We start from the raw sequence: 70,675 nt of genomic DNA, 5'->3' as shown, positions 1-70,675 counted from the left end.
CAACATTGAATCTGCGGTTTCCATTGTTGGATTTGAGGTCTCCATGGATCAAATCAGGCTCTTGATACCATGTTAGATTCAAGAGACATGAGAGAGAAAGAGAGAGAGAGAGAAAACAGAAGGAACATAAAACCTCATTGTATTGTAATTAGTAACTGAATCGTATTGTTTACATTTATGCACTATGTCTTGTTTATACAGCTAGAGTTGGTTGGAGTTAGTTACAATTGATGGGCCTTGATCTGTTGGGCTTTCAAAATCGTTGTCCTTCACAAATTCAAAAAAGACCTGCATTAGTCCCTCAAAAAGACTAAAATGAGTCCACTTTAAATTTCATAGGGACCAAGTGACTATTTTTTATAATGGACTAAAGTGAAGACCGAATTTTTTTGTTAGGGACCAAAAAAGATATTTATTCTTATATTAGTTAGAACGTAGCAACTTACATAGAGATAATTAAAACAACGTACCAAGGCAAATCGAGTAGAGAGAAAACTTATTCTCCCACCCGTGTCACGTACTCATTCCCATAATTTCTTCATCCTTTGTTATGAAAATAACTAGACTATGAGCGATTTAAGCGTTAATTTAAAATTTCTTTACAAAAAAAAAAATAATATTTCGGAGACGCTGTCCCCCACCCCGTCAATGATTACACGCACCCATGGCAAAGGACCATTTTGCCAAAAAATTTAAAGCAGCCATAGCCAGCAACGTGCACTGAAACTGAAAGATTATTCTCAGCTTTGAGAGTAAATCTTAAATAAAACAAACAATTTGAGGTGATGATCCAATGTAAAACTGCATTGAAACGACATTGGGGTTGCTGTCGAACACTTTGGCAATCTGCAACTCAATCAACTTTCGATGTTTCCGAGGATGCCAAATTGGACAACTCATGTATTATAGAAGACAGGAACATTCTTAGTCCTAGTCTCAAGTCCCAGAATAGCCTTCATGTTCTCGATCTTATCGACAACGGTTCGCTCGAACCGGACCGAACCCTGTACAATACGTTGCTAAAGAGATGCACCCAGTTGGGTAAGCTTAAAGAAGGAAGATTAGTGCATTCCCACATCCTTAATTCCAAGCTCACTGATGACCTCGTTATTCAAAATTCCGTTCTTTTCATGTATGCAAAGTGTGGCAGTTTGGAAGATGCACGCATGGTGTTCGATGAAATGCCAATTAAAGACATGGTTACGTGGACTTCATTGATTACTGGTTATGCTCAGAATGAACGTGCCAAGGATGCACTTGTTTTATTCCCTCAGATGCTACGTGATGGGTCCAAACCAAATGAGTTCACTTTATCAAGCTTGGTAAAGTCTTGTGGGTTTATACCAAGCTATAATGATGGGAAGCAAATTCATGCGTGTTCTTGGAAGTATGGATGTAACTCCAATGTTTTTGTTGGAAGTTCGCTTGTGGATATGTATGCTAGGTGTGGCTACTTGGGTGAAGCGCGATTGGTTTTTGATGAATTGGTGAGTAAGAATGAGGTTTCTTGGAATGCTTTGATAACTGGTTATGCTAGAAAGGGTGAAGGAGAGGAAGCTTTGGCTTTGTTTGTGAATATGCAAAGGGAAGATTATAGACCAACAGACTTTACTTATTCAGCTCTTTTATGTTCTTCTTCCTGCATGGGATCTTTGGAGCAAGGTAAATGGCTTCATGCTCATATGATAAAATCAGGGAGGAAGTTGGTTGGTTATGTGGGCAACACTCTTCTTCACATGTATGCAAAGTCAGGCAGCATTCATGATGCAGAAAAGGTTTTCGATCGATTGGTGAAGCTTGATGTAGTTTCTTGCAATTCAATGCTGATAGGGTATGCCCAACATGGGCTTGGAAAAAAAGCTGTGCAACAGTTTGAAGAAATGCTAAGGGTTGGGATTGAACCCAATGATATAACATTCATTAATGTTCTTACTGCTTGTAGCCATGCTGGACTTTTGGAAGAGGGTAAACACTATTTTGGATTGATGAGAAAGTACAACATTGAACCAAAAGTCTCACATTATGCGACAATGGTTGATCTTCTTGGTCGAGCTGGTCTTCTTGATCAAGCTAAGAGGTTCATAGAAGAAATGCCAGTTGAACCCACTGTAGCTATCTGGGGAGCTTTGCTTGGTGCTTCTAGGATGCATAAAAATATGAAAATGGGTGCTTACGCTGCTCAACGGGTTTTTGAGCTTGACCCTTTTTATTCAGGGACACATATACTGCTTGCCAATATTTATGCCTCTGCTGGTAGGTGGAGGGATGCTGCAAAAGTCAGAAAGATAATGAAAGATAATGGGTTGAAGAAGGAACCAGCTTGTAGTTGGGTTGAGATTGAGAATTATGTCCATGTGTTTGTGGCAAACGACATTGCTCATCCACAGAAAGATAAGGTCCACAAAATGTGGGAGAAGCTAAATCAGAAAATTAAGGAGATTGGCTATGTTCCTGACACTAGTCATGTGCTTCTGTTTGTAGACCAACAAGAGAAGGAAGTGAATTTACAGTATCATAGTGAGAAGCTGGCTCTTGCATTTGCCCTTATGAATACTTCTCCTGGATCCACTATACGCATTATGAAGAATATTAGGGTTTGTGGTGATTGCCACTCAGCTATAAAATATGTCTCATTGTTGGTGAAGAGGGAAATCATAGTGAGGGACACCAATCGGTTCCATCACTTTCGCGATGGCTTTTGCTCCTGTGGGGATTACTGGTAGTGCCAATTAGTATCAACTAATCATTGGGAGGTATTATGGGATACTAGTTGTTCCTAATATTATCACTGAATCATTCTATGATACTGGTAGTGAGGTATTATGCTTCGGGTTTGGTTGATTTTCCGACACTATCTTCTAATTATGTGATCTGACAATCTTTATTTGTATGAAGATAATGGCCTTCTAACTCGCTAAGATTAAAAGTTGGACTTCCTATTATACTTAAGAGAAACATTGATCAATTGTGATGCAATTGGAGATTTATTGTGCAGAGCTTGGTAATCATGTAATATAAGAAAGAAGTTATCTCTAAAACCAATATTATGGGTGGCAATTCGTGTCACCGAGTCCTGAACATGAACACACTCGATACAAATAAAGTTTCGTGTTAAAACCTTCGACACTAACATGACCTGTTTATTTTATGGATCGACATGACATAAATAACCCTTCAATTTCGAAATATCCTCCTTATTATGCCAGTTTAGACAAATCGACACATATAACTTGTCCACCGAATATTAATTTCATAAATATCGTGTTGTCCCGATATGACACATAATCCGGAAGATTAATGCAAATCAATATCGTGTTTGTGGGTTGACACGCAACACAGTATAAAATTTGTGTTAATTTTTACTAACACGGTCATAATAGGAATTTGAAAGTGAACCAATCTGAAATTCTCATGATGTGTTCGCATCCACCTTTGAAAGTGAACCAATCTGAAATTCTCATGATGTGTTCACATCCACCTTATTCATGACGGCACAATTTGTACATGTACATTGCGGTGCCACCAAGTGGTTCTTGGCCATTGGGGTGACCATGTAGTTTGGGATAGTGAGCAACCGTGTGTTAAGATCCGGCTTATGACCGGCTACGAATCCGCAAAAATGAAGGAAGAGAATGAAGAGAGAGAGAACTTAAAATTAATTCTCAGCATTTGTTCTCAAATTGAATTATCAGTGATTATGTTGGCAGTAAAGGTGATAAACTTAAATGATAGTAAATATAACCTTTCACATAAATAATTATGTACTCAATTTTTCTGGGACCATGGATTAAGCTAGATAATCAAGGTGGATGAAGTGGTTAGCACATAATTATTGTAATTGTCTTGCACCTACTGGTTTGATCAGTAAATTGATGAACTGATCACTTGATTGATCTGGGTATCTTGTTGGAAGCATGTAATTGAACAGGTAAAAGTTGGTTCAACCCAGCTAGTTTGAGCACGACTTCATTACCTGGCTGATTTTTAATAATCTGGCATGCTTTTAATGACCATGGAAGTTTCAATTAGTGCCCAGTCATTTTAGTATGTAGTTGCATCAGACTTGTATAATACTAACATTACTCACAAATATCATAAAGAAAATCAAACCAATAACCTCGGGAAATTTGCTATAGGCACATTGTGATTTAATTTAACATAAAAACATCAACAATCATCCTTGTTTTTATCTAATCCGAGAAGCTTAACAAATTTCACCATAGCTTTGAACTCAGTCACGCTCACTTATGGCAGTCAAGTGCTCATCAATCTCCTCGGTGGATAAAACTCTAAATTCTGGTTTTTCCTTCTGCACCACTCCGACCTAGAAAAAACAAAATATAATTATTCACTTCACATCACATCAGTGAGAAAAAGTATTCGTTGGATAACCATAATCATCTCTAGAATGAAAGATTACGTGCATCAAGAGAGCTCCATAATGTCAATTATGTCGCATGCAAAGATCCATATCTCAAAATCAATAAATAATCTACTGCTGGAACAATTCAAGCATAGATAAAATTTATGATATGAAAAAACATTGGACTCACTTCGATAAATGAATGATACATTTAAAAATTTAAAACTAAGAATTTTTCATTTAAATATCTTGACTTATATATTTTGGCCCCCTCAATAGTTCATTCCTAGACCCGTCCCTGCACAAATTCATGCCTGCCATTTCATAAGCATAAGGAACTTTCTCCCCAATTAAAGATGAAACAAATGAATTGGCTCTCCAGGGACTAATTCAACAAGAGTGACTAAGTGAGATCCTCCAAGAGAAAAAAAAAAAGGTTCTTTTAACAGGGGTTAAAAAACATGGTGTCATCAATACCAAAAAAAAAACATGTTGTCATATAGAGGTATTTGAGTTTTAACAACACTCAGACACACTTTCTACCTCAATCTCAGTGGGCTTAAAATCCTCCTGAAGAACTGATTGCAAGGCGGAAATGGCAGTCTGCAAAAAAAGAACATTGTGATCTTAGAATTCAAATCATAAAAGATAAAACATGATCAGATTACAACTTAATTTTTTTTCCAATAATAAATTTCTAGCATCTTAAAATACAATATAATCTTTCAAATCTAGTGAATAAAAACTGGTTGAATTTTATAGATAACACGGTTAAGAAATTGTCACCTATCAGAATAAAAGGTGAAGAGTAAAAACTCCCAAACATTATTGAAGCTAAGGGTCATATGTAATGTCCATGAAACCCAATAATATGTGTTAATGACATGCCTAAATTTTAATAGTAACAGGCTTATATTTATGATGAGAATCCAAAAGTTGTTTTTCAATTATCTGAACAACAGATACAAGAGAACTTTCATTGCCTCCACCATTAGCAGTTAGCACTCAGAAATACAAAAAATATCAAACGTTTATTCCTCCAATGAGCAAAGGACACAAAACTGACATCATTCACATCAAATTCCTCTAGCATATTTTCAGACATTTCCCCTCTCTGTAAAACAGAGTCAATCTTTGGCATTCAAGAACATTCAATATCTTGACCAATAACATCTCTGCAGACTACTAATTATACGACACAAATATTCTAGTAAAAATTCAAAAACTTGACATAACAACTACCAATAACCAATGACTTCCATAACTAAGAAAGATTAACATTATTACAGGGAAGCAAATATTATCGAGTATAAAAATTTGAGTAGCCATTGCCAACAAAAGAAAATTAAACAAACCCATTGTTTACCCTAAAAAAGGTGGGAGAAAATGCAGCTATACTGACATATCTTCCTTGAAGGGACACATAAGCTCTCAGTTATACACAGTAATTTTTACACTAACAAAATCCAGCTAATAGATTGGTCATTTCCCAAACGCAAATGGAACTTCAAAACTATACTTGTACAGAGCAAGAATTGCTAAGCAGATTTTGGCTTGCAAAACAGGCATGAGGGAAAAAAAAAGAAAGCAATAATGCTACCTGCACAGTCTCCTCATAGGTAAATGAAGGATTATTCTTCATCTTCTTTTCCAAGAAATTAATTGCCTCTTGCTCTTTTAATCCAGCACTTGTGGCCTGACTACATCAAATAGGTTCTGAGACAAATAACACAATGAAAAAAATAAAAAAATCCAATCTAATCCATCATTGAATACATAAAGCTACAAGTAAACAGTGAAAATTTAATTCCTAAAGTATTTAAAAGGTTAAAAAAGTCACCGAGTGAAGAGAGAAGTAATCAACAGACTACTTGGTGCTTCTAGATGCTGAAGATGGATAAATTGAAACAAAAAGGGGAAGAACACAGTAAGGCTCATATGCCTTAGCTGATGCTTACATGCTCTCTCTCTCTCTCTCTCTCTCTCTCATATATATATCATCTTAGTGACTGATGATAGAACACAACGGCATTGTTTGATCCATGTAGCTTACCCCATTTCTTGGGAAAAAGGCTTGGTTGTTGTTGTAAAGCAAGATAGAAATTGTTTTGCCTCTTCATTTATCTACTTCCTTTTCATAGTATTACCTAATAAGTAATAACCACTGCACCACCACCCACCCCCTTCATTTTCCCCAGTCCCCCCCCCCCCCCCCCCAAAAAAAAAAAAAAAAAAAACCCACCATCGGGTCAAGCAAACTCAAAGCAAGAACTTTGTTTTTGCACAATTTATAGGTGAATAATGATGCATTTATGTAGTTGCTTAGTCACTCGGTAATAATTAACCTTGATATGCTCATGACAGATACACATATGATAATATTTGATTTGGTAACTTTAGTAATACATAAACAACTTTCACAAAGTATAAGCTGACAAAGTTAGTGTACTGATCCCCATCCCTACTCCTGGTCATCTCATATTCTATTGAACTTTTTTGTGCATAAGATGTCTATTCAATTATTTAAGAATCAGAACTATTGGCATGTTTCCCTTCCTCTATAGTAAATGCCACAACGAAGCCTTGTCCCCCGACGTGGGGTCAGCAACAAGTTTCTTGACTTCTTATAGTAAATAACAGTAAGGAAAAAAAGAAGAAGTATTCCAACATAAATAAAGTGGGAGATGATCATGTATGTACCTTGTGGCCAAAGTAATGACCAGCCGGGTCACATTTATAAAGTTGAGGTCCATATTCATCATCAATACCCAAAATCATTGCCACTTCCAGGAGTAAAAGATTCAAAATCACAGAAAGAGGAAATAACATAATAATGAGAAATTGAATTATTAAAAAATTGTGACCATACATAACTGATTATGTGATCTTTTATACCAGAGTGAAATTGTGAAGAAATGAAAAGGCCCAGAAAAATATACCTACTCCAAGTGGTCTCATGTAAGCATGTTGAGTATAGACTTGTGATTTGTCTGCGACCCTGTCCAAGCAAAAGATTGAAAAAATCAGATAAGAAAGATGGTTCTGAGAAACTGTAAAAACATTACATTAATATGATGTAGCCTTTGGCAAAAGTTAAAACTTGAAAGTACAGTCAGACTCAGCAGATGAATTATTGGTTTCTTCACTTTCTTGTGACCTAAGAGCATATGTCACATGAAAAAGTTTATACAGTAGCAGAGATCAATGACTACATGGTTTGTGCTTAGTTGTAGACAATATGTTTTAACTTCATGCCAGGTAGAATTTTTTTTTGTCCTTAAAATCTTAAGCAAAATACAAATATCACAAGCATTGACAAAACTACTATTGAAATTAACTACGTTCTGTCGTGGATCAAACAAAACAAGCCAGAATCTATCTTAAGTTACTAACCTTACTAAATCCTAATCAGAAATGTATGCATGTTAAAAAAAAAGCATTGACAAAATTAAGTTTGTTTGAACTAGCAAGCATATTAGATTAAACAGACCTGTTTGATACTCAGTTCAGAGATAGTAGTAACATGAAGGATTTACATCAAGTGTCAAAAGTGCATAGGTAACAAGCTTACAAAGAACTGACACTACAACCAACATTGCCAATATATTGGAACTTGACAAACCACATCATATGAGTAAGAAGTAGTTGGGGGCTTCAGGAAATTGTCAATATTCATTCACTGGCATAATGGTCACTTGGTCAGTACTAATTAAGAGTTTGTTAACAGCGCCTATTTAAAGGAGGAATTAACAAAAGTTTCAGCATTATTTTGGTGCAAATGATGCCGAATTTCCAATTACTGGATAATAAGAACATTTTGAATATGGTGGATGCAATAAAGAAAGTTGTCCCTCAATTTCATAAGCGCATGCTACAACATTTCAGACAACTATAACTCAAAGGGAAGAAAACAATGTCAATGCACTGTTCCAGTTCCAGTACATAAAATAAACGGGGTGCAGATAACATTTTCAGTGCAAAATAATGGCAGTTTGAATTGCAGACATGAAACAGAGTAACGAGCAACTAATGATAATTATAGTGTCGGAATATCTTGTTTAGGAAAATGCACAACTTACCACTTAGCCAATACATCCACTGGCATCTCATATCCATATCTAAAGCGAAACTCAGCCGCTTCATTCCTTGCTTGTTGAACCAACGTCCTAGCATCAGCTGGAAACACATATCAAACGGGATGAAGCAGAAGCTAGCTTTTGGATGTGAAAAACTTGTTTTCCTTAAAAATATATCTTTCAATAAAACATGTATTTTCTGTGACGGAAATAAGGTATCATGTACCCAAGTTGGGCAAAACAACAATTATGACTGTACCTACTGTGGCCACAGGTCAAGTTTAGACCCTGGTGCGACTTTTGTCAGTAACATCCAGGTCTAACTGAACCCTGTTTTCTCATTAAAGATCATGACGAGGACCCTTATTTTACGTCACTTTGCATAGATTTAATTGCCAATCTCCCAACCAAAAAATAAAAGGGCACATTGTCTTCGTATCCTATCCACAGACATAAGAGGTTTGGCTATTTAAAAAAAATCCATAGTCATCAACAACAAACAAGAATAACAATAAGCTTTCTCGTCTAACCCATCATTATCTCCTTCTTCTTTGTTTCCCTCTCGTGCTATTAGAGTAGATGCAGCAGTGTATACTACTGTTAGTAATTACAGTACACTACTGTACAGTTAGTTCAGTTAGTTAGAGTTGTGTTTGAGAGTTTGTTAGTTTGTTATTCAATATTCAGTTGAGTGTTATACATACCACTATGTTCTGTAGCCTATAAATATCTTCACAGATACACAGCGAAGACAGATTCATTAATACACAGATTTACAGAGAGACAAGCTCTCTTCAATTTTCTCTCATCTCTTTCCCTCACTTTCCTTCTCTTTCTTTTGCTTTCTATTACACGCAAACAAGTTTATTTGGTTGGTATTGAATTAATCAAAAGCGATTATAACAGTAACTTATATACACTAGCAGAGAAGCAACTAATCATCCAGCTAATCACCAATTAACCAATGCACTACACGAATCAACATTAACCTGTGATGCCAGTTGCCAACAAACCAAGGTAGTTTGTGATGGGAAAGAGATGTGTGACACTTGTCTGGTCCAATAGTTTGTCCTGCACACACACCAAACCTTAGGTCAATTCAAATTGAAGCAGCAAAAAAAAAAAAAAAACGAGCATAACGATCCTTATCCGAGTTGCAGTTAGTTGTGACTCACCGGAACCTTTTTCTGAGTAACGACACAAACTGAATCGCTTCCTCGGACACCGATGGAGGTTATTCCGGCGGACTTAACGGCCTTGAAAGCGTACTCCACCTGAAACAACCTCCCTTCCGGCGAGAATATTGTTATGTGACGATCATATCCCCCACCGCTTCCTCGACTCATGTTGAACCCGGTTTTCGATCTTCTCTCTCACCCTTTCTTCCCTCTCTATTAACAAAATGAATTGAAGAAATAGGAAGCTAAAATGGGTTAACCCGATCCTGAACACGAACATAGGCCCATATAATATTGCCAAGTCCAGGCCCAAATTAAAATGCAGAATATTTAAGAGTTTTTTACAGGACGGTTATATTTATAAAAAAATTTGTTTATAAACTTTTTTTTTTTTTTTGAAATACTATTTGTTTGTTTGTTTGTTTATAAACTTAACTATATATTCCAAAAAATACATATTTAGGTGTTTGTATTTTTCAGAATACATAATTGAATTTGTAAATATAACATTGTGATAGATAATATTTACAAATTTTTTATTTATAAACTATACTATGTACTACCGGTAGTACATGTTTAAATGATATATACTATCTGTAATACATAATATAATTTATAAATATAAATCTGCTCTATAACATTTTTCATTATTTTATGGGTAAAGTGTGTGTCATTTTAAAGGATGTAAAATTGTGTCATTTTAAGAGAGAGAAAGAGATAGATAAAGGAGAAGAGAGTTGACAAAAAATAAAGGTGTGGATCTCACTTATTTGTAAGAGTGAAATGATATAAGTTGTGTCATTTAAAAAAATAAATATTTTTTTCTTATTTTATAGGTTGAAATTATGTTAATAGAGCTCATTCTCTGATGTTTGTCAAATCAATCGTTATTTCGGGCTTTAATTGAGTCACGGCCCAAATGGAATCCTTCGGCCTTCGTTTTATTAACTAAATTTATTTTTATATCCAAATAGAGAGATATTATATTTAATAAATAACTGATAAACATTCTACATATCTGTATTTAATAAATATTGTGTGAGGAGAAGAAATATTATTTTTTATTTGTCCCAATTCGTATTCCCAAATAATCGATTTATTTTCTGGAATAAAAAAATAAATTGATTTCAGCGAACATTATTTCTTAACCTTTCTATTATCTATTTAAAAATAAAAAAATTATGAAACGTTGTCATACTCATCCTAACTGTTAAGTGTTTTCTTTATGTGGGTGAAGTGGTGTTTCATATTAGTTTGTATACACTTTTAAATCAATTAATCTTTTCAATTTGGTCAAAAGTCGAAACTATATAATTCAAATTGAAATTTAAAGTTTATATAAAAACATGAGATTACTCTTTAGGAAATAATTTTATCTCCTACACATACTTAAAAGTATATAGACTCATATGAGATTATGTTAAGACAAAAGAAAAAAAACAACATAATCTCCATATATTTTCATATATATATAATAAAATCATCTTCTATGTGATCAAAAATATGAATCCCTACAAACATATATAACTTGTCCTTTTATAATATGTTTAATGTTTAATAATCACACATCTTCACTGTTACGGCAACCTGTTTGGAGTTCTTCCGGTCTTCCTAACGATACACTCGAGACATATAGTAAAGACAAGGAAAGAAAAGTTAAAGGAAACGAATTATGCCATTACAAGACAATACAGGAATTTCATCTGTCAGAATGATGTGCAATCATGAAGGCGACAATCTCACTGTTTCAGCACATGACAAGATTGTATAGATAATTATATTTATAAATTTTTTATTTACAAATTATATTATGTAGTATCGAAAATAATTAAATTATATTATGTATTTTTCGAAGTATATAATGTAATTTAAAAAAATTTATAAAAAAAAATTGTAAACGAATTTGTTCTGTCCTTGGAACAGAGATGTCCAGCTCAATAGGCTGGTATGTTTCTATTGGATCTAGTGCCCTCTCCAAGGTATCTATGAAGGAGATACCTTGAGTCAAGCAGATCACTGTGCACAGAATACTATAACTGTGTTAGCCAATGGGGAGTGTGTGCGCGCACAGTGACAGCATAACAGTAAGAGATAGCGTAACATACTTTTAGGGTTTACCTTGTATTTATATAGGTTACCTGTGGGTAGCGTGGATGGGCCTTCGGTGCCTCTGATAAGGGCTCAGGCCTGCTTGTTATGCTATCATATTAGGATTAGTATCCTTGACGGATATCTATCCATGATTATTACTGATTCAGATCTTGGATTGCCCCTTGTTGGGCCTATCACTTAATGGGTCCCTTATATGAGTCCATAACAGTTGCCCCTCAGCCAGGCTACCTGGGTATCCGGGTTGCCGAGGTGAATTTATTTGTGCGTCTCTTCAGGTTTTTTGTTAGGCTGAGTGTGTTTGCGTTTTTGCAAACTTTCAAACTTTTTGCATGCTCCTCATATTCTGGAGTTTCTTCCTTTTGGAGTGTGTCTTGCCCCTTATGTAGACGGGCTGAGCATCAACCCGGTGAGATATTACTCGTATCCCTTTTTTCTGGATTAAGGGTGGGCTTGAGCAGTTGGGGTCCAACTGACGAGTTTCCCCTTACACGTCAGCCCTTATACTTATTCCGAGTTTGTGGTTTATCTCGAGCTCAATTTTTCCTCATCCCTTATATGGGCAGGTTGATAATCAACCCTTTCTATACTCCTACGTCGAGTTAGGGATGTACTTAAGTTGTTGGGATCCAACTGACGGGTTGCCCTCAAGCATCATACCTTAACTGGAGTATTAATTTTTTCTTTTGTTTACTTGGACGACGGGTTTTGCATGAACCCGACAAGATAGTTTACATAGCAACCGGGTAAAGGATATGCTTGAGTAGTTGTTCTCCAACTGGCGAGTTGGCCCCAAGCATCAGGCGTTTAACCCGGTTGATAGTTTCATATGTATGTACCCTGTCTTATCTGTTGGTTTATGAGTGGTACTCATTTCGTTCTGCCACGTGCTACAGCTGCATGCCTTAGCGTGCCGCAGCCATTCTATGCCATTTTCGCATTTCGTGCGCATTTATTGCAGCATCGTTTTAGTTGTCTAATCATTGCTTTTTGAAGTGAAATGGCACTAATGACCTTGACCCTTGCATTTCTGCGTGCTGTGGTTACCGCCCATGATGATTGCGGTTACCTCCCATGATTGTTGCAGTTATTATTTTCAAGTGCAAAGACCTTAGTAGCCCTGAACTTTGCCATTCGCAACCCCAATGGTCACTTGTCATGCCTATATAAGCCTCTGTCTCGTATTACATGCTTTTGTTTTCCTTCTGAGCATTGTGCTGAAACTGCGTTTCTTAGAGTGTCAGTGTCTCAAACGCAATTCTCCACTTCCTTGCTAGTTCATCTCTTTCATCTTTTTATTTACAGGTATTTCATTCATCCTTTGCTTTTGTTGTTTCTGTTTTGAGATGCCTGCATTTGATCAATTTTCCTTTGGCATGCTTTTTCATTTTTGAATTCTTTGCCCGTTGCATGCCATTCCGTTGATTTTTGTTTTTCCATTACACCCACACTCTGTACTTTCAGGGGGTTGCGTATTGCTTCTCTTCTGGTATTTTGGTGTTCGCCCCCTTGCTTTTGTCATCCTTCATTGTTATTTCAAATCTAAGTGTCGTTTAGTTTTTTAACCAAATGAGGGGGGAAAACCCTCATTCTTCAGCTTTGTGTTGTAAAGGGGAGAAAGAAGAGGATTCTTACTTTTTAGAAAGATTCCTCCTGGTGCCCGCTTCTGGCTTTGGGGGATTCCAAGGATCGAAGAAGAGGAACGGGAAGCCATGCTTCGCGGTTGCCGTGGTGGTAGATCTTGAAGAAGGTCCGGGATGTCCAATAGGGAGTTAGGGCACAACCGTGGTAGAGGTTCGTCCAATCGGGTTAGGGGTCGTCTTACCTCAAACAGACGTGCTTTGCACCCATTTCCCCAACCCGGGATTGAGCCCTCTAGCCAGCTTAATATGCCTCCACGTTCCATTTCCACCATCCGGAATTTTCGTCGTTCTTCCCCTGTCCTAAGGAGTGTCCCTTGGTACTCTTGTGTCTACTTGAGTTCTAAGCTTGTCGAGCAAGGACGCGACTCTTTGGTCGAGTCTACCTTGGCTAGTTGCCTACATGGAGATATACTGGAATCTACTTCCGCATCTGGTGCAGCAAGTGATCCCATTATGATCTCCGACTTGCCGACTTCGTCTTCTTCTAGTGACTCGTCTGATAGTATTTTTGATCCAGGTATGCCCATTCTTTTCTTCTGATCGAGTTCTTTTCTTTGTTTTAGGTTTTATGGCATCTCCTTCTCCAGAGGTAGTAGAAGAGTCGAGTTCCTCTGAATCATATCCCCCACGCCCCCCACCTCTTTAGTGTCCCAGTTTCCCTGGGTTACTTACGAGGTTTTAAACACTGTTTCCAAAATGAGTTCTGATGATGTGGCTGGTCTTCTCGTTGGGCAGCTAGATAATTACGATATAGCCCCTCCATGAGAAGATGAGTCGGTTTGCTCTGGGGGAGCAGAAGAGAACCCTTGTTTCTTTTTCTTTTACCGTGATGTCGTGACTCAACTTGGGATTCGGTTTCCTTTGACCGAGTTCCAAATTGATATTCTTAATCATCTTCGTATATCACCCACCCAACTTCACCCCAATGGCTGGGGTTTTGTTAAGGCATTTGAGTGTTTTTGTGCATACCTTGCTCTTCATCCTTCCACTTGCATCTTTTTTTTTATTTTTTTCAAGTTGTCGCTTGTCGAACTGGTCGTGAACCGCCGGAAAGAAAGGGTTGGGTTACCATCTGGGGTATTCCGGGTCATAGACTTTTTTGAGTTTATACTGAGTCTTTTAAAAATTTTAAAGACAAGTTCTTTAAAGTTTATGCACATCTGGTAAAGAGGTATGGTTTCTCCATAACCGTGGTACCGAGGACGTGGAGGGAAAGTTTCCCTTGTGTTGGTCATCTGATCATTTCCAATTTCCTCTCTCAAGCTACTGCTTCAACGAGTCAGAGTTGAACCCTGCTGACATCAATAGTGCAATTGCCATTGGTAAATATCTGTAGTCATACAAACATGCCAGTGTTGCATCTCTCATTTATAAGTCTCAAGAAGAGCTCGATACAGAATTAAGTATGTTTATTTCTACATTTATAATTCTTGTGTATTGCATTTTATGACTCTGATTGCCACTTTGTTTTGTAGTTCCTGATATGGCAAACTCACAGCAAGACGGGCAGTAAGGTCAAAAGGATGATCAACCCAGCTGGCTGTTGGTTTTAAACCGGGGTGCCAAGGGGACATTTATTGATTCGACGAGCAAGAAAAGGAAAGCCCCCGAAGAAAAATCTACAAAGTCTGCTGCCCTTACTGCCGAGAAGAACAAAGAAATCCGTGGTGATAAGTCCAAAGGGAATCCTGATAAGCGTGCCCCTATTTCTTCCCAGGGCGGGTCGAAGTCTGCTATGCCTCCACCATCCTCCGAGATTTCCAAGCATGCATTATGGAAGTCCAGAATAACTTGTGTTCTTCGGGATGCCGTTTGTCCCCCTGAGATTTTCTTTAACTCTTCTCCTTTCACCTCAACACAAGTAAGGGAATTGGAGGATATGGAGGTGGGTTGTATGAAAATGTCCATCATTGTTAGGCCGCTCTTATCTTTAAAGAATGATTATCTTCGCACCTTTAATGAACTGAATGCATGTCAGGGTGAAAAAGCCAAGGCCATTGCTGACTTGTCCCAGGTGAAAGAGGGAAAGGACCAACAGTTCTGGCGTTAGCGAAGACTAAAGAGAATTTCACAACCTTCAAAGAGAGCATAATGAACTTCAATCCTTACATGCCTTCAATCACAAGTCGCTGACCGATTTCAAGATTATGTATGAAAGAGTTGAAGCGGAGTTGAAGGAAGCTAAATCTACCGCCCAAAACTACCGAGTTGAACTCGAGAAATCAGTAATAGGCTCTTTCAACAATTGTCTTAGTCAGCTGAAGGTTGTCAACCCAGAATTGCCAATTAATACAACCGGGATACATCCCAAGGCGTATGTAAGCAAGGGCTTCATTGTTGGTCCCTCCCGGAATCTCTACCTTGTGACTCTGTTACTCGGACACAAGGCGGGGAGGAAACCATGGTTGAGGGAGGTGAAGAAGTTAGCACTCAACCTGCTACTCCTGCCACATGAAGGGCCGGGATGTCGATTTCATCTTGTGATTTTTGGTTGGGGTCTTTGGGCCCCTTTTTAACAATTTTGAATATTGCCGGTTTTACTCCGGTTTCTAATTTGCTATTTGAGCCTATCTCATATTTCCCTTTATGATTTGACATCTTGCATTTCTTACTTCCCGAATTTACCATAGATGCATTTATCTAAGTATTTTGATTTTTTAATCGGGCATGTTCTCTCGAACCTTCAATCAATTTTCGTAAAAGTTTAGCTCGTCTTTGCCTTTTTTGACAAATGGGCTTCTACCTTTACTATCTAAGTTTATAACTTAGGTAATTTTCGCGTATTTCAAATCTTGTCCGAGTTGCCCCCTCCTGGCTGAGTTGCAACTTGGGTTGATTTTACCTTTTTAACCCGTGCTTTCCCGAGTTACGCGTTTAAGCTTTATCCGAGTTTTACCCCACATTGATTGGTGATTTTTTCAACTCAGATAAATTTACTAAACCCGTGCATTTTACGAGTTTTATATTCTTGACCTGGCCGAGGTCAAAGCATTATACGGATTCCGTTTCTGTCATTTTCCATGACGCATGTTTGATTTGACTTAATCGTTTTGTTAAGTCTGCATTAACAATGGTTCTTGTCTTTACTGACTTAACCGTTTGTTTTTACTTGAATTTTATAATTCAATTTTATCTAAGGTAAAAACAATACTGTCATATGTTCCCCTTGGTGCCTAGACCAAAATGGGTGGCATTTCGACTTGATCAGAGTCACCATGACAAATTGCGTTTGCACCTCGAATTTTGTATCGATGCATAAAAAATAGACAAGGATAAATCTTAAAACAGAAAAATTTCTCATTTATTGATATCAAATTGTTAGCTACATGAATTTGCCGGCATATTCGGCTTTAGCTATAATATATTGCAAAATTGCAAAATTCAGAAGGCGGATCCCGGATTTAGCTATAATATATTCTCAGCTTATCCGCATTTCAGGTTCTCTTGATTCCTTTGCCTTCTATTGTCTCTAGGACATAAGCTCCTTTTCTGAGCTTCTCTTTAACTCGGTATGGGCCTTCCCAGTTTGCAGCTAGCTTTCCATCCCTGGCGTTTTTATTGCCAATGTCTGTCCTCCTGAGTACCAAGTCATTTTTCTCAAAGATTATTGGTCTCATTTTTTTATTATATTTGGTTGCAATATGATGTTTGGCCATCATATCCCGGCAGTGAGCTGTAACTCTGGCTTCGTCAACAAGATCTAATTTAACAGTTAACAGTTTACTGTTTTGTTGTTCGCCTTGTTTGGCAATATTCAGTCTCCTCCAAGAGGGTTCTCCGATTTTCACCGGGATATGGCTTCGCAACCATATGTCAGCCTAAAAGGGGTCTCCCATGTTGCAGTTTGGGTACTCGTTCTGTATCCCCAAAGGACAAAGTATAGCTACTGAACCCAGCTTTCTTCAGCGTCAAACATCCGCTTTTTAAGACCGTCCACAATTACTTTGTTTGCTGCTTCAGCTTGCCCATTTGACTGTGGATGCTCCACAGATGCAAAGTGATGTTTGACTTGTAAGTCTTTCATCAGTTGTTGGAACCTTTTATCTACGAATTGTGTTCCATTATCAGTTACCAACTCAGATGGTATTCCAAATCTTGAGACAATGTTCCGTTCAAAGAATCTTTGTACTCTAGCCGAGGTGATTGTGGTGATTGGTTCTGCTTCTATCCATTTTGTGAAGTAATCCATAGCTACAATCAACTACTTTAATTGTCCTTCAGCAGCTTTGAAGGGTCCCAAAAAATCCATTCCCCATTTGAAAAAGGGCCATGGAGTCGATATATATTTCAGTTCTTCAGGTGATGAAAGAATTAGTTTGGCATGTTTCTGGAAACTGTCACATCTCTTGACATGTTCTTTTGAGTCTGCCTCCATAGTTGGCCAATAATAACCAGCTCGGAGGGCCTTTCTAGCCAAAGTTTTGCCTCCCATGTGATGTCCATTTATTCGTTCATGTATCTCGGCCAGAACATATTCTGCTTCTTCCGAGTTCAAGCATTTCAGCATGGGGACATGCAACCCCTTTCTAAACAGCTGATCATTCACAATTGTGTATTGTGTTGTATCTCGGACCAGCTTCCTGGATTCCAGTCGATCCTCTGGCAATATTTCTTTCTCAAGGTATGCCACTATGGGTCGCCTCTAGTTGTTTGCCGAGGTGATGATCATCACGCAACTCGACATAGTTATACTTTGTTGTACCACGATTCTGTGGTTACCTGAATTTTTGGTACTTTCCAATTTAGATAAGATATCAACTCGGCAATTTCCCCCTCGAGGAATATGAATAACTTGCACTTCATCGAAATCGGCCATCATCTCCTGAACCTTGCTCAGATATTTCATCAGGAGAAGGCCTTTGGCCTGATACTTTCCTTCTATCTGTGAAGTTACCAATTGTGAGTCACTGAAAATTTTTACCTTCTTAGCTTCGTGTTCCTTAGCCTGCATTAATCCGGCTATCAAAGCTTCATACTTTGCTTGATTGTTCGAAGTTGGGAATTCCAAATTCAAGGAGTGTTCTATTGTCACTCCTTCTGGGCTTTCGAATATGATTTCAGCTCCACTTCCTTTATCGTTGGAGGATCCATCTACGTAGACCTTCCATGCATTCCCAGATTCGCTATGTTCCGGGTTCACCGGTGTTAGCTCTATTATGAAGTCGGCCAGAGCTTGTGACTTGATGGCCTTTCGACTTTCATATATTATGTCATACTCACTGAGCTCAATTGCCCAGTTAGTCATTCGTCCTGTAAGGTCCGGCTTGTGTAACACCTGCCGTATAGGTTGATTAGTCCGCACTATTATTTGATGTCCCTGGAAATATGGCCGCAATCTTCTAGTCGTGATCAGCAAAGCAAAGGCCACCTTTTCCAGCTTTTGATATCTTACCTCTGCACCTTGCAAGGCTCTGCTGGTGAAATAAATCGGCTCTTGGTCTTTATCAGTTTCCTTGATCAGGACAGCACTTATTGCCTCTTCACCCACAGCCAGGTATAGGATTAGAGTATCTCCTAGTTCTGGCTTTGAGAGTACTGGTAGGGTTGCCAAACATTTCTTGACTTTTTCAAACACGGCTTGACATTCTGGATTCCAGCCTTTCTTTTTTAACAATTTAAAGAAGGGGAGGGCATTTTTAGCAGATTTTGGCAAGAAATGGGTTAATGCAACTAATCTATCAGTTAACTGCTAACCTCCTTTTTATTATGGGGTACCTTCATATCAAGCACTGCTTTACACTTGTCTGGGTTTGCTTCAATTCCTCTATGGGTTAACATGAAACCCAAAAACTTCTCAACTGGAACTCCAAACGCATATTTTACCGGGTTTAAACGAATGCGATACTTCCTGAGTTTTTGAAAAGTATGCTCAAGATCCTGGACATGATTTGTTATATCAAATGACTTTACAATCATATCGTCAATGTATACTTCTACATTTTTGCCCAGCTGATCTTCAAACACCTTATTCATCATCCTTTGATAAGTTGCCCCTGAGTTTTTGAGCCCAAACGGCATCACATTGTAGCAGTAGTTGGCCTTTTCAGTAACGAAGGTGGTTTTTTCTTGATCTCTTAATTACATTAGAATCTGGTTGTAACCAGAATATGCATCCATGAAAGACAATAATTTAAATCCATCCGAGTTTTCTACCAGCTGGTCTATGTTAGGCATAGGGTAGTAGTCTTTTGGGCAGACCTTGTTCAAGTCCGTATAATCAGTACAGACTCTCTATTTCCCGTTTGGTTTTTTCACCATCACCACGTTCGCAAGCCATGTTGTGTACTGTATTTCTCGAATGAACCCAGCATCCAGCAACTTCTTCACGTGTTCCTCTAGGACTTGTTTCCTTTCTGGTCCCAACTTCCTTTTCTTTTGAGAAACCGACGTGGATCCGGGGTAAACTGCCAGCTTGTGGCAGCAGAAGGCAAGATCTATGCCTGGGATCTCTAATAACTTCAAGCAAACACTTCCGTGTTGCTTTTGAGGAACCCGACTAGCTGTTGTTTGATCTGAGGATCTATAGTCTTACCAATTCGGGTAAATTGACCTGGTTCTTTCCCAATGCAAGATCTTCTAATTCTCCATCAGGCTCAGGCCTCGAGATTATTTCTTCTCTCATGTCAAGTTCAACCACGTTAACGGGCTTCCTTGAATAGTGAGGAATTGTCTCCCTGCCGAGTTTGTCCCCCGGATAAATCCGAGGAGGACTCGAATGTCTGTCTTTATTCTCTTTGACTGTGTCAAAATAGCATCCTATGGATTCCTTTTGATCTCCACAAACAGTAATTATTTCATTTTTACTGCTTATCATTTTTATTTTTTGGTGCTTCGTGGAAACCAGCATGTCCCATTGGTGTATGGTTGGTCTTCCCAAAATTATATTATATTCTGATGGGAAATCAGCCACTTTGAATCTCACACGTTCTGATTTGAATGCTTTTTTTTATCCCAAGGTCAACCTGAGGTCTATGTAGCCTTTAGGAGGTGTGTGCTATCCATTAAAAGCTATCAAAGTCGTTTTGCAAGGTTTGAGGTCCTCTTCATCCAGGTTCATCTTTTTGAAAGCATCCCTCAGTATGATGTCGGCACTACTCCCTGCATTGACGAAAATCTTCTTAACCCGACAATTTACCAAGGTTCCAGCAATGACTAATCCGTCTACGTGTCCCTGCAACACACCATGCATGTCTTCTTTTGTAAAATACAAGAGAGGAGGATCTGGTTTGCTTAGGTCTTCCTTGAATTTAGGACGATCTCGAATAGAGAGTACCTCTTTCAAATACTTTCTTCTGGCACTTACAGTGTCTCCTCCTCCTCCAAGGGCTCCACTAATTACATCGCAGTCAAATTCTGCTTCCGGGAACTCATCCTGATTGGAATCATCTTTTTGGTTCCTTTCATCCTTGCTTTTCTTTTCAGGAACCAGGCTTTTACTTCTCTTTATGTTTCCCGATTTCCTTTTGTTTTCTTGGAACCGTGGGTTTTGATCACATACTGGCGTAATCTTCTATCTCTAACGAATTTCTCCACAACATCTCGAACATCCCAGCATTGATCAGTAGTGTGACCCGGTCCGTCATGAAAGGCACAATATTTGGACTTGTCTAAACCTCCTCTGTCGAATATGGGTCGGGGTCTTTCTACCTTCTTCATCTTCGTCATTGCCACTTCCCTCCAAATTTAAGAGCGTGGTGCATTCAACGGTGTGTACTTCTCATATCTTCCGACTCGATCTCGGCCGTCCGGGATTCTGGCCCTAGACTCTTTTTTCTTATTGTCAACTCGTTCCTTTCCTTTCGGGGCCGGGCTTCTCCTTCTCGGGCTAATTCTTTTACCCTCTTCAAATTGCACATTTGCAATCTCCATTTGCTCGAGTTCGAGGTACTTCTTCGAACGGGTTTTGAATTCTTCCAACGTCCTCACTGGGTCCTTATAAACAGACTTGGCTAGCCTGGATGCCCCATCCAAACCAGTCACAATGAGATGTATGTGGACATTTTCTTGTAAACCCGGTACCTGCAATGCAGCGTCCTTAAACCGATTGAGGTATCTCTGGAGGGTTTCTCCGGGTTGTTGACGTATTTTTCCCAGTGCGAACTCAGACTTTGGATGTTTTCTGCTGGTTGCAAAGTTAAAGAGGAACTTTTGTCCGAATTCCTCAAAAGATTCGATGAAATTAGCATGAAGGGTTGAAAACCATGCCTGCGCTGCCTTAGTTAGGATTATGGCGAATATCCGGGATATGAGGGGTTCATCAATTCCTCGGATATACATGTTCGTATCGAAAGCATCTATGTGGACCTGTAGATCCTGACTTCCATCGTACTTTGGCAAGCGTGTCGAGTCGAAATTCTCTGGAAAATGAGCGTTCAATATTTCACCAGTGAAAGGGTTGTTGTTATACTGCCCCCTGCTGTACTTCCTTCTATACCCACCGAGTTCCACGCGCCCTCTGATGATCTGTGCATTCTGGTTGGGGTGGATTCCATCCCGGTCTCTTTGCCCATTAGCTTCTGCTAAGGCGTTTTGAGTTAAGGCCTGAACAACGGCATTTTGACCATCCACTGTCTGGTTCTCCAAGTTTGGATTCACCGTGTTCACCGGATTGAGCCTTTCACGGTTTTCCTCCTTAGTAACCCGGTTCTGATGAACCAAGTTGCGATTTCCTTCCCGGCCATTGGCATTCTGGCCTTCGTTTCCCCTCGCCCCTGGTCCAGTTACCCCCATTAAGCGTTGTTCCAGGTCTCGCATTTCCCTGGTATTTTCCTCCCGTATCACTTGGAAGTTTTGTTGCCGCTGGAGGTTATTACGATTCTCCATCTCTGTCATTCGCTGCATAATTGCAGCAAATGTATTCTGAGCCAACCGAGAGTCTGGATCCGCCGATTGAACAATACGCGCAGCAAAATCCCCAGGATGATGGGGAGGGTTATTCCTTACTGGAGCCATAATTGGAGTCGCGCCCCTATCATGACGCGCTAGAGTGGAAGCGGTGTCCGAGACATCTTCACTGACATGGACATGATCATAGTCCACATCGTTTCCTAGCTGGTGTTGAGGTTGATTTACCTCTTCCAGAACTGGATCCAGCGGTTGATTTTGGTTTTGAGGTGGCTGCTGGCTACTGCTCCTTGTTTGGATTGCCATCCTTTGTCAGATTAGTGGGAACTTCAAATTCAGAGAAGAAATCCCCACAGACGACGCTAATGTTCTGTCCTTGGGACAGAGATGTCCACCTCAATAGGCTGGTATATTTCTCTTGGATCTAGTGCCCTCTCCAAGGTATCTATGAAGGAGATACCCTTGAGTCAAGCAGATCACTGTGCACAGAATACTATAACGGCGTTAGCCAATGGGGTGTGTAAGTGCGCACAGTGACAACATAACAGTAAAAGAGAGAGAGAGCGTAACGAACCTTTAGGGTTTACCTTGTATTTATAGAGGTTACCCGTGGGTAGCGTGGATGGGCCTTCGGTGCCTCTGATAAGGGCCTAGGCCTGCTTGTTATGCTGTCGTATTAGGATTAGTATCCTTGACGGATATCTATCCATGATTATTATTGATTCAGATCTTGGATTGTCCCTTGTTGAGCCTATCACTTAATGAGTCCCTTATATGGGTTCATAACAGAATCCTTATATATATATATATATATATATATATATATATATATATATATATATATATATATATATATGGGATAAGATCAACTTATACCGGTGTAAGAATAATAAATCTTACACCAAATCTTAACCGTTGATTTTCGTGCATCCAACAGTTGAAATTTATTGGGAATTAAAAATTAATTAATGAGTGCTACCTAATGAATCTTAACCGTTAGATGCAGAAAATCAATGGTTAAGATTTGGTGTATGACTTATTATTTTTACACCGGTGTAAGATGATCCTGTCCCATATATATATATATATATATATATATATATATATATGGGTTTTATAATTCTCATTTAACATGAGAATTATAATTTTCCTACACATCCTTTGATTTCCGTGCTGATATGAGTCTTATATATAATTTTTTCTAACACATGAGTCTCATATGCTTTTTATCTCAACAACATGAGATTTCAATTCTCCTTCAACATGAGAATTATAAAACCCTATATATATATATATATATATATATATATATATATATATATATATATATATAAAGAAAGAGAGGATGCTCTCTGTGTTTCAGTGTGTGGTATATTCTGTGTTCGTTTCCATCTTTTTCTGTGCGTTAGCTTTTAAAGGTCACGATATTGATGGGATAAATAATGTTTCATGAATTATTACAAAAATAAAAATAAAAATAATGTTTCATGAACTGTGCGTGGCATTCTTTTGGTTAATCGTGCATGGCACTAACCATGGTACATAATATCAATATTATACATCGATAAAATAACACTCATGATAACTTACTTACGTTACAGTCAACTTTGATTGGATAAAGTGATTTGATTAAAAATTAATAGGAAAATGTAGCCAATTTGATAGGATAGAGTGATTTGATTAAAAAGTGTATCTTTTCAATAGACATAACATAAAATAATAAATCAAAGTTCTAACTAACCGCAATTGCCTGGAATATCAGTCTCTCAACTATGCAATCATAACTTGGCACCTGTTAAACAGTGCCAAGTGGGGTCAGAATGGATTAGCAAAATGGCATAAAATCAAGACAATGCTAACGGGAAAAGAACAAGCATTAAATCCAGGAGTCGCCAAATGGTGTCGGTATGGTTGCTGGTTCTTCTGACCCATACGAAATGTAGCTGAAAGAAATTAAAGAACGAGTAATGGAAAATGAACAGAGCCATAGCTTAATCCGCATCGTCGTCTTCTGACTTGTTGCAATTGAATTGAATTGATTAGTGGGTTGGAGTGACCATTGCTTTATGGATTCCATAAATCATCTGCCTCTGTCCCTTACTCTTATTTCTTATGTGCTGGCCACGTTACCCTACTTACTAGCAAGAAAGTAGTAGAACTTTGAATCACTCACGTACCTTCTACTAAAAACAAAGAAATGGACAAGTTTTCTCTTACCCGGTGTCGATTAATATTTTATGTTGAGTATGGTTCATACTTCGCATGATGATGATGATCTTAATTGTTAAGGTCAGCAGAAAGGTAACTGGAATTTCGCTCTCAGGTGAGCGGGCAAAAATCTTGGGAGACAGCCAAACCCATAGAAACTAGGTGCTGTTGTGAGTCTCTGATTTATTATAATTTTCTTAGTAGTTTGGGTTTGGATCCATGAATAGCTGTTGTTAGGGTTTTTTAATCATATTTATATTTTCCCTATAAATCGAATAACTTGTAACGAGTGGTGAGGTGAATATAATGTTGTCTAAATTGGGTGAACCAAGGTAAATCTTTGTGTCTATTCTCTCTCTTTCTCTTTTCGTTTGCGATTTGTGGGATTGTCGATTTCTAACACTTTATTACTAATAGAAAAAAAGAAAATGTTTATTTATAAATTTTTATAAATTCAATTATGTATTTTTTGGAATACATTCCCTAGGAATATATTCGTAGACAGTGGCAGAGCCAGTATAACAATTAGCCTGAGCCAAAAAAATTTAACCCGGATTACAATTATTTAGCCATGCTAAAATGTGACTAATGTTTTGAAAATAAGCTTGCAAATTAGTCATTTTTTTAGCTGTGTTGATACTGTGGCTACTTTTTTAAATTTAGCATGAGCCAAGTTCCTCCCCTGCCTCAACGTGGCTCCATCATTGCTCACATAAATACATAATGTAGTTTATAAAAATTTATAAATAAAAAATTTGTAAATACACCATATCCCTAAATAAAGGACTAATACATTCAAGAAATAAAAAAAAGGAGAGACACCAAGATGTAAAACTATAATCTAACTGAACGACCAAATTATTTTTTTCAATAATTATAATTTAAAAGTAATTTGTATTAACACTTGTCAAACACTACAAGTCACTTATATAGTAAACTTATTTTTCTAATATGCCAACCGATATTCAAAACGTTAACAAAATTGATTATTCCGATTTTGGATTTGAGATTTATTTTTTTTCTTCAGGAATTGCAATTCTCACCAATCGAATCCTTCGTTACACGGACACGCGAATTTTTTTGAAATTTATGTGTCCGACACGGACACGCGTCCGACACGCGATCAACTCTCCGACACGTTCCGACACGGGGTCAACATTTGGGGACACGCTCGGACACGTTTTCTTATTTTTTTTTTTTTTTTTTTAAATCTTAATTTTATTTTGTTAACTAAATATAAAAGAAATAATTTATAAATTAATTTTTTTTCTGTTATAAAATTTGACATTAAAAATTAACAAACTATGAAAAATTATTTATACATATATTTATGTTATGAAATTTAAATATTTAATTGGTTATATGACTTATTATGGACTCTTATATGTATTAAATATAAATCATATTATATATTAAAAATTTTATTTAATATCAAAACGTGTCCCAACGTGTCCAAATATGACATTTTTTAGAATTAATGTGTCGGCGTGTCGTGTCCCGTATCCCGTGTCCGTGTCCGTGCATCGTAGAAATCTATTACTATTTAGATATGTTAAATCTTAAAATTAATTGAACATCACTGGACCAATAAATCTTATTAATAAAAAAAATAAAATTAAATCGAATAAAAAATAGATACTAATTATTATTCAAAACTCCCTCTACCCTATGAATGTCAACATCACCCGTGAACTTTTGACTTCTGAAAATTTTCAATAAAAATATATATTACGAAGATTTTTTTTTTTTTTTTTTGATAACATATTACGAAGAATTTATTAATCAGAAAAATGAATGAGATGCCTCGATATACGATAGTTTGGTATACGCAGTAACCTCCTATATTAGGTGTCAAGTGAAGTTCATAATTTGAGGCAGGGTGGGGTGTGCGTGTGGCCTTCAATGGAATTTAAAAGCGTTCGACAAGAGCTATTTCCATTTGGTCACGTCCTTTTCTACAAGGCCAAGCGCAAGGTCATCATTTATATCCCATTTAAAGTTATACTTATGTCCCGAAACATTAAACCATTAGCTAATTTCCCCTTTGCCTTTGGGACACTGCGATGCGAGTGGGACTACTATTTTATTTTGGAAAAATTCAAAAATCTGATTTTGATTTGAATCACTTATTTTAATATATTTTTAATCACGTATCTTTTATAATTTTTTTCATTCAAACTCATTCTTAATACCTTAAAAACTTAACTAGTCAGCCTATTTTATCCTTTTTAAAGTAGAAAATAAATTGATGATAGGAAAAAAAAAAGATCAAATATGTTAGAAACTTATAACACTCATAAAAAAAGTTAAACTTGAAAAAAATATATTCAAATATGTCTAAATTAAAAAGAAGAAATTTTACTCAAGATAAAAAAAAAAGATAAGATCAAATATATTAAAAACTTATAAATTAATGTTAATGTTAGGAAAGTGGCTTTCATACTCAAGAGGGGGATAAATTGAGTATTACAAATTTTTTGCAAAAGACCCCTTTTAATTTCTAAGTTATTATTTCAAGCAAACTTTAATATATGAAAAGCTAATTAATACATTCAAACAATTCATAACATATAATATATCACAATTGTAAAGCCTATGCTGGCACATACAAGATATCAAAAAAGTAATTGAAGTGCTAGAAATAAAGAGTGAGGGTTTAGGAAAATACAAATTAAATATATTTTGGTTCGATCACTACCTGACCTATGTCCAAACTGAAGTCGATCGATCAATTCATTCACTATTCGTCAAGCTTTATGGGTGCTTGATAAACCACTACAACTTTCCAAGACTTCGGGCTCTTAGATGCCTTTCACTTCAAATATACTTAAGTATTTAGGTACCTCTCAAATACAATTAGTCTCACAACCCTCTCAATTCAAGAATACAAAGGAGGAAGTGTTTGAAAATAAATATACACTCTCAAAGTGTGGATATACAACTTGAAGCACTATGGGTATATGGATTTTCACAATATGAGCTCAAATATGTTTGATCTTTGAAAGATATGAAAGAATATGCAAATGATAGTGTAGAGACTCACAAAGTATGCTTAAGATGTGTAGGAATGGTGTCCAGTTGGTTTTGGAGTTGTTAGGAATGTACAATGACGGACCCAAAAAATTATATTTATGTCTGCACACTTAGTGGTGCCCTCGGAATTTTTTATACATAAAAAAGTGTGATTATCATTTTCCAGCCAATTTAGTTACAGCTTAGTGCATATATTTTGTCACATATACAGGGCAGAGTATAACCCAGATTAGTATCTTTGGTGAAAGGAATTCTCCCATTGCAGGTAGAACATACCAAAGGCAGGATTTGGAGGCAAGTATAGACATTATTTGCTCAAAGATCGCTTACAATTAATGTTGTCTATATATAGAAGTTACATTATGATTCCAATTGTTTGCTTACTGCTAGATTATTTGTTTTTTTATAATTGTGCAGGTCAAGAATTGCAGAGGCTATACCTTGAACTATAGTCATTATCTCTCAAAAAATATTCAAAAAAATTTATGTCTGCATTACCCACACTTGCATAAGTGTGGGTCCGCCTCTAGGAATGTATGTACAATGATTTTCCCAAAACTATTATCTCAAATGGTGGGTAATCGATTATATCAAATTGTAATCCATTTCCAACCTGACAACAAGAATATATTGTTTCGTATTTTGGGCATAACTTGAGCTATACTTGTCGGATTGATGTGATCTTGGTCTTTTTATAAAGATAAAAGAGAGATCTATAACTTTTATGCTAACACAAGATCCATGATATGCGTCCAACATATGATGCTTTCAAAGTTAAAAGAAGCAAGGAATTAATCATAAATGTGTGAAAATAAGTCATAAATGCAAGAAATATTGATTATTCCTTCTCAATCATTCTCTCACTCAATTTATGCATTTTAATAGCACGAAACACCAAAAATGAAGTGAATGAGAGAAGTTGCAGTTTTCCAGCTGGCGCAATTTGCGCGAAGCATGGCGCAAATCGCGCCATTTCAACTTGAAGATTTTGTATCCTGGCGCAAATCGCACCATTTGGTAATTTCAGATCTGTTTTCCCGTGCAATTTGCGCGGCTGCTGGCGCAAATTGCGCGGGCGATACTTTTTATTTTAATCTGATGTAAATTACACAAAAAGAGGGCCCAATTGGAGGGCAATTGAAAGTAGATTTTCCAAAAACCTAATAAAAGGATTAGAAACAGAAGAGAAGGAACTTTTGACAACAAGGAATCAAAAAGAGAGCGAGAATTCTTGGGAGCTTCTTGGCGTTTCAGAGATTCGAGCGATCAAGATTAAAGATCTTCATCATCTTTCTCTTCTTAGGTTCTGAATTTTAATTTTTTTTATGTTTATTTTGTCAGACATGAATATGTCTGGCTAGTTTTTAATTATTGTGGTAAGGGTCATAACCCTTGATGTGAACCCCTTGTAGTTTGGTTAATTTTTATATTTAATTATTCCAATCGCATTTATTTTATCTTGTTCTTCATATCATAATTCTTCTAGAACTGATCTCTCTATTAGGATTGCGAGGGTTAGAGTTTTCAATAGGGATATTGAGGTTCTAATTCCTGACAAAAGGTAAAATAAGGGTTCATGTACGCACTAGGGATAGGCTACCTGAATCGCAAACGTGAAAGATTCACTGATTTAAAGGCTTAACTTGAAAAAGAATTTCTAAGGGATTCAGATTCTAATAAAGTTAATAAGGTTAAAGTCATTAAGGAATTAGGGCTTAACCAATCAAATAAAATATAGTGAATCGTTTGATCAATTGCACAATTGAATGTAAACGTTAATCCAAGTTATAAGGTGGGGATCATAAATGTGTTGGCGTATCTTTACCGCAATATTCTCTCAATTATTTCCTCAAACTTTATTCCAGTGTTCCTGAGTTTTAAAAGAACCTTTGAATTATTTACATTTTCTTGAATTGTTCTCATTATTTCACAAACCACAATTACCTTTAAACCATTTTTATCAATCCAACAAGAGAGGAATAGTTATAATAAATTCGGTGCCTCAATCCTCGTAGAGACGATACTCTACTCATCATTTTATTACTTGGAACGATCGGTACACTCGTCGATTGCGCAACAATCCAAATATGTAATCTTTGATACGAAAAATTGTCTGGAAGACAGAAATCAAATTATGCAGCAGATTTTAAGTTCAAATGTGTTCTACCTCGCTTCTAATCACTTTTTATGAAATATTTTGACTTGGTAAATATGTTTTGAAGTTATAAACATGTCAAGGATCTTTTTCATGAGTTTTTCAAATTTCTTTAAACTATTTAAAAGTTACGGATTATGCAATTTGAAAAATATATTTATTCTGAGAAAAACTTTGAGCTCATGCAATACAATCTACCATATACCCTTGCAATCATATCTTAGTCCTAAAAGTGTATTCTAATAAGAAATTGGACTTAGCTTGTTGCTTTCAATCTTGGATCTTGATCATCACTTGAACTTGATGCTTTGACTTGTTGGATATGACAATGCTTAACATTTTGTTGGTTTTGATCCTTTTTCACCATTATTGTGATATTGAGCTTCTCTTAGATGTTGTCCATGGTTTGTTGTCTTTGACCTTGGTGTTGCTCTTCTAACTATTCCTTGTTTTTCTTGATCCACTTTGATATGTCATTACTCTTCTTGTGTGGCTACATCATACATATTTAATATCCACATATGGTTGATATTTTTTTGCTCTTGATCAATGTTCTTCTTCTTTCTTTGTTGTCACTTTATTATCATAAAAACATACCTTGTATCTACACATTGATAGGTTATTCTGCCTATTCTTACTCTGTCTATCTTTGCCTACTCTTTTCAATATCGTTAGATTACAATCTCATCCAATGGTGGAGATTTGCAGAATAAAATAAACCATTTTCCCCCTTCTTTCTCCTTACTGGCGCCCACGCTCTTTCTCTCTATCAATTTGCGTAATTTACAACGTGAATTTATATTTGAATCTAAATCCATGCAATGATTAATGGCACGATAGTTCTGCTGGATGAGTATAATTTTCAAAAAAATTTGAATCTGATATAATTAAACATGGTAGAAACCACAAAATTACAAAAAAAAAAACGAAAACCACAAATAACACTTCATTTGAATTAATCTACGATTACCATAACGTTTATACTTTGCTGTTGAAATTTGAAATGAATCAACTTATCTCTTTCTTCTTATTTTGTTTTTCACCTTGAAGTGGGGAAATGATCTATGTTCTGTCTATGTTACACCCAACAACAGGCCTACCTGGTTCCATAACATAGGACATCTGCGTTTATGTCTTCTTGACACCCGATTTCAATTTTTTTATGTAAATGCTCATAACAATGGCTGGGTTGCATCAATTGAGAAAAAGCTTGCGTCTTTTTTTATGCTGAAGTGAAATTGAAGAAAGAGGAAGGGGAGGAGAGAGAAAGAGCGTGGACAAAAGGGGTAGGTAAAATAAGAGTAAGCAGAATTATCTATCCCATCTGCAAATCATATAAAGACTAAAAGTAGAAAAAAGATGAAAATAGTTTACATCAAAAAGAAAAAAATGGACTGAAGACACAAAACAAAAACACAAAAAAAAAATATATAAAAAAGAAATTAGTGTTGTAAGTTTCTAATATTTTTAATTATTTTTGTTCTATTTTTGTTCTCTATTTTTATTTTTTCACTTTTAATCCTTTTTATCACTGTTAAAAGAAATAGAAGAAAAAATAAGACAAAAAAGAAGTAAAAGACAAAGAAATCCGTGTTATAAGTTTAAAACTTATTTGTTTTCATTTTCTTCTTCTTTTTTTCTTTTGTCCCATGTCTATTTTTTCTTCTTGATTTAGACATATTTAGTCTTTTTCTTCTTCTATTTTCATATTTTCACTTTTAGTCTTCTTTACCACTTTTAAAAGAAAAATAAGAAAAATAAAACAAAATTAGTGTTATAAGTTTCCAACATATTTGGTCTTATTTTTTTTTTCTATATCTTTGTTGCCATCATTATATTTTCTTCTTTTTAATCTAGACATATGTGATTTTATTTTACTTCTATTATTTCTGTTGTTGTCTTTAGTCTTTTTTCTTTTCTTTTTGATTTAAACTATTTTCATTTTTTTCATTTTTGATCTTTTCTGTTACTGTTATAAGTTTTATACTTATTTGATCTTATTTTTTCTTCTCTTTTTTTGGCTTTAATTTATTTTCTTCTTTTCGATTTAGACATTTTGGACTTTTTTCTTCAATTTTTTTTTTAATTTTAGTTTTCCCCATAAATGTTAAATTTCTAACATATTTGGTCCTATATTTTATTTTATTTTTTGTTTTACTTTTTTCTAAAAAAGGTAAAATAGGTAGATAGTTAAGTTTTTAACGGTATTAGTATTAAGAATAATGAGTTTAGATGATAAAACTATAAGGGATAGATGATTAAAAAAAAGTATAAGAGGATAAGTGATTCAAAACATTGAGTAATACCTGTTTTGAATTGAATTTTATTTATTTTATTGTCTCCTACTCGGTTCGAATTGAATTAATTGAGTAATACGGGTTATGTGAGTCCCCGTTCACTATTTTTTCTGTTTAATTAGGGATTTACATTTGTCATTTAATATAACACAACAAATTTTTCTACACACGCAATATTTTGTAGGGCTCACACTTTTTGAAGAAAAAAAAAAGAAATTACGGCACGCAAAACGAATCTCTATAACATTACACAATCACTTTTTCTATAACATAACTCTTATAACACCCGGTTCAATTATTACAATTCAGGACCACAACATCGCCATGCCAAAATGCTGTTGGCTCGTCCTTGGCATAAAGCACCTTCCAATTCCATTGACGTGATTTAAGGTATGGGAGAAAAGGGAATACAAGCTGTATTTTGGGTAAGCATGCTTGTCCTCAACAATAACATTATACATTGAATGTAATATTCGTACACAATTAAAAAATTAATAATATTATTAAATTTTATACCTGCTAGGCATCTAGTTACCTATAATTATAACTTAATAATTAAACCATATCTACGGAAGCTTAATTTAATATCAAGGTAACTAATTAATCTAAGCTTCTAAATGCATGCCTGGTTCTATTTAGTTTTCAGGAAATCTTTTTAAAAGGTTTTTTAATAGTATTTTAATTATAAACGATTTTAAATACAAAATATGTTAATATAAACACAAATAAGAGTGAGCTAGCAGTAAAAATAATAATTAGATAATGTACTTGAGACAGTAATTTAGGTTTTAGTATCACCATTGCACAACAAGAACATAAATTTTTTTTGGAATGGATCCCCTCATATATTATTTAGCATGATTATATTATGTGAAAAGATCTTAAACATACAAGAGTGAATTAGGGATGATAAGGGAAGAAAGAAAGAAAAAATATTAAAATAAGAAATTACACATTAATTTGTTTATTGATAATTAAGATCTTCTCACATGACAATGTTATGTTAAATAACACAAGAAGATATGTTTCCAAGAAAATTAAGAAATTAATTAGTCATACTCTTTCTATCATTAGTATTTGGGGATTAATTTTCTTATGTTACCGCTGATAAGATAGTTTCATGCAGACACATATATATGTGAGCCCCACCATTTATGTTTTAAAAAGAGAGAGTAAATATTTTTTTTGGTCCTCAGTAAATTTTACGATGTCCGCTTTAGTTCCTAGCAAATAAAAAAGTTATTCGTGATCCTTAAGAAATTCAAAATGGACTCATTTAGTTGAAATCATTGTCCCTCACAAATTCAAAAAAGACCCAAGGGTCCACTTTGAATTTCTTAGAGACGACGAATAGTCTTTTTATTTGTTAGAGACTAAAGCGGGTATCGTAAAATTGACTGAGGACCGAAAATAATATTTACTAAAAAAACTCAAACATCAATCTTTATGCCAGAAATACTGTTCACCATTCTCCTTGTAGAAGGGAAGTTTTTTTGGTGATCGAAGTCTCATGTGTCCTTACATTCAAGAGGTAACACTTGAACAAAATGTTATTTTTTATTTCTCCTTTCTTCTCATTAATGATATGATTTTAATTGGTCTTTTTATCCCATATAAGAAAATCAGTTCTGTTAGTATTTATCATTTAAACTCATAATTAAATTTGTTAACTCCATTACCATTCTAGAATAATCAGTTAGGAAATACTTTAATTAATTTTCAAAAGTGGAAGATGCCAGCTTCGTAATTAATCTGAAAATTCGGCCCATTTCAGTAATCTTCCTGTTTGATCCAACTGTCAGACTTTTCCCTCGTTATTTCACAAACACCCTTATCCAAATTTTTATTAAAAATATATAATATTTTATTTCAAATTTCATAACTTTATCGGCAAAAAATTGATATATTGTTTTTTAAATAAAAAATTATGAATTTATGACAGTTTTAAAAATAATTACATATTTATTACACAATATCACGTCTAATTTGGACGTCACCGTCTAAATTGGGCGTCACTCAAGAGTCAATCACGCCTAATTTAGGCATTACTTATCATGTGTTGACACGTGTAATATTTTTTTCAAAAAAAAAATAACAATTTAATCGTAAAACTTCCGAAGGCTTTAACTTTTGACTCGAGTATCCAAATCAGGTAATTCTTTCATTGATTCCACATAACTTTTCGAGATCTATGCAATGACATCTTATTTGACATATTTTATCTCTCACAAACACAATTTAAATTTGCAAAAATAGTATTATAAGAGCTGTTAAACCAAGAAGCCTCTGAGTTCTGGGTTTGTGATTTAATATAAACAAATAAATAAAGATTTGATTTGTGATTTAAACAAATAAATATAAACAAATAAATAATATTTTTCAAAAATAAAATCCTTCCTCCTTAGAGATTTAGAATATTTATTTAATTATTTCCTTTATTAATACAAATTTTTCAAATTAATTTTTGAGTTTAAATCACAAATCAAATCTTTATTTTGTTTTCCTTTTTCATAATAATTTTTATTTTTAATTTAAATCACAAATAAAATCTTTATTTGTTTGTTTATATTAAATCACAAACCCAGAACTCAGAGGCTTCTGGTTTTAACCGCTCTTAAAATATCATTCTTGTAAATTTAAATTATGTTTGTGAGAGATAAAATATGTCAAATGAGATGTCATTGCATAGATATCGAAAAGTTATGTGGAATCAAAAAAAGAATTATCTGATTTAGATACCCGAGTCAAAAGTTAAAGCCTTCGGAAGTTTTACGATTAAATTGTTAATTTTTTTTTTAGAAAAAAATATGACACGTGTCAACACCTGATGCGTGACGCCTAAATTAAACGTAATCGCCTCTTGAGTGACGTCCAATTTAGACGTGATTGGTGACGTCTAAATTGGACGTGATATTGTGCAATAAATATGTAATTATTTTCAAAACAACCATAAATTCATAATTTTTTATTTAAAAAACAATAAATTAATTTTTTTGCCTAACTTTATCTTATGTTATGTTTATTATATTCTCGGATAAAAGTAATTTTTTTTGGAAAGCATTAAAATAATATTCTTTGTCCTGTGAGATTCTGAAGGAACGGATTACGAATATTGGAAGTGTTGTTTGTTGCTTGGGCCAACTCACCTGAAAAATTTGAATTTCTGAACAAAAAAGCAAAAAAAAAAAAAAAAAAAGTCATCATCATCACCAACAAGGACATCAAAGACTTTCTTCCAAAGTTTAAAGTTCCTGTTTTAAGGAACGCACAAACACACATACAAAAAACACATAGGAGCGTTTGGTTTTGCAAAGAACAGAGCAGAAAAAACAGAACAATCCACTACAACAGCAATTTTCCCAAATTGTTGGTGTTTGGTTTTTATTATCTTTCTCTCTCTCCCTTATTTTTTGTTTCTCTCTCTTTGAGTCTGAGGAGGTTTGTTGTGCCCAACAACCTCAACCTCCTCGCTTGCTCTTCATTCCAACCTCGTAACTTTCGCTTTCAGTAATGGAAAACCGCGACCTTCCTAGATTTGGCAAATGCGTTTCTGGAGTTCGTTTTTGGAGATTGTGTTGATTGGCGCAACCACCAAACCAAAACGTTCTTTTCTTCTCACCCTTCAAGCTTATCCCTTTCAAACCCGAAGGAAAAAGAAAGGTGGCACTTTTCACGTAAATTCCCAACTGGGTTCTTCGATTTCATTGCTTTCTGGAATGCACTATCGGAATCAGGAAAAGGGGTGGTGAAATTTCAAGTTGGGTATGAGAATTTGAGGGAAAAGTTGTGAAATTTCTGTGATTTTTTATTTTTTTTTCATTTTTTTTCGGTGGAACCAAGTTACCAAGATGATGTTATCAGCTTCGCCAAATTCCTTAGCGAGGAGTTCGCTGGAAGAGATGCTTGATTCTCTTCGCCGGAAAGATGAGGAGGAGAAGCCGAAGGACTTGCCTCCGGCATTGCCGTCTCGGCCGACGTCGAGAGCTCGGCTTCCGTCAGCAAGAAGGTCATTGCCTAATAGCTTCAAGATTGTTGATGGTGATCCTTTCCTGAATGGAGAAGAGACCAAGAGGAAAGACAAGGAAATGGGGCACAAGAGGAAAGGTAGTTTTGGGGGCAAGAAGATTAAGTTGGATGTTGAATCTCCTTACATAGTCAAATCAGAAGAGAAAATGAGTGAACAATTATCATCACAAAGTCCAGTTTCAACATCTAATGATGATACTACTGCTTCTGTTGCTCCTCCATCAGGGGAATTGGAGGATGACAACATTGGTTATTTCATCAAAAAGGTAACTGGGAAGTTGAAGATGTTTATGATAATTGTTAATAACTGGCTGATTTATGGATAGTAACTCGATTAATTAACTAAGTTTTAACAGTGGTTCTTTTCTAGTGTTTGAATCTCTCAGTTAGTTTTCATTTTATCTGCTTCTTTTTTGTCTTATACGTTTTTCAGTTCTAGAATGATAAGTTTTTGGTGTTTGGATGGCTTGAATAAAATATGGTCGTTGGTGTTAAAAAAAGAAGATGTAATTGCGACACTGCAGCTTAACCATTTCAGAATTGCAAATAAAGTAACCTCTACCCATGTTAATTGGATTAAAAAGCTGCTTGGTTATTTTTAAATTTTAAAGATATCAAAATTCCTTGTTATTTCTTGGCTGATACTTCAATTCAGAGCTTTTATTCTTTTGATGTTTAATAACGGCACCACTGTTGTTCTTCAGGAGGTTAATATTCTGCATAGATAAATTGTTTGTGGCATGAGTACTTCCACTCCATTTTTTTCTTTAAAGAATGTATGTTGGCGGCTTTTATCTATTAAGAATTATATATGTTGAGACATTGTTAACGGGGTGTGCGTTTCTGTTAAATTTTCTTTCTGTTTTTGGTTGTTTCCACAGAAACTTCATGTTTGGTGTAGGCAACCAAGAGGGAAGTGGGGACTGGGAAAGATACAGTCAACTTCAGGAGAGGAAGCATCTGTTTCACTTTCAAATGGAAATGTAAATATTTAAGCTTTTTTGTGTCTCTGAAAGATAGTTTTCATTCTTGAGGATGCATGATAACAGGTCATTTGTGCCTCTGAGTTGTTACTACAGGTTATGAAAGTGGCCAGATCAGAGCTCCTACCAGCTAATCCTGATATTTTGGAGGGTGTGGATGATCTTATACAGCTCAGTTATTTAAATGAGCCCTCAGTTCTTCACAATCTTCATTTTAGATATTCTCAGGATACGATTTATGTATGTCTGCTGTTCTGGCTTGTTTTTCCTACTTGGATGATTATGTATGCACTCTCATATGCTACTTGTGCTTTTTGTATGCAGAGTAAAGCAGGGCCAGTTTTAATTGCACTCAATCCTTTCAAAGATGTCCAGATTTATGGAAATGATTACCTCTCAGCTTATAAGCAGAAATCTATTGACAGTCCTCATGTTTATGCTATGGCAGATGCAGCTTATAATGAGATGATAAGAGGTGAAATAAATTCTTTCATTCTTTCTCCTCCTTTGAAATCTTTATGATGTAGTTATATGATATAGATATGAAGGTTTTCTGATCATGTGTTCAACATTGCAGATGAAGTAAATCAGTCTATTATCATAAGGTCAGCACTCAGTACATCACGGGCTCCATTTTGTGCATTGCTCTTAATATATGTTCCTGAACTCATAGTATTGTATTTTTATTTTAGTAAGAAGATAAATTACTAGTATACTTGTTAATAATCACTGTCAGAAATTTGTTTACAGTGGCGAGAGTGGATCTGGGAAGACAGAAACAGCAAAAATTGCTATGCAATACTTAGCTGCTCTTGGTGGGGGTAGTTGTGGGATAGAAAACGAAGTTCTTCAGACAAATTTTATACTAGAAGCTTTTGGGAATGCAAAAACATCTAGGAATGACAACTCTAGCAGATTTGTGAGTTTGTGTTTACTTTTTTATTTTTTACGAAAGTTTGTGTTTATTTTCGATACAGTTGAACTTACTCCTGCTGCTGTTGTTCTATAAGATATCTATAGCTTGATAGGTTTTCTATCAACTATGTCCATAAACCTTCGCAATTTTAATCTGAAGGCTGTGCAGCACTTTGTGGTTGGTATCTAATACTGAGAGCAGTTTCATTGATATACATTTATAATTTGGTGCAGGGGAAGTTGATTGAAATTCATTTCAGCACAATAGGGAAAATTTGTGGGGCTAAAATTCAAACCTGTAAGCATGTTCAAGTCAAATATGTTACATAAAGTTTGCTCTTTTGTGATATCCATTTTTTACAATTAACTGACTTGACTTATTCTTATGGTTTTGTGTTTCTCTCTGCCAATTCCCATCTCCTAACTTGAACAGTTCTGTTAGAAAAGGTAACTTGTAATACCCTATTCAAACATAATTGTGGAACTGAAATATTTTTCTTTCTTTACTTATGAAACATTCATGTCTCCTGTGGGCAGTCAAGAGTTGTTCAACTGGCCAGTGGCGAGAGATCTTATCATATATTTTATCAACTTTGTGCTGGAGCTTCACCTGATCTTAAAGGTATATATCTACGGAATCTATATATTAGTTTGAGATAATGCACTTGAATATGACTGTTGAATTTGATCCTCCCAGTATTATCATTCCTCTGCCCTTTAATTTTATTTACAATTTTTAAACAGATGCTTAATTTTATGTGGAAATTCTTTGACTCCAATTTCTGAATGTGAATTTTTAAGTTACCTTCGCATTATTACGACTTCATCAGCTTAATTGGGCTTGTAAATATTTTTACTCAAACAGAATCATTTTATTTTCCTTTGCAGAGAGACTGAATCTTAGAGTGGCCAGTGAATATAAATATCTTAATCAGAGTGACTGCATGACAATTGATGGTGTTGAAGATGCTAAAAAGTTTCATAGGCTGATGGTATATTTTTTGACGGTTCATTTGTTCAACAATACCGTCTCTAAGTTTGTTATTGGCTTACTAAGATCTCGTGTCATTTTTTCTCCTTTTGGCAAATGTGTTTTTCCCCAGAAAGCATTAGATGTTGTTCAAATGAGCAAAGAGGATCAAGAGCTGGTCTTTAAGATGCTTGCTGCAATATTATGGCTCGGAAATATATCATTCCAAGTCACTGACAATGAAAATCACATTGAAGTGATGAACGATGAAGGTAAGATTCATAGCTTATGCACAATGCCTTTTGATGGGCTACTCATGCCTTATCATGTTTTGATGTGATAATTAAGTGGCATTTAATACTTAAAGCTAGCTGGGACTCACTTGGATTGTTTTCAATGCCATATCCTATATCGAAAACAAATACAGTTTGTCTTGAATTGTGTAGGACAGGGCTATGCGGGGGTTCGTATTGACTGTGACTAACATAGTAATATATGAAATTTCAGTTACACCTTAAAAGTGACTTTTATTTATATTTTCTTTTGGCAGCTGTAACCAGAGCTGTTTTGCTGATGGGTTGCAGTTCCCAGGAGTTAATGGCAGCATTATCTACCCATAAAATCCAAGCTGGCAAGGATACTATTGCCAAAACGTTGACATTGCAGCAGGTCTGTTTATTACTTAAACAATTTAATTCATATATTTTTTACGGCTCCTGAATGTATTATATCCAATTTTTTATTCTATGTTCAGGCAATTGATACAAGAGATGCATTAGCAAAATTTATCTATGCAAGCTTGTTTGACTGGCTTGTAGAACAAGTTAATAAGTCACTTGAAGTAGGTAAACGACGTACAGGGAGATCCATAAGTATCGTTGATATTTATGGGTTTGAGTCATTCCAGGTACACAGTTTGTGTTAGTATGTTTACTGATGCTTCATAGACTCTTCATTCGTGTTCTAATAATTTCTTGTTTTTCTTTTCTAGAAAAACAGCTTTGAACAGTTGTGTATAAATTATGCCAATGAGAGGCTTCAACAACATTTCAATCGGCATCTGTTTAAACTTGAGCAGGAGGTCAGCATCTAAGTTAAACCGTAATTTGAACGCAATAGCATGAATGTGGAATACAATTCCAGGAATTTTGTTTCTCTGTATTTGAAAAGTTTTACTACTTCTGTTATCTTTTGGAAAAGAGAAGATATGGTCAAGACTTCCAAAATTTTTGGCCAATGTAGAACATGACTAATTAAAATTAACTTGTCAAAGTAAAAATTTCTCGGCACAAGCAACCTTTGAAGTGCACAATCATAATACAGTTTAATCCTGACTAACCTATCTGAATCAGTGTATTGTTTACTTCTGTAAATTGTCTTTAATGATGTCCTAATGCTTTGAATTGATTGTGAACCATATAGTGTCTTGTCAACTAAGGCCTCATTTGTGTGTGTGTGTGTGTGTGTGTGAGTGAGAGAGAGGGAGAGGTAAAAAGAATTTACTAACAGAAATGTGCATAGAAGGGTAGACAAGAAAACAAGAAGATAGCATTAATATCACATGCTAAAGTTGTGTTCTTGAATAGGCTTGATATGCATGACAGCAACTTGCAATTCACATATCTTGTTTCAGGAGTACGAATTAGATGGTGTTGATTGGACCAAAGTAGATTTTGAGGACAATCAAGAGTGTTTGGATCTCTTTGAGAAGGTATTTATATGGTTTAAGTTTTCTAAAATTTATGAGTTCTTCCTCTCTTGCTGAAACTGAGGGCAGTATGTCTTTTACAAAGCAGATTATTTTCAAAAAAATATATATGTTAAGGTCCCAATATTGGAGTTCACATTATTCTTTGTGACTAGTATACTCATTGTGTTCTCTGTTGTAAAATGTGTAGAAGCCTCTGGGGCTACTCTCTTTGTTGGATGAGGAATCACATTTCCCCCGGGCCACTGATCTAACATTTGCCAACAAAATTAGGCAGCACCTTTACGCTAGTCCTTGCTTTAAAGGGGACAGAGGCAAGGCTTTCAGTGTTCATCATTATGCAGGGGAGGTTAGTAGCTGCTAAATATTTAAGGAGCTTTAGAAGCTATTCACTTTGGTTGTTTTTAAAGTCAAATTGATCCTTAAATTTAGTTGCTACAAAATCTACATGGTTATAGTTTTTAAAGTTGAATTAATCCTTCAATTTACTTGTTTAAGCTTTGTGTTCATTTTTAAAATATTGCAGATAGAGTATTATAATATCATGCATAAACCTGCTTCGCACTGATATTGTAAGACAGTAGAAATAACTGTACTAATAAGTAGGGGCGTAAATGGGCTAGACTGATCTACAGGGGCCTACGACCTAGCCTATATTAGGTTAAGCTTACCCTATTAGAAATAGTAAAATAGAATAGATATAGGCTTTTAAAAAAACCTATTTAGAAAATAGGCCATAGGTTTTTTTTGTACATATCAGGCCTATAAGCCTACAAGCCGGCCTATATCATATTATTTTTTTTTAAATAAAATAAATAAAATTATTATTTTAATAAATTTGAATAATAAAGTAATATTATTTTAGTTATTCTTTTAATTGTTGAATGTTTAATAGGCTTAAACATGCTAACAGGTCTAGGCAAGGCTTTTATTTTTTAAATATAGGTCAGAGCAGACTTGTAATTTGGGGCCTACACAGGCTAACAGTTCAGGCTAGACCCAATGTTTTTTACACAGGCTTGGCCTATTTAAGTCAAAGCCTAGCCTAGCCTATTTACACCCTGATGGAACCAGAAAAATAACATTGAAATTATAGAGATAATGAAGGCCATGCCTCTTTTACATACACTAATATGCAGAAAATAAACCCCAAGAAACCTCAACTCCCCCTCAAACCAAATACCTAGGCTCAAGAGTTCCCTAGAGATCTCTCAATTTCCCCACTAAACCAGTATTGAATACATGCATACCTCACACTCCCACACTCCCCTCCTTATATCCTATCATAGGAATATTCTAGAATATTTCTCGTAACAAACTAACTAACTCAGGCCCATTCTAATTAACTCAGGTCCATCAATACTCCCTTTCCAAAATTCACCTTGTCTTCAAGGTGAAGAGAAAGGGCAGATAATTTGAGAGGATTTTCCACCTGGATCCCATTGTTTGAAACATATAGCCCAAGTAATGATTGTAATCAAAAATAGTCACCGTCGGATCCCGTTGTTTTCTCGCTTCCATACTGCACATGCTCCCAATGCTCTATAACTTGTCTGACCAAGAAGCAGGGGGTACTCCCACCCTGCTCAAACTTTCGTTTCTGCCCTATTTGCGGGCCTTTCATTTTTTCTGCAAAAAATAGCTTCTAGCCACAACCATTTTTTCTTAAGCTCAAAGACATCCGATTTTGTAGCCCCATGACGAGACCCTTTGAATCTGACGCAATTTGCCCCCTCTTCCCCATAATCATCACATGCCCAGGAATAAAAACAGCATGCTTGAAACATAGGTTTCGGCTTCTAATGTCATTAAGCACCTCTTGCGTCAATCGACAACATTGCAACCCACTGTGTCTGTTTTGGCTGCCATTTTCACAATTCTGATTTTTCCTTGCTTCACTGCTCTAAACTCTACGTGAAAACCCGCATCGTAGTGGAAACGAAAATTTGGCAACCGTCCATTGTTAAGCACCTCCGGCATGAGACGACTGAACCTTGCCGCTCTCACTTCTCTATTCGTGCTAGGGCTGCAAGTACCAATAGCTCCCCCTTGGTTTGTCATGCTGGTCTCAAAAGGTTTCCCAATTGAAGACCCATTACTTTCATTTCATCCTCTTGCACTTCTTCTTCTTTTTCTTTTTCCATAATTTCTTCTGCTTCTTTTTCTGAGTTTTGATATGCCTTAGCGTCTCCTTCTCCTTCGTCTTCTTTCCTTTCTTCTGTTTCTCTTTCGGAGTTTTGACCTTCTTCTACTTCGTCTTCTACGCACCCTGTCGTTACCTTTTTTTTTCTTCTTTTTTTTGTTCGTGGATTCCTTTTCCTGGCAGAATACCTCTTTCTTTTTTTGCTTCTTTTTCTCCCTTTTCGATTCTTGCTCTCTGTTCTTTGTCAAAACACGGATCTATGCGGTTTATTAACTTCCAAATGTTTTTCTGAAGTTGATGAAAAGCGTCTTCAACCCGATCCATTCCTTCTTCCATTCGGTCCATGCTTGCTTCCAATTGATCCAAGCTCCTCTCCATTCTGTTCACACTGTTTTCCATTTTTTTTATTTTTTTTCCAGATCTGGACCAGAAACACCCCTAGATCGGAAGTGCTCTGATACCAAATTGATGGAACCAGAAAAATAACATTGAAATTATAGAGATAATGAAGGCCATGCCTCTTTTACATACACTAATATGCAGAAAATAAATCCCAAGAAACCTCAACTCCTCCTCAAACCAAATACCTAGGCTCAAGAGTTCCCTAAGGTGGCGTTTGGTTGAGGAGAAATTTTTAGAATACTAGAGAAATAGAATTGATAGAGAAATGGTAAGAAAGTGAGATAAAGTGAGATAGATAGGAAAATGCAAAAAAAAGTAGTTTGGTTGGATAAAATTTTACCAGGAAAGTATATGAAAATTTTGAAATCCTATTGTTTGGTTTTAGAAAAAATATAGATAGATAAATGATATAAAATTACAATTTTATCCCCATACCCATGTGGAGGGCTAACAGTGAGAGCCTTATTATCCTCCTTTTTTAGAAGGTCTTCCTCACCCAAATCATGGAGAATCGAATTCAACACCTCAGCATTGATGTTCCCAGACGCAGTAGCATCAAATCCAGAATCAACTGAACCCAAACTTGGTGAGAATCCCTTCAGAATAGACCCCAAAAAAGGCAACGTTGCAAGAGCCATAGCCAAAAACACAGACCTTGAAACAATGCGAATAAACCGTGCATCAGGAATCTTGATAACAAAAACAGTATCAGAATTCAAACTAATCCTTCCATCATGCAAATGATGCTGTTCATCTTGCTCCTATACCCACGACCCAATTCCATTTCCTACCTTTGCAGCAAAAATGGAGAAGACCCAGATGCAGAAAACTGAAGATGATTGCGAGAACGAAGAAACAATAAGCCAGCGAATCGAAAAGGTTGGAACTTTAACGAGCGCAGAACCTTGCAGCGGTGTGGTTTCCACCCATAAGAGCCACACTGTTACTTTGCTTTCAACAATAAAGGAGCATTAACTGTCTCATCCTCTCTGCCTCCATTGTGCCTCAAAGGGTATATTGGTCAAAGAAATTAAGCAAACATTGACTTAGCCGTGCTTTTGCAAAAACCCACATGCGAAAATGGATTTCTAACAGTGCCGAAAGCCGTGTTTCTCATATCCACCTCAGAAATCTATGCATTTTAGTTGTCTGGTTTTTTGTCTGAAGGAGCTTCACCAAACTTGGGGTTCGTGGAAACCTTGTGTCAAATGCCTAGGAAAATTTCAAAAAGAAGCCAGCCAAACACCACCTAAAGATCTCTCAATTTCTCCACTAAACCAGTATTGAATACATGCATACCTCACACTCTCACACTCCCCTCCTTATATCCTATTATTTAGGAATATTCTAGAATATTTCTCATAACAAACTAACTAACTCAGGCCCATTCTAATTAACTCAGGTCCATCACACCCCTACTAATAAGTAATATCTATGTTATATTAAGTCATTGATTTCCTTCTGTTATGATCTGTAATATAATCATATACAGCATATATTTTGTAAAGGCCCAACTTCCCTTATATGATCATTTATCATTTAGTGGAAATTTTTTTTATGTTAAACATGCAATTTTGCCTCTAGGAAAATGTCTTAGCTGGAGTTTTTTTGTTAAGTGGCTATGAGAAATTTCTGCTGTCTAATTTTGTTTTTCTGAGCCTTAAGGTGTATATTGAAAGTGCACCATGGAGGCCAATTTTGTATTTTTGTTTCTGATTGTTCTAACATCTGGTCCTCAATCAGGTTTTGTATGATACAAACGGCTTTCTAGAAAAGAACAGAGATGCACTGCCATCTGATTCCATTCAACTACTGTCATCATGTAGTTGTGAACTACTGCAGTTGTTCTCCAAAATGATTAACCAGTCTCAGAAGCAATCAAATTCCCTCCACATAGGTACTCATGACTCACAAAAGCAGAGTGTTGGCACAAAGTTCAAGGTATTCTTGTAGTGTTACTTGAGCTGGTTCTACATCTTTAATATTTGAAAACAAATTATGACACTATTGAATGGTGGGTGATGATTGTGGATGATTAACTCTCCTAAAAATTATATGATTTAATAACAGTGGACGGGGATTTTAGGAGTATATTAAGAAATGAGCAAAATGCCATAATTTGAGGGAAATAAGTCTAACGAATCTCTTTCATTCTTTTAGGGTCAATTGTTCAAGTTGATGCATCAGTTGGAGAGCACCACACCTCACTTTATTCGCTGTATAAAGCCAAATACTAAGCAACTTCCTGGAATATTTGACGAAGATCTTGTCCTACAACAGCTTATGTGTTGTGGAGTTTTGGAGGTTGTAAGGATTTCAAGGGCTGGATATCCTACTCGAATGACGCATCAAGAGTTTGCTGGAAGGTAATGGAGAAACCTACTATAGATTTTAGATTATATTGAATAATGGGTTGATTTAAGCTCCTGCATACATTTAGGTATGGGTTTTTGCTTGATGAGGCCAACGCAACTCAGGATCCATTGAGCATCTCAGTCGCTGTTCTGCAACAATTTAATATACCACCTGAAATGTACCAAGTTGGCTACACCAAACTGTATCTTCGAACTGGGCAGGTATGTCCAAGTAATTTCATGTTTTCACTTCTCAAAACTACACTTTAGCATATATGTAGACTATTTATTGAGTTAAAAGGCAAAGAGCCATAGTGTTGGGAGCTGGGCATTGGATACGGTGGCAATGGGATCCATTAATCCATGATCCATCCACATCGAAATCCAATCCTTTCCTTTGAATTATATCAATATACTTAATGGATTGGATTAGTTTTAGTTAATGGATGCTTAATGAACCAACTAAATTATTTATTGGATTGGATGTCACAGGTTAAAGAGTGAAATACATTTGGACATAGGAGTAGATGCATTTAATTGAGAGAAATACAAAGGTAGAGAATGAAAGTATTTGGACAAAGGAGATTATCGACGCATCTATTCTAGGAATTGTTAGAATATGTCATAATATCATAATTATATCTTGGTATAGCTTTAGACTATATTAGATGATCTCTTAGGAGTTGTTCTGTTTTCATATTTCTTTACATTTTATGTTTTGTTTTCTTATTTAATTAAGATTAAGAATCTTCTATTAGTATAAATAGAGCTTAGTGCTTTGTATTTTTTATCACAAATAACACATCATATCAAGTGATTCAAGTCAATATTAGTTCTAGAATATTCGGTCTCTAACCCGTTAATTTCAACAGAAATCATAGTTAAGTTATGAGAGAGAGAGAGAGAGAGAGTCAGTTTTTTTTATTAAACAAAATATAATTTCAAATGGATGAGTTGGATATTCTTATATCCTATCCATTGAAAGGGATTAGTTTGTGGATTGGATATCTTTCCATTAAGATGATTATGGTTGGGTTGGATGGTTTTAGCAAGTTTTTAATGGATCATAAATCGATTAATGGTTTATTGTTTATCCATTCATTACGATCCAAAATTGACCACCCTGATCATGGTTGACTTGACATGACATGGCAGTTGATGTGTAGAAAGTTATCAACTATATGCTTTTACTAAATATGTTGTTTCTGAAATTGAAGTTGTTTGCTTGGCAGAGCATTGAATTATATTTTGTCTTTAAATATCATGTTTCAGCTGGATTATATATTAATTCATGTAGTGGTTTCTCTGATTTGATTTTCGTGTTCTCTGGTTGATTTTGTAGATTGGTGCATTGGAGGATAGGAGGAAACTGATTTTGAAGGGAATACTTGGGGTTCAAAAATCCTTTCGTGGTCATCAAGCTCGTAGTTATTACCATGAACTAAAGAATGGAGCGACAACTTTACAATCATGTAATGCCAGGCTTACTATTAGTTTTGTTTGGATCAAAAGTACTGAGCTGATTCTAGGCTTTATGCACATTTTTCCTTTTTCTATCTTTTTCCTTTTTTGCTGATTTTTCAAGTTGGATGTTTTTCATAAAAACATAATCCATAATAAACCAAAAAGATACCCTGGTGCTTTTTTGCTTCTATTTTTTAAAATCTATATCTGAGGACCTTATTGATATATATTTAGTTAAGAACTTCATGTACCTAAACTGATGACCTAAATAGTCAAATTCTTATTGCAAGTGATTTTTCTTGGTTATAGTTTTTGTCTATATCTTAATTGCTATTTTGGTTATATTGTAGTTGTTCGTGGAGAAATTGCGAGAAGGAAATATGGTATTATGATGAAGTCTTCTATAACTATTTCTACTGAAAAAATTGAGGTGTTACAGGCAGTCATAATTCTACAATCTGGTTAGTATTTCTGTTATTGTCGAGTTTACACTCAGGATGGTCATTGCATATGATTTTTGCTTATTGTTTGTTTCCTTTTCATGTAGTGATTCGTGGGTGGCTGGTTCGAAAGCGTGCTAGTGGCTTGAGTAAGTTAAAGAAATATCCTGAAAATGCAAAAACTAAGCGAAAGTCACGTGAGAAGATGTCAGAAGTGAAGGTACTTTACTATGCACGTTTTCAATTTAGAAAAATGCACTAAACTCCAGTCTTGCTTTCTCTGAGTTTTAATTTTGTTCACTCATTGGTTTTGTTCTTTTTCAGTTGTTTTATACATATAAATAATATTTCTTATTTCTTCCATCCTTCTAAAAAAGTTGTGGCAATTTGGAGTTTCTAATCTAATATCATGTATTTTTCAGTTCATTTTCAACCCATCATTTAATACCTTTACTGAGACAAGTGACTACGGAGGTGTTTGATATGCCAAAATCTTAGATTTCTAGGTATCTTTAAATCAAAGTACACGAGAATTTAAGGCCCCGTTTTTGGTGGCACATGAAAGTGGATAAAATTAGAGACACTCCAATTAAAAGGGGGAGACAGATTTAACTTTAGGGTTTATGGAACTTAAATGTGTTTATGGAACTTTTCATATTAAAGAAATTAAATCGGAGTTAAGGCTTATATTTGTTCATTAGGGTTGTAAAATTGTAAGTATATATCAGCACATATTTGCGTAAGATTTAATTGGTAGCAATCAAAGTTGTCCCTTAAACGAGATTAACATCTCACAAATTGTGTTTATGCCTACTTTTATAGTAGTCAACTGCAAGATATCAAAAAGCTTTCTTTTAACTTGATTTTTGTGGTTGTTATACTAACTGTTATGCCAACTTAAAGTACTTATTTGCTCGATGGTGTGGTCAAAAGCTTAATTTGTCTCCCCCTTTAGCTTTCTGTACTGCCTTCTGCAGAAACATTCAATGATGTCTTCCTTGTGTGCCTCTTGAATGAATATATCTTACGGATATAGAATGCTGAACTGCATAATTCTTGTGAAGTTGCCAACTACTCAAGATGGTAAATGTCTTGTATTTTTTTGGTTTAGCAGGATGTGTCCAAAGAGCGGGTCCAGAATCTGCCTTCAGCTTTAGCAGAACTCCAACGGCGGGTTGTCAAGGCTGAATCAACTATAGAGCAAAAGGAAGAGGAAAATGCTGAATTGAGGGAACAACTAAAACAATTTGAGAGAAGGTGGATTGAATATGAGACAAAGATGAAATCAATGGAGGATATGTGGCAAAAGCAGATGGCATCTTTGCAAGTGAGTTTTCAGCTCATACAAGTTCTCAATTTTTGTCATACACATGAATGTTACTGTAATGGATGAAGTTGATTGATCTGATCAAACCAAACTTTTAACTAGCTCATTATGCTGTTATAATGGACTAGTTTGTTATTGAGATGGATTTTGCTTTGCATTTATCATTGCTGATACTGAGAATAATATGTTAGTTGTATTGATTTTCGTTTTTACCATGAGATTGTTGCAACCTTGTTCACTAGATAAGTCCAATGCATAAGGGTTTTAAATCTAACAGAAGATTCTGATTGCAATTTCAATTCAGATGAGTCTTGCTGCTGCTAGAAAGAGCCTTGCTGAGAATGGCAATGGTCAACCAGTAAGAAATGATGTTATGTCACCTTTCGGCTATGATTCCGAAGATGCTACTTCCATGGGATCTCGAACACCTCGAACGCCGGGTGCGAGCACACCTTTGAAGTATTCTACTAGTCTTTCTGAGGCTGGAGCAGGGAGAGATGCTAATGGAACTTTGAGTACAGTTAACAATCTCATGAAGGAATTTGAGCAGCGCAGACAAACCTTTGATGGGGATGCCAGAGCTCTACTTGAGGTTAAAACAGGACAATCTGTGAACACGAATTCTGTTGAAGAACTTAGGAAACTCAAACATAGGTTTCAGGGGTGGAAGAAAGAATACAAGGTTAGATTACGTGAGACAAAAGCAAGACTTCAAAAACTCGGTAATTCTGAAGTGGAAAAAGGTCGGCGAAAATGGTGGGGAAAATTCAGTTCTAGAGCACTATAACATTCAGTTTTGGATTATTGTCTTTGCTAAAAGTGTATAAAAGGTGAAGATTATGCAAAAAATGGCAAAATGGGTTGATGTCATAAACTGTGTCTGTCTTTTCCAGGAGATGCTTCTTCTATATCCTACGGGAACACTTGATGAGTGTTACTGTTGTACTACTTGGTGAAGGGAAGGAAATTGTATATGTACCAATTTTGTTGCATGGTGGAAGTTGTGCATAGTTGTAGACTTATAGGGTTGCATAGTTGTATTGAGTAGTCTAGTTTGGTCATGTATATTCTGTTGTTGCTAATGTAATGTAAAACACAGCCTCCGGGTATAAATAGTTAGTGTTGATATCTTCAATGTAAGAAGAAAAAAAAATTCATCTCTCTTTTTGTGTTTTTGGTATGTCTTTGACTGCATGGTTAAATCAATATAAACTCAATTAATTGGTGCTCATTTTCACCGTTGTTGAATATTGGTCTTTTATAATTGATTTTTATAGAATTAAAAGGGGAATTAAATGATCTTTGTTTGTTTTATTTTTTGGTTAAAGCATGTGATCTATTGCTAAGAATTGATTCTTTTCTTTTTACTAAAACTCTGTAGTTTATGCCAAAGAGAAGAAGAGTATTGAAAGAGGCAAAGAACTTTGAAAGATTTTGTACTCTAATAACTGATTGCTTTTGATTACCAAAAAAAAAACTGATTGCTTTTAAGTTAGGAAATTATCTTAAGTGTGGAAATTACTTGTCTGCTCTGAATATTAACAATTGTAATGTTTTTGAATGTTGAAGGGGGTTAGAGAGCGATAAAGAATGATTAAGGCTTTGAATAAAACTTTTAAGTGATAAAAGTAAAACGCAAGAAATAAAAAAAATAAAAAATATTAAATAAAAAGCATAAGCATGTAATATTTTAAAAATTCAGAAAAAAATAACATGAATTTTTTAATAAATTACAATTATTAATATTTTAATTTTTTTATACTGACCTTAAGTAAACATATGTTAAAAAACCCTTTTAATAAATGGAGATATATTAATAAACTAAACAATTGTTATTCTAATTACTAAGTTACATGGAAAATATATTTTTCATGTTACATGGGATAATTTATCTCTTATATCATACAAAAAGTGTGAAACCCAATTTTTTCTTTCTCTCTCTTTTTCTTATTAGGTGCCACTTATTTTTTTGTGTTTTACGTGAGATAACAGGAGAAACATATTCCTCAGGTAAAGCAATATCAACCCGATTATAGTGAAAATAAAAAATCTCTCCAAGGGTGTTCTTTTAAGGATCAAACTTTTAAACTTGGGTTCAAACAATCATTTTTAACCACAACAATAGACAATTCATTGGTTGATATCATTTAAGGGTTTTATTAATGTTATGTTACATAACTTAAGTTTTGTTTTCAACCCACAACAAAATGGAGAGAGAAAGTGGAATGATGAAAGATAAAAAAAACACGTGGACTTCACCTCTTTAATGTGTGTGTAGGAAAATGAAGTTGTGTTATGTTACATGATAAACATAAAATCATCGTTTAATTACCCAATATATTAATCCGAGTAGTTTAATTATAGTTTTGTTGTTAAAAGTTAATGAAATTATACCTTTCTTATTTGTGGGGGGGGGGGGGGGGTAGATTAAGATGGGATCTCCCAGGTTTTAAATGAACATTAGCCCTTAAGAAGTACACTAATCCGACAATCATTATGATCATAATCTACACAGAAATCAGCATGTCTCATCATTCACACATAGGGATTATGGATAGGGAAGTCTATGTTTAAGAACCAGGCACAAACTTGGTGGCATAGACCCAAGCATTGTTAGCCACAGGGTTGTCAAGGTGATCCAAAAGGTTCTCCAAAGGGCCTTTACCAGTGACAATGGCTTGAACAAAGAAACCAAACATAGAGAACATAGCCAACCTACCATTCTTGATTTCCTTAACCTTAAGCTCAGCAAAAGTGACAGGGTCATCAGCAAGACCAAGAGGGTCAAAGTATTGACCACCAGGGTAGAGGTTGTTACCCTCTCCAACTCCAGGAAGGCCATTGATGCGGAAACCTTCAACAAGACCCATTAGAACTACTTGGAATCCTAAAACTGCTAAGATGCTTTGTGCATGAACAAGGTTTGGGTTCCCCAAATAGTCAAGGCCACCTTCTGAGAATATTTGAGCTCCTGCTTTGAACCAAACTGGTTCTTTGAAGTCCACTTTCACCCACTTTTCAAGCACTTCTGGGGTGATGCATCCTAGTGCTCCAAGCATAGCCCAACGCCCATGGATCACCTTATTCAACATAAAATTTTAGTATTATTTAAGTCACTAAAACAAGGCTTAATAGAGTGAGAAATAGATTACATATTGTTTTCTTAAAACACAATGAAGGAAAGCTATTACCATTATTACGTCCTGGATGAGGGAGGATATTCATACTATCAAATTTTTTTACTACCACTCTAATCACCATTGGATTAGAGGAAAAATTGAATGAAGAGAGAAAAGAAAAAAAACTTTTGAATCCAATGGTGATTAGAGTAGTAGTAGAAAAATTTGATAATATGAATATCCTACCTCGTCCTAGATTACTCTTTTTAGTCCTTTTTATCACTTACCTGGAATAAAAGTGATGTTTATGATGTATTGGTCTCATTATTAACATATTAAATAAAACCTATCTGCTCTAATGATTTCATTTTAAAACAAATGATACAAGCCCTACAATAAGATGATTCTTATTGTAAAAAGATCAACTGAAGTTTAGGCCTTCAGGTTTTTTTTTCTAGCACTTGGTTTTTCCTTAAAAGACTATTTTACTATTTTTAAGTAAGATTAGTTAGAACCTTGTGTAATGTACTAATATGTAAACAAAGGCAAAGTTATTTTTCTTTTTTTATTTTATATATTAAAGAAGCTTAATGAATTATGGTTTGTGAGAACCAGAAAAGTTTTGAAGTTTGGCTATTGATAATTGAAACCTTCATAAAAGAAAAAAAAAAGGGGGGAATGAGTGAGAAAACTAACCTCAAGAGCCCTATTCCTGGCAAATGCTTCTGGGTCAGCAGACAAACCAGCAGTGTCCCATCCATAATCCCCTGGAAATTCTCCAGTTAAGTATGAAGGGGTCTGAGCTGAAAAGGGTCCTAAGTATTTCACTCTGTCTGGTCCATACCACAATTCATTGCCCTGCATGTTCACAAACACAAACCCAATATATATATTTATTCACACAACCAACACTAAAAAGCTGTTGTGAGAGTGAGACAAAAAGTGAAAAAAAGTGATTTTTTTTTTTTTTGGAGAGTACCATGGTGTATTTTCCGGTTCCCATGGAGACAAAATCTCTTAGAGGGTTGGTGTTGGTACCCTTGATTTGGCCAAGGAAAGTAGTTGGTTTGATAACAATGCCAGAGCTTGCTGTGGCTGCCATCAATGTTGCTGCCATGACTTCTAAGTTCCAAGCTTTTAGGTGCTTATTCAGTTCAAACCTTAATTTACTTAAAAAGATGATAATAATAAGAACAGTTTACAGAAATGGGTAGAAAGGAAAGCTGAGTGTGACATCATATGTAGGGAAAGAGAATCATAGGAATGTGTGGTTAGGAACACAAGAGTAGAAGTTCGTGGTGGGGATGGTGTGGTTCGGACTTTGGAGCAACCAATGAGAAGGCTTTAATGTATCTCTATCTCATATCTTTCTATCCACATGTTATCTTTTGTTTTTGTCATTAAATAAAATGAAAAAAAAATTAATGCCATAATGCGGTGAGCGTGGATCGAACACGCGACCTTCAGATCTTCAGTCTGACGCTCTCCCAACTGAGCTATCCCCGCAACTTGTCATTGAGGCATTTAAGAAACTTAATTTCCTGAATATTTTTATCACATCCAATTTATTATTTAACGTTTGCTGAATTTCAGATTTTTTTAAACCCCACGAAATTGTTTATGTTAAAACTTGAAATTGTTTTCAACAAGCAAGCAATTGAAAATGTTGTACATGAAAAAGTAAATGCCTAATTTTATTTTATTTTGTACATAATGCCCAAAATTTTAAACCCCAACAAAATGTTAATTACTCTGCAATACAAGAAGTATTATCACATCCGAAAGTACTTCGTGATATGGAGTCAAAACCATGCGCGAAATTACACTATCCTTATCTTTAGCCATTTTAACAGACTCTTAAATGGAGCAACTCTGACCTATATGCAGCACAGATTAAATTCAATATTTGGTTTTGTTCGGAGGTGAACATCAATGTCCAGTGTTGGTAATTGTATCTACGGAGTTTATGGTAAAGATGACAGGAAGTCCTGCACCTCAGGCCAAAGTCCCATGGTATGAATAAGGGGTGTGTGTGTAAATCACTTGCTTAATAGATAGGATGTGCTCTGGGCGCGTGTGAAGGTTGTAGCTTTGGTGGCAAACCTTGTGAATACTGAAGAACTTATCTCATCCTTTGCTATGGGGAACCATATATAGATGAAGTGCACTAGCAGTTAGGGAAAGTTGTGCACATAGTTAGTGGTTTTGCAAGTGACTTAGTGATGTCATGCAATGCTTAGGGGTTGGTTATGTATAGTGGAAGGAAGTTAAGAGAGAATGATGGAGTGAAATGTTTAGTACATGTCAAGTAGTGGGGTTAGGAATTGGGGACCATTTAACTGGTCTATAACATAAGCCCCTCAGCCTAACAGTGCACAAAGTCAGAATGCCGGGGTGAAAGTAAAGCCATGTGCCTATCAAATAGTATTTAGTGTTGTGTAAAAGGATATGAGTGCCTGAAAAAATCCAACTAGTTGAAATTTGTCTGAGCTCAAGGACGTAGCCCCCGTTAATTGTGAGTGCTTCTGGGTTCCAAGTTGCTTTGTCGGGTTGCTTGCTTCTCATAGTCATCTTCGAGTTTGTAATTCCTTCGGAGTTTGAAGTTAGAGGTGAAAACTCAGGATGCCAACTTAGACCTGTAACAAATAAAAAAATTAATTGTTTATTGTGTACCTGAGTAGGGTGTGAGAACCGTATATGAAGATTCTTTATGCGTTGGTCAGGATCATTAGAAATCATAAGGACTTATGGCCCGGGCCCTAGAGAGAAGCAAGTGCCCATGGCCTTAGAAAGGCAAGGGACTTAATGCTCACAGTTCATTATTGAACTCAAGTGATGTATCAAACAATATTTTTTCTTTTACTTGCTTCTTTTGTTTGCTGGTCGAAGATATCTCGATGAATGCATTTTATATTTCCTCTTTTGTCTCTGTTGTCAAATATAAGCGAAAGTTGGAAAACAGGATATACTGACCATGCTTTCGGCTTGGCAAGTCGGCTGTCCTAGATACCTTTAATTAAGAAACAAGAGACTTTGTTAATCTTGCCTCCCGCTTCTTTCCTGGGTAAGTCAGATGCCCAAGGTGCCTGTGGCAACAAGGGACTTTGTTAATCCTGTTTCCCGCTTCTTTCTTGTAAAAACGGGTGTCCAAGGTGCATTTAGTCAACAAGAGACTTTGATAATCCTTCTTCCCGCTTCCTTCTTGGATAAGTCAGGTGCCAAGGTGCCTGAGGCAACAAGGGACTTCGATTTTTTTGCTTCCGACTTGGAAAAGGACGGGTACCCAAGGTTTTTTTTTCTTAAGTAATAAGAGACTTTTAATTTTCCCGCTTCCAACTTGAAAAGGGACGGGTGCCCAAGCTCTTTTGTTTTAAGCAACAAAGAATTTTTAGTTTTCCTGCTTCTGGCTTAGAAAAAGGTGGGTGCTAAAGGCGTCGTAGCAGTGTTGTTAAACTCGACCCGGTCAAGGTACTGGGTCACTGGTCAAACCGGTTGACCCGAATATATATATAAATATGAACATATAAATTTAAAATATTCTCCATATCTAAAATAGGATAAACAAGGTTCACTAAATAAGCTAAAAAATTACCCAGTTACACTATTACAAGTTCATAACTATAGTCATTTCACCCATCTTTGATTATCAGTTACTCAGTTAGTAATCTCCACATGCAGTTCCAATTCTGCATAAACAAGGGAGAAGTAGGTAGATGATAAGCAAAGGAAATATCTTGATTGTACTTATTGACAAATATCATGTGTAAGATGAGTAAAAATTGCACTCGAAAGATAACTCACATTTTCCTCAAATGGTGCATTTAACTGAATTTTGCTCAAGAAAAAATTAAAAGATTATCACCCTATCATGTTCAAATTGAACAATCATCTATCAATCCCATCACATTTTGAACAAAATTCAACAAAGAAGAACTAGGGGTGTGCATGGAGCAGTTCAGTTCGATTTTTGTCAAAAACCGAACCGAACCGAACCAGTTTTAAACGGTTTGATTTTTAAACCGAACCACTTTTTTTAAAAAACCAATTTTTAATTTGTCCAAACCAGTTTGAAATCAATTCTAAAACCGGTTTGTGGTTCATAACCGGTTTTGATTTAAAACCGGTTTTAAATCAAAACCGGTTATAAACCATAAACCAGTTATTAAGTTTAAAATCGATTTTATAACAAAAAAAAATATTTTGTAAAAATTCAAAACCAATTTTTGATGAGTTGTGCACAAAACCAGTTTGATGAAAAATTATTCCATGGTATGGGTACATATTACCTCAGAATGTAGCTGCAATTGGTTGGCTATTATTTTCATCCAGATAGCCCCAATTAAAGATTCTAAAGCAATATGAAGTCAAGTAATATCCATAGACAAGGTAATACAACTAGTGACTCCATCAAATTAGAGTCTTTCTCTTGCATTCCATACACAACATGTCTGCACTCATGAAAAAGTGATCTTATACATACAGGGAGAGCACAACAGAACACATGTGTTTTCAAAGGAAACAAAATGGTTGAAGCACTTACATATAATTCAGTGTACAAAACGATCTGCAACAAATATCATTAGTGAACATTGATTAGTAATAACCACTAATTTGTGCATAAGTGAAAAGCATATATCTCAACATTCTTTCTCACTACTATGAAGTGAATTTAGATTAAACAACAAAGAGATAAAATAATCTTATCACAAATAAAAATGTACAAGGAGTTCAGTGAATTAACATGTTTCTAATTCTAAGGATATAAAAGCTAACTGAAAACTACTCGTACTCTAGCTATATGACATTATTGAAAAATAGAAATAACCATTGTAAATAAGAAGCATTAGTGCAGCAGACTGTTGCAACAAAAATAAAAGAACAATTTGGGATTATATGTCATGTCTAGAGCTTTTCAGGTTTCTGTACTAGAAAAGTTATATACATTCACAGCATTAAACTAATTCTGATGTCAACCATGTTAAATTCAATAAAAAAGAAAACTAAGTAAATTCAAATCTACTACTTAAAAAAATTAAGTAGTACATTTGGGAAATATTAGCAATTATGCTTATTAGACAAAAAAGAGACTCAAGTATCAACCCTATAAAAATAAAATAAAACAAACCTCCAGGGTCTCTTATAGGAATCATATATGGATTGAAGGGAGTTTAAGAAGTATGCATTGTGGTTTCACATTTTTCATATTTTTCACTTTCTGTTTGCAAACAGAGTATTAGTATCTCCATTCTCACTTATATATGAAATTTTTCAAGCTCATAAAATGACAGATTGATGCTCTGGGACTAATGTATTTTATAAATACAGTTTAATATAAGAATCCATCTTTAAACATCATGCCCCCAATGGCATCAAATCGTTCCTCGAAGGTATCATATCACATCTATGTTGAAAACGGATAAGGTTCACACTACACATTTGACCACTTCATTTTCACCGTCCTTTCTTAAAATAGCTTAAAGGAGTACATGATAGAATCCGCGTAAGGACTCTATACTACACCATCTACAACTATATGTCATGTAACTAGTCCCTATAGTCATAATCAATAAAATTGAAATTTTACATGAAATCAGGAGGAAGATAAAAAGTTATAAAACATAAAATCGTAAAAAAAAAAAAACAAAAAAAACACAAACCAACTTCATACACCCAACTACCCTTTTCACAAATATATCCAACCATTAAAATAAATCTCTTGATAATAGTTAAGAAAAAATTCACAATCCAATTAAGTAATTGATTAAATTTTAATCTAATTAAATTCAACAAAAACAATTGCAAAATAACAGCAAAAGAAAAGCACCGAAAAAAAATATTTAACACAAAACAAGAGAAGGACTAATGCCTTAACTAGGAATATAAATACAAAAATAATAAAGACATAACACATAATACAAAATTTGGCATAAGGAAATAAAATGTAGTAAAGCTATAACGAGCTAAATTACTTTGAGATGATGAATGGTGTATAACTAGGATAATAAATGCACTAAAACATGTTTACACTATATGAATATGAACAAGAAACAAAAACATTGTTTAGACCTGCATTGGATATTGAAAATTATTGACATTTATATTTCTATAACACAACGAGCTAACCACTTGACAAAATCAAAGAGATCACCCTATAACATTAGTAGAGAACAAACTATAATAAATTTACACAACAATGAAAGAAAAAAAAGGCATTATGGATTGAGTCTCATATAGCCTAAATTTCTGTATAAAGTCATCTAGGAATTATATATAAAAAAAAAATAATGTTACCTGGGACTGTAGGGAAAATCCAATATGTTTCTGAAGATTAAAATGGAGACAACTATTCAAAGTAAACTCAAAGGTATAAACTCAAATTTTCAGGCATTACCAAGTTTTATATATATATATATATATATATATATATATATATATATATATATATATATCGAAAATTTGCCATCCCAGAAGGAAAGTTTGCAAAATTTTATGTGCTAATGAATGGAATTTATAGTAGTACACTCGCCGCATGCAGAGAAACACAAATGGAATATTTTCAAAAATGAATCAAAAGCAAAGAAAGAGAAAATGCCCACAATAAAGTCACTGAATCAGCAAAGAAGGATCCTTCAAAGCAAAACCCCAATTTGGTTGGGATTGGGATGAATTTTCCCTTCAAAATCAAACCCATGTATTAAAGCTACACACTTTGAATTAGAAGAAATGTTGATTTTAGGAATACCCATTGATATTGGAGATTAAAAAATGGCAGAAGAAACATATTAAGTGATTCACAAAATAAAAAAACAAAGATAAGGAAGAGCTGGAGAAGATGGAAAACCAAAGCGTGAAGATGGCAAGTTACCTGCTAGATTTCCACAATCCAAATGGAAGCAGAGAAAACCTGCAAAAAGACGAGGTGTGAGATGGTTGAAATTACAGCGAGAGAGTGTAATGTGACGATGGCGCGTGTAGAAGACAAGAGGGTTGAGCCAGTAGAAAAGGGAGAAATTGGAATATTGAAGTTAGGGTTCAAAATTAGCTACCGACTGGTTCACGAGATGCTCCCTCTCTCACGACGTCGCTTGGAGTAAATAAAAATGGTGTAAAACCAAAACAAATGGATATCCAATTATTTTTTTTGGATCGGTAATGAAACGGATCTGGAAAATAAAGAGTGGTTTGACATAAAATCGCTTTTTAGAAAAACCAGTTTTTTAAATATGGTTCGATTTGGTTATGGACTGGTTTGGATCTTTTGGACATTTTGAACACCCCTACAAAGAACTAGTAAGAAACAATGATGGTTTGATGGCCCATTTTTATTCAAAAAGTTGAAGTCAAAAAACCATAACGGAGACATGGTTCAATGAAAAGAGGAAAAAGAACACACCAAAAAAAATTAAAGTTAAGAAATGGAGAACATCATATGAACATGAGAGCTTTTCCAGTTTAAAAAGAAATCAAAACTATTGTAATTTATAACCATTGTTCATAATTAAGGAGCAGCCAAGGACTCAATAGAAACCCATTTTCAGCAAATGATAAATGATCATACACATTGAGAATTAAAAATAAATCCTAAAAATGTACAAAAAAAAACGTATCCTAAAAACACCACTTGAGTTATCATTTGTATCTTCACATGACAAGTTTAAAAATAGATATCAGGAAAGCAAGAAAGGATACCTCCTTTTCCACAATGGGAAAAACTCTACTAGGAAGTGATGAAGCAGATTGAACTTTCAACACGGATCGGCCAAAAAATTGAAACATAAATGCAGAATGAGATTCATACTTCTCTTTTAACTTCAACCCGTAGATTCACACAAACACACTCAAATTGCAAACACATAGAACAAAGTGGGAGAGGGAATCTCAGCCTCTGCCTTGTTCATTATATGTTTACTATAAGAACAAGCAAAGCACAACAGAGAAAGCGAGAGAGAAAGGGGGGTTGCGAAAGCGAAAGAAAATAATAAATTTTTTTTGGCAGTATTCCCTCCATGGAAGAAGAAGAGGAGCTTAGAATAAGAAGTTACCTGGCTCACTGAGCAAACGCTACGTTTGTTGTTGAAATAGAGAGGGGATCTCAACAATAGTCGTGTTTTGTAAAAGGGAGACAACAAGCAAATGATGATTCGGCCAAACAAATCGATTAGAGAAACTGAGAAGAGGATCTCAACAACAAAATGGAAATGATCGGCTCTGTGGAAAGGGAAAGAGGGAGACTCAAAGGAAGAGACATACGATGACAACGAAGACCACCACCTACGGCGACGATGATATGTGGAATCCACCACCACCATCGTGTTTTTTTGTGTTTTTTGTTGTTGAAAGGGAAATAGGAATTTCGCTAGCTTTTGTGCTTTCTTAGGGATATGATATTTTTTTTTTTAATTTGAGCCGAACCGATTCACAAGACCCGACAGGTCAACGGGATCCAGAAAAAATCGGGCGGTCCAAAATGTGACCTAAATCGGTTACCCCATCGGGTCACCGGGACCCAGGTCGGGTCGGTTTAACAACACTGCATCTTAGGCAACAAGGAACTTGATGCTTCTAATCGGATTGTGATTGCTTCACAATTGAATTATGACGTTGGTGGATGTATTGTATCCTGAAATATATGAAATATGCAAACTTGCAAGAAATGTGTCATACGTAGATTGTTATATGCTTGTAAAAATGTTTTAATAAAAATAATAGAGGTTTTGGAAATAACCACATATATAGTGTCGAAAAACTAGTCTTGTTGGAAGTCGAGGTGCTTGTTGGTAACCAAGATAGTTTACCAGTGAATAAGATGGCTCCAAGGGGCTAAGAATTGAGATGCTTTTTGGCTGAGATGCTAAGGCATTAATGTGGCTTTGGAAATGAAAGCCTGAAACAAAGAAAAACAATGTTGTCTCGTAGCTATTATTGTTCCAGTCACCGAAGTTATGGCTAATAAGGATGCATCAACTTTACGATGAAATAATTGTTATTGTATGTTCACATGCTGCCACGAGGGTTTGTTTCTCGGGTTCGGTATTACCCACACATTAGTGGGAAAAGAAGGAAAGCTCTTCAACACCCTAGCATCTTCATATATGCTCCTCAACATGGTGGTGATGCTCCTTTCTGAACAAGTCAAACCTGCAGGAACAAAATGCAAACCTGCTATGCAAAGATAGGAATTAGCAATTTATTTGTAGCAACATAGAGTTGCATCAGAGCAATTTATTGGGGTCTTATAGCATATAACGCACATTGGAATAAAAACTACTTGTTTTATCCAAAGCCCAACATTTGCTATCTACATGGCTCCTAATATTGTGAGACAACACCAAGCCAACTAATAGTTATTGCCTTTAGAGATATAAACTGTGATTTTCATCCTGTAGTGCTTTAGGTCAACAAATAACATATATTGTTAGAAGAGATGCATTGTGGAGAATGGAAGATAATACTCGCACAAATTAGAAGACCTACCACCATGATTCATGTATTCTGTTTCTTACTATAATATATGATGGTATATGTGGACAAAGTGGAGGAATGTTAGTAAAAATATGTTAGTGGTGGTATAATCCTATGTGGTCCACTTACATTGTCCGCTAATGATAATATATTGCATAATGGAGTACCTAATTTTGGTTTTGGTTTCCATCAACTTCGCTATCTTTAGTGCACACTTGAAAGAACTCTACGATGGTTGAGTCTATAAAAGGGTGTACTTCAGTTTTCTTAAGTCCCTGAACTCACTCTACTACAGAGCTACACACCATCTGAGCTGTAGACAAGAGTTTGGAAGACTTAAAGAATTTTCGCATAAGTTACAGTCACCATTTAGAGCAACAAGGAAAGCAATGGCAGGAGGTATTTATGGTGTATCTTATTCCGCATTAGATCTAATTTATAAGCATGATTAGATCATCAGTATATATTTAGAACTTACATTTGGTATCAGAGCTTGTATGTGACCTCTGCCTTGCCTTTGTATGGTTGCCTTTGCAATATTTTGATTTTCTAAAATCATGGTTTGAGTGCCTTATAATAAAACTAGAATTGGAAATCAAATGGGATAAAAAAATTCTGGTAGTTTTAGGTAAAAAAATTATGAATTTTTGGTGCAAAAATGACTGGAAAATCGTTGGGTTTTTTATCCGGATTAGAACTGGCTAGAGATTGAAGATGACACTGGTTGAAGACGACGGATTTTTCAACTCTATTTTAGTGAAAATCTCTTTTGATGAATTGTTTCATAAAGCATCTTTGTGAATATTTATTCAATGTTAGCTGACATTGTCGGTGACTTTTGAAAGTTTGCTTTTGAATATTTGTAAGCATGTTTTTCATACTGCTTTTAGTAATTCACTTTTGGACTTTGAGTTTATAAATATTCACGTGATGTGATTAAGAATATAAGTGATTTCTGAACTTTAGTATGTGTATCTGAATTGCTTACTTTCAATTCACTATTCTTGTCTTGGTTGGTTCTTCAATTTTCATGAAAGGTGTTTGAAGTATGGTTTGCATGTTTCCACCACCATTCACTGTAAGCATGATAATGGAATTGGCTTTTCATGATTTACTGTTGGCCTTTAGTATCACTTTTGAATTTTATATTCAGTGTTAACGTGAATTACTATGTTAGCTATTTGTTCCATGACTTTATTCACTTTCATGAATACTTACTTTTGAACTCTTGTGATTAGTAACTGATTGTTATTGAATTGAATATTGGCTTAACTGTTGTTGTTATCTATTCAATATTCACGAGATTTTAATATTGTAGTTAGTTTCAGTTATTAGTTACGATTTGTATTTTGTCTTTTGATAATTAATGTTATGTTATGCTGACTTGGCAATTAAAGAAATAAAAAAGAAAAAGAAAAAAGAAATCAACAAATTGCTTGAGATAAGAATTGAACCCATAACCACCTGCATTAATGGGTAGTCTTTTTCCAATTGAACTAATGACAACTTCATGATAAATATTCATGCTAGCCAGTGGAACTGTGTCTTAGAGAAGTGTCAAGTAGACCTTAACTGCTACTTTCACTATGAAGGCTGAGTTCGTTTCTTGTTTTAAGGCTACCTCACATGATGTATGGATGAGGAGTTTCATTTCGGGTCTTAGAGTTATGGATTCTATTTTTAGGCCATTAAAGATATATTGTGATAATTCAGTGCTAATACGTTCAATAACCACTGCTTTATCTTTAACATGTTCTCTTATGGCTAGATATTTAATGTCAATATGCTTGCTTCGACTACCACTTTTGTTATTTTTAACCATAAAAACAGCAGTTAAATTATCAAAATATATCTTTAATGGCCTAAAAATAGAATCCATAACTCTAAGACCCGAAATGAAACTCCTCATCCATACACCATGTGAGGTAGCCTCAAAATAAGAAACGAACTCAGCCTCCATAGTGGAAGTAGCAGTCAAGGTGTGCTTGACACTTCTCCAAGACACATCTCCACTAGCTAGCTTGAAAATATATCCTGAAGTGGATTTTCTTGAATCAATGCAACCAGCGTAGTCTGAATTTGAGTAGCCAATTACTTCCAAGTTGTCAGTCCGTCTAAACATAAGCATGTAATCCTTAGTCCCTTGAAGGTATCTTATTACTTTCTTTGCAACTTTCCAGTGGTCTAAGCCTGAATTACTTTGATATCTTCCTAATACTCCAACCGCAAAAGCAATGTCAGGTCTTGTGCAGACCTGAGCATACGTTAGGCTTCCAACAGCTGAAGCATAAGGAATGTTCTTCATTTGTTCGCGTTAAAGATAATTTTTCGGGCACTAGTTTAAATCAAAACATGTCACCCTTCACAATGGGAGCTACACTTGGTGAACAATCACTCATTCTATATCTTTCTAAAACTTTGTGATATAGGTCTCTTGAGATAAACCAAGAACACCCCTTATTCTGTTTCTATCTATCTTGATGCCAATAACATAAGAGGCATCACCTAATCCTTCATATCAAGGTTTTTAGAGAGAAATTGTTTCATCTCATATGGTAAACCCTTATCATTGGTTGCAAGTAAAATATCATCCACATATAGAATAAGGAAACACACTTTGCTCCCACTGACCTTCTGATATATACATGATCCACGATGTTCTCTATAAAACCAAATGAAGAAATAACATCATGAAATTTCAAATACCATTGACGAGAAGCTTGTTTCAATCCATATATAGATTTCTTAAGTTTGCATACTAATTGCTCACCATTACTAGAGAAAAATTCTTCTAGTTGTTTCAAATAAACCTCTCCCTCAAGGTCTCCATTGAGAAAAGCTATTTTCACATCCATTTGTTGTAACTTCAAGTCAAAATGTGCAACTAATGCTAGAACGATACGAAGAGAATATTTCTTAGATACATGAGAAAATGCCTCCTTGTAGTCATTTCCTTCTTTTTGATTAAATTTTTTGGCTACTAGTCTTACTTTATATCTCTCAATGTTGCCTAATGAGTCTTTCATAGTTTTAAAGACCCATTTACATCTGATGGCTTTTGCACCATCAGGAAATTGAAAAAGATTCCAGACTTCATTAGTTGCCATAGAACTCAATTCATCTTTCATAGCGTTATACCAAAAATTTGATTCTTTACAATTCATGGCTTGTGAAAACGTTTCAAGATCATTTTTTGCTCTAATATTATAGTCAGCTTATTGTAGATACACAACAAAGTCACTTGGTATCGCTGATTTTCTTATTCTGGTAGATCTTCTCAATGTTGTTTCATTATCTTCTTGAGGAACTTGTTGTTCAATCGGTCGATCAACAATTTCTACTTGTTTCTCATGAACAACTTAATCTACTAGATTATTAGCAGGCTGTGTATCTTGAATGACTGGTTGTACAATACCCGATTAAGTTGGAGGGGTATTAAGAACAACCAATCTCAAACTTGAAGTGGATGGTTGAGCAACTGAATGATTTTCTCAGAAACAAAGTCTCTGAATTGATCTCTCCCACTAATCAAGTCATTTTCAAGAAATTTAGCATTTCTTGATTCCACAATCCTTGTACTATGAGATGGACAGTAAAATTTGCATCCCTTAGACCTTTCGGCATATCCAATGAAATACCCACTAATTGTCCTTGGGTCAAGCTTATTTTCTTACGGGTTATAGATTTTGACTTCAGCCGGGCATCCCCAAATGTGTACATGTTTCAAACTCGGTTTCCAACCTTTAAATAATTCAAATGGTAGCTTTGGGACAACCTTAGTTGAAACTCGATTTAATATGTACACTATCATCTTAAGTGCTTCAATCCACAAGACTTAGGAAGCTTTGAGAAACTAAGCATACTTTGCACCATATCCATTAATGTTCGATTTCTTCTTTATGCTGCATCATTCTGATCTGGAGAACCAGGCATAGTGTATTGGGCAACTATCTCACGCTCTTCAAGAAACTATGCAAACGGACTAGGTGCTTGTCCATCTTCAGTGTATCTACCATAATATTTTCCACCTCTATTTGATCTCACGATTTTAATTTGCTTACCGCATTGTTTGTCTACTTTCTATCAAAATACCTTAAAGGCATCTAATGCTTCATACTTACTATTAAGCATGTAGAGATACATGTATCGTGAATAATCATCTATGAAAGAGATAAAGTATTTTTGACCATATACGTCCATGTCTGGACAACAAATATATGTATGTATTATTTCTAACAATTCAATACTCTTGGCACCTTTTTTGGATTGCTTTCCCATAATGCAATCTACACAAGTTTCAAAATCAGCAAAATCTAAAGTAATAAGTACTCCATCATTTAGTAATCTTTTAATTCTCTGAATGGAGATATGTCCCAATCTCCGATGCCACAACATAGAGGAATCCTGATATGCGCCTGGCGTATAAGGAAATCTGAGCCAAAAAGAGAAAGAATGTTGATGAAATCTTAAGAAAAAGAGCAAGAATCACTGTTAATTTGTCAAAATCTTAATCAAGGATTGAATACTGATTTTATGCTAATTTTGTAGGAAAAAGCAAACAAACTGGAGCAAAACGAGGATTTTGCAAAATCAAAATCCACGCTGGCAGCGTGGAAGGAATTTTTCAGACAGAAGCATTCACGCTTGAAGTGTGAATTTGACGCTGAGAGCGTCAGTTTGCGAATTCTCAGACCCCGTGTTTTGCAACGGGGCAATTTTGGAAAAGAAAAAGATATAAAAATCAAGTTTTTGATTCAGCAATGAGATCTCTATCCAAATTAGAGATAAGATTAGATGATTTGTGGTAAGATTGAATCAAGATTTGAAATTCTAATTCATCAATCAAATCTCCAAGGTTGTTACATGAAAAAAAGGAAACAAAGTTTAAATCAAATACAAACTCTTGGATGGGCTCAATGCCGGTAGTTATAAATAAGGAGATTGGGAGCACAACAAAGCAACCAATTTCAAAACTCGGAGCAAGCAGTAGAGGACTGAAGATCAAGAATTCTTCTCCATTCTTTCTAGTAATTATAGTTTTTATGCTTTCTTTTGAATATTTGTTTATGTCGGATATGACTATGTCTGGCTAAGTTCTTTTATTGTAGTTAGGGTCACAACCCTATATGAACCCTTGTTATGACGGATTGATTTAAATTATTTTACTCGTTTATATAAATTTCTTTATCTTATCTTGTGCGTATTTGATATTTTCTTTATTAAACTTGATCAATTTGATAGTTGAAAATAGTTTGAGGGTTAGAACCTTAAATAGGGATATTGAGGTTTCTGATCTCGAAAGGAGATAAGATAACTATTGGTATGCATACTAGGGATAGATGTCTATTTAATTGCAGATGTTGGAATTATTGTGTTCATTGCTTAATTCTCATGAGGGGTTACTAAGGGATTAGGATTCTAAGTGAGGTTAAAGGGTTAAGTTACCAAGGGATTGAGATTTAATTATTAATATATTGAGATCATAATTATCTGAGAAATTATATAAATAAGTATTTTGTATCAATCCAAAGTAATAAGTGGGGATCATAGGGAGAGTGTTCCCTAACTGCAATTCTTTCTCATATTTTCAAAACCAACTCCATTATTATTCTTCTTTTCATTCTTGAAAATACAAAAACTCAAAAATAAGTCTTTACTTTTATGGTTACTAAGATTCAATTTAATTTTCCCAACAAAAGATCAAGTTTTTCAACTTAAAGTGACTGATTATTTTAGTACTTGGTTTTCAATCCCTGAGGAGACGATCTTTCTTACTACTTTACTACTTATGCGAAACGGTATACTTGCCGGATAGCATCAAGTTTTTGGCGCCGTTGCCGGGGATTGAAAATTTCAATATTATAAATAATCTTTGATCTTTGAGATTGAATTTTATTTTATTTTATTATTCTTGTTTGCATTTTAAAGGTGCTATTAACAAATTTTTCTGAGTTTTATGCGAGGTAGACTTCCATCTAAAGACTTTTTGCTTGATCCTGAAATTTCAAGGACTGAAAGGAGACTGAGGAAGGCGGCTAGGCAGATAATTTGGGAAGATTTGAAAAGCGTACCTGCACAACCAAAACAAGAGATGGAAGGAGACAACAACGATGATGGTGGCATAGGCCACAATCCACCCCCAAGATTGTTGGAAAGTATTCTGACACCAGTGTTCAATAGGCCAAACTCAAGCATAGTCAGGCCGACGGTGGAAGCAAACAATTTTGAGTTGAAACCATCATTGATTTCTTTGGTGGCAAGAGCTCAATATTCTGGTGCTGACGAGGAAGACCCTCATGAGTTCATAGATCGATTTCTGATGATCTGTGACACTACGAAGCACAATGGTGTGCCAGCTGATGCTATCAGGCTCCGACTATTTCCTTTTGCTGTTAAGGGAAGTGCTCTCAAATGGATAGAAAGGCAACCAGCAAATAGTATCTCAACATGGGAAGATTTGTCAAACAAATTCTTTGCCCATTTCTTTTCTGTGGAGAAATATAATCAGCTGGTGAATGCAATCACGAATTTCCGTCAATTTGAAGGAGAATCATTGTGTGCAACTTGGAATAGATTCCAAGAACTTATCCGGAAGTGTCCACAATGGGAGGGAGACAATGACAGAAAGGTAGCAATTTTCTTTAATGGCATTTCTCCTGAAACAAGGTTGGTGATTAATGGTGCAGCTGGAGGTTCTATTCGGCAGAGTACCTCAGAGCAAGCCCTCAATCTGATAAAGAAGTTGGCAAGAGATGAAAATGAGAGTGTTCCAGCCTCAGTAAAAAGAGGAGTGATAAAACAAGAAAACAATGACACTTTGCTCGCTGAACTGTTATCCAAAAAGATTGATAGTAAGTTTGACAGTTTGGGGCAGCGATTTCAAAAATTCCAAGTGTCTCATGTTCAATCAACTCCTCAGGAAGCTCACAAATCCAACGAATGCTCTAATTCGTTATCAGATGATTCACCTCAACAAGTACAGGTGAATGGAATATGGTATGACCAGCGGCCTCAGCCGTCAAACTTTCCAAGGAACAATAATTATGGTGCTGGAGGTGGTGGTGGAAATTTTCAGCGAAGAACTCAAGGAGCTGGCATGGATTACAAATCTAATAACTACCAGCAGCCTCCACAAATTCAAGCAAAGGAACCCTCTGAATTGGAAAAGCTAGTGGCACAGATGGCTCAACATTCAAATGCTTTCATGGAGGAGCAAAGAGCCAACAACAAAAATACAAGTGCTTCCATAAAGAACCTGGAGAATCAGATAGGCCAACTTGCAAAGCAGGTTTCAGAAAGAATTCCGGGTACTTTTCCTAGTAATACAGTTATCAATCCAAAGGAAGATTGCATGGCTATTATCACTAGAAGTGGCAAAGTTGTAGCACCGCTTGCAAATCCAATTCTTGATCGTGTGGAAGACAAGGAACAAGCGGAGAAGCAAAAAGGAGCAGTTGAACCAGAGGCTGAAGTAATTGTGAAAGAAAAGGATAAAGAAGCCTTCATTGAAAAGGAAAAACCATCCTTCTTTGATAAGAACTGCCCATTGACCCATGAATATATAATGGCTCAAGCACCTTACCCAGAAAGGTTTAAGAAAGAGGTTACTAACAAGCATTATGACAGGTTCTTAGACATCTTCAAGAAGTTGCACATCAATATTCCTTTTGCATAAGCCTTAGCAAATATGCCTGGATATGCAAAATTCATGAAGGATCTGTTGAAGAAGAATAAACTGCTAGAATGCCAAACCGTTGAACTTACTGCAAAAAGTAGTGCATTCATTCAGCAGAAGATTCCTGCTAAGCTTCGTGATCCAGGTAGTTTTAATATTCCCATTACTATTGATGATATTGCCATTGGCAAAGCTATTTGTGATCTTGGGGCTAGTATCAACTTGATGCCTCTTTCTATTTATAAGTCACTGGGAATTGAAGAATTGAAACCCACAGAAGTTTCTCTTCAACTTGTTGATAGATCTGTGAGGAAACCTAACGGGGTCATTGAAGATGTTCTTGTCAAAGTTGACAAGTTTATCTTTCCTGTTGATTTTGTGGTGTTGGATACAGGGGAAGGAAGTGATAAGCCTCTACTTTTAGGTAGGCCCTTTTTGGCTACAGCCCGTGCTCTAATTGATGTTGAGCAGGGAATGATTAAATTAAGGATGCATGATGAGGAACTCAATTACAATGTTTTTGAGGCAATGAAAAGACCAGCTGAGAATGATGATTGTTTTCAAGTTGAAGTGTTTCAAGAGCAACATAAGAAGATGCGTCCACAAGAGATTGATTATGAGTTGAGAGCCTGTGATCATGTTCCTTTTGAAGGCAAAGAAGTTGTTGTGGAAGAGCTTAAAGAAAAAGCTGATGATATAGAAGATAAGCCACCCAAGGTTGAGTTGAAAACTCTGCCTAATACTTTGAAATATGTATTCTTGGGGAATGAAGAGACTTATCCTGTAATTGTCAATACGGCACTATCTCCTGGTCAAGAAGAGGAGCTTGTTGAAGTTCTAAAAGCTCATAAGACTGCCATAGGGTGGTCTATTTCTGATTTAAAGGGTGTTAGTCCCTCTATTTGCACACACAAAATTCTTATGGCAGAAAACATCAAACCTGTGAGACAACCGCAAAGAAGGCTTAACCCGATCATGAAGGAGGTAGTCAGAAAAGAAGTTGTGAAGCTTCTTGATGCAGGTATGATTTACCCAATTTCTGATGCTGCTTGGGTAAGTCCGGTTCAGACTGTTCCAAAGAAGGATGGTGTGACCGTTGTCAAAAATGCAAACAATGAGTCATTCCCAACTAGAACTATCACAGGTTGGAGAATGTGTGTTGATTACAGAAGGTTGAACACGGCTACCAGGAAAGATCATTTTCCACTACCCTTTGTTGATCAGATGCTGGAAAGACTGGCGGGCCATGCCTATTACTGCTTTTTAGATGGTTATTCAGGCTACAATCAAATTCCAGTAGCCCCTGAAGACCAGGAGAAGACAGCCTTCACTTGCCCATTTGGAGTCTTCGCTTACCGACGAATGCCATTCGGTCTCTGTAATGCACCTGCCACCTTCCAAAGGTGTATGCTCTCTATTTTTTCTGACATGGTAGAGCGAATTTTAGAGGTATTTATGGATGACTTCTCCGTCTTTGGTTCTTGTTTTGATTCTTGTTTAATTAACTTGTCTAAAGTTTTGAAAAGGTGCCAAGAGACTAACCTTGTTCTGAATTGGGAAAAGTGCCATTTTATGGTTAATGAAGGTATTGTTTTGGGGCATAAAATCTCCAGGAATGGAATTGAGGTTGATAAAGCTAAATTGATTTTGATTGAGCAACTCCCCACTCCCATTAATGTTCATGCTGTTAGGAGTTTTCTAGGACATGCAGGTTTCTACAGGAGATTCATCAAGGACTTCTCCAAGGTTGCTAAACCATTGAGCCAACTCTTGGTGAAGGA

General features: G+C 35.6%; 7 protein-coding genes and 1 non-coding gene across 8 annotated transcripts; 3 read left to right on the top strand and 5 right to left on the bottom strand.

Annotated features, from left to right (window-relative positions):
• The first annotated feature begins 739 nt into the window (after positions 1-739).
• Positions 740-2,909, top strand: LOC133293761 (pentatricopeptide repeat-containing protein At3g24000, mitochondrial). The gene has a single exon (XM_061492364.1). It carries the CDS (start codon positions 786-788, stop codon positions 2,721-2,723), a length of 1,938 nt encoding a protein of 645 aa, XP_061348348.1. The 5' UTR covers positions 740-785; the 3' UTR covers positions 2,724-2,909.
• A 1,148-nt stretch (positions 2,910-4,057) lies between these two features.
• Positions 4,058-9,824, bottom strand: LOC133293757 (proteasome subunit alpha type-6-like). Its single transcript, XM_061492358.1, has 8 exons — positions 9,615-9,824; positions 9,429-9,510; positions 8,443-8,539; positions 7,303-7,361; positions 7,064-7,146; positions 5,964-6,059; positions 4,907-4,966; positions 4,058-4,324 (listed from the first exon to the last, which is right to left on the bottom strand). Exons 1-8 carry the CDS (start codon positions 9,783-9,785, stop codon positions 4,232-4,234), a joined length of 741 nt encoding a protein of 246 aa, XP_061348342.1. The 5' UTR covers positions 9,786-9,824; the 3' UTR covers positions 4,058-4,231.
• A 7,746-nt stretch (positions 9,825-17,570) lies between these two features.
• On the bottom strand, positions 17,571-21,034 carry LOC133293760 (uncharacterized). The gene is made up of 6 exons (XM_061492363.1): positions 20,868-21,034; positions 20,643-20,778; positions 19,902-20,135; positions 19,085-19,246; positions 18,072-18,971; positions 17,571-18,011 (listed from the first exon to the last, which is right to left on the bottom strand). Exons 1-6 carry the CDS (start codon positions 21,032-21,034, stop codon positions 17,571-17,573), a joined length of 2,040 nt encoding a protein of 679 aa, XP_061348347.1.
• A 14,720-nt stretch (positions 21,035-35,754) lies between these two features.
• LOC133293756 (myosin-2-like) lies at positions 35,755-49,749 on the top strand. Its single transcript, XM_061492357.1, has 24 exons — positions 35,755-36,198; positions 36,814-36,915; positions 37,012-37,155; positions 37,240-37,390; positions 37,493-37,520; positions 37,666-37,834; positions 38,065-38,128; positions 38,264-38,277; positions 38,368-38,452; positions 38,719-38,822; positions 38,934-39,072; positions 39,351-39,469; positions 39,555-39,707; positions 39,792-39,881; positions 40,434-40,511; positions 40,699-40,857; positions 44,797-44,994; positions 45,214-45,419; positions 45,494-45,629; positions 46,750-46,879; positions 47,222-47,332; positions 47,419-47,531; positions 48,426-48,638; positions 48,943-49,749. Exons 1-24 carry the CDS (start codon positions 35,755-35,757, stop codon positions 49,423-49,425), a joined length of 3,633 nt encoding a protein of 1,210 aa, XP_061348341.1. The 3' UTR covers positions 49,426-49,749.
• Positions 49,750-51,067: 1,318 nt separating this feature from the next.
• LOC133293762 (chlorophyll a-b binding protein 13, chloroplastic-like) lies at positions 51,068-52,991 on the bottom strand. Its single transcript, XM_061492365.1, has 3 exons — positions 52,737-52,991; positions 52,454-52,615; positions 51,068-51,718 (listed from the first exon to the last, which is right to left on the bottom strand). The coding sequence occupies exons 1-3, from the start codon at positions 52,872-52,874 to the stop codon at positions 51,209-51,211; spliced, it is 810 nt and encodes a 269-aa protein (XP_061348349.1). The 5' UTR covers positions 52,875-52,991; the 3' UTR covers positions 51,068-51,208.
• Positions 52,992-53,190: 199 nt separating this feature from the next.
• TRNAF-GAA (transfer RNA phenylalanine (anticodon GAA)) lies at positions 53,191-53,263 on the bottom strand. The gene has a single exon. It is a non-coding gene; the product is annotated as a tRNA-Phe (tRNA).
• Positions 53,264-62,765: 9,502 nt separating this feature from the next.
• On the bottom strand, positions 62,766-63,524 carry LOC133293759 (secreted RxLR effector protein 161-like). The gene is made up of 2 exons (XM_061492362.1): positions 63,169-63,524; positions 62,766-63,021 (listed from the first exon to the last, which is right to left on the bottom strand). The coding sequence occupies exons 1-2, from the start codon at positions 63,522-63,524 to the stop codon at positions 62,766-62,768; spliced, it is 612 nt and encodes a 203-aa protein (XP_061348346.1).
• Positions 63,525-68,906: 5,382 nt separating this feature from the next.
• Positions 68,907-70,640, top strand: LOC133293758 (uncharacterized; the record flags this gene model as incomplete). Its single annotated transcript, XM_061492359.1, has 2 exons — positions 68,907-69,242; positions 69,366-70,640. Coding segments are annotated over exons 1-2 (1,611 nt in total), but the record flags the coding sequence as incomplete, so codon positions are not given.
• Between the last annotated feature and the right edge of the window lie 35 nt (positions 70,641-70,675).

This window comes from Gastrolobium bilobum, unplaced genomic scaffold (genome assembly GCF_033153095.1).
Source record: "Gastrolobium bilobum isolate Gb01-03AN ecotype WA unplaced genomic scaffold, APGP_CSIRO_Gbil_v1 utg44692, whole genome shotgun sequence".
Lineage (NCBI taxonomy): Eukaryota > Viridiplantae > Streptophyta > Magnoliopsida > Fabales > Fabaceae > Gastrolobium > Gastrolobium bilobum.
The sequence above is the reverse complement of the archived record's forward strand: the minus strand, read 5'-3'. Positions and strand labels throughout refer to the sequence as shown.

What these genes read in the sequence shown, in the direction of transcription:
- LOC133293762 (XM_061492365.1), bottom strand. Translation starts at nt 52,874, where the DNA reads ATGGCAGCAACATTGATGGCAGCCACAGCAAGCTCTGGCATTGTTATC. An exon ending in GAACCGGAAAATACACCATG is followed by an intron (nt 52,616 to 52,736) that starts GTACTCTCCAAA and finishes GTGAACATGCAG; the next exon opens with GGCAATGAATTGTGGTATGG. An exon ending in CCAGGAATAGGGCTCTTGAG is followed by an intron (nt 51,719 to 52,453) that starts GTTAGTTTTCTC and finishes ATGTTGAATAAG; the next exon opens with GTGATCCATGGGCGTTGGGC.
- LOC133293760 (XM_061492363.1), bottom strand. Translation starts at nt 21,034, where the DNA reads ATGACGAAGATGAAGAAGGTAGAAAGACCCCGACCCATATTCGACAGA. An exon ending in GAAGAAAGTATTTGAAAGAG is followed by an intron (nt 20,136 to 20,642) that starts GTACTCTCTATT and finishes GGAGATCAAAAG; the next exon opens with GAATCCATAGGATGCTATTT. An exon ending in CAGGTAACCACAGAATCGTG is followed by an intron (nt 18,012 to 18,071) that starts GTACAACAAAGT and finishes GCAAACAACTAG; the next exon opens with AGGCGACCCATAGTGGCATA.
- LOC133293759 (XM_061492362.1), bottom strand. Translation starts at nt 63,524, where the DNA reads ATGAAGAACATTCCTTATGCTTCAGCTGTTGGAAGCCTAACGTATGCT. An exon ending in ACTTCCACTATGGAGGCTGA is followed by an intron (nt 63,022 to 63,168) that starts GTTCGTTTCTTA and finishes AAATAACAAAAG; the next exon opens with TGGTAGTCGAAGCAAGCATA.
- LOC133293761 (XM_061492364.1), top strand. Translation starts at nt 786, where the DNA reads ATGATCCAATGTAAAACTGCATTGAAACGACATTGGGGTTGCTGTCGA.
- LOC133293756 (XM_061492357.1), top strand. Translation starts at nt 35,755, where the DNA reads ATGATGTTATCAGCTTCGCCAAATTCCTTAGCGAGGAGTTCGCTGGAA. An exon ending in AAACGTTGACATTGCAGCAG is followed by an intron (nt 39,470 to 39,554) that starts GTCTGTTTATTA and finishes TTCTATGTTCAG; the next exon opens with GCAATTGATACAAGAGATGC. An exon ending in CATCAAGAGTTTGCTGGAAG is followed by an intron (nt 45,420 to 45,493) that starts GTAATGGAGAAA and finishes GCATACATTTAG; the next exon opens with GTATGGGTTTTTGCTTGATG.
- LOC133293757 (XM_061492358.1), bottom strand. Translation starts at nt 9,785, where the DNA reads ATGAGTCGAGGAAGCGGTGGGGGATATGATCGTCACATAACAATATTC. An exon ending in TTACTCAGAAAAAGGTTCCG is followed by an intron (nt 9,511 to 9,614) that starts GTGAGTCACAAC and finishes GTGTGTGTGCAG; the next exon opens with GACAAACTATTGGACCAGAC. An exon ending in CCTATGAGGAGACTGTGCAG is followed by an intron (nt 4,967 to 5,963) that starts GTAGCATTATTG and finishes CTTTTTTTGCAG; the next exon opens with ACTGCCATTTCCGCCTTGCA.